The following is a 72,089-nucleotide window of genomic DNA, read 5'->3' as shown; positions in this document are numbered from 1 at the left end:
GCACACATTCCTCAGCAGTAAATATCTTGGTGACCATTTTTCTTTTCTGCTGTTTTCTGTTCCTTTTTCTTCTGGCAATACTTAATAAATGTGGTTTCTTTAAATATGACTTCTGCAATGTGACAACCAGTTGGGACCTGTATGGGAAGAGGATAATTACCAAGATACTCTTATTGCAAGGATGTTTGGTACTTTTGTTCATCAGCAAGGCAAAAAATAATAGGTTGCCAGTGATGTGAACCGAATGTAAAAACAGAAAAGCAATATTAACTATTTTAAAAAGGTAATATAATTGTGAATAAGAACTGGAAAATTCTAACTCTGATATAACAGATTTATGCTTTTGAAAAGAAACTACCTACATGTCTTTTTAAACATTTGTGTCTATCTTCACTGATGTACTGCAGAAACAGTTATAGACGTGGGGGTTTTGTTTCCTGTTGTATTGACTGCAGGGAGTTTGGAGTCCTTAACCAAAAGCTCATTGAGTCAATGAAAGATTCATGGGTATGGACTAAGATGCTTAGTCACCTCACTAAGCTGCAGATGTTGCTGCAGGCAGTCCCCAGTCCAGCCCCCACTGCTTGGCTCCATAGGGTCTCTGACTGCCCCAGGCCTCTTAGTATCTCCTGCAGCCTTGAAGGGTTCAGGAGCTCCAGAGGGCTTCTTCCCTCCCTGAAACTCATATTGTCAATGGAAATTCTAAGTTTCACAGGATGCCTCTGGCCCTGATTATTTTCAAGATAGAAATATTTGCGTAGATAAAGTGCATGGTGTGGCCATACTAAAACTATTTCCAAGTGAGAATTCCATCCCTGCAGCTTCTGTTTTATACATCTCTATATGCATGCATAACCACCTGTGTACACACTACTGCTCGTACACACTACTCTACAGATCCTTAGCAATCAGAGTTGAAACTTATTTGAAGGCCTTCTAAAGTGGACAGAAAAGCAATTCTTTTAAACCATATAATTCTGTAATTAGTGTGTATATTAAAGGTCCCAACATATGCTACGGTGTAATGCGGCTTGTTGTACCAAAATCTTGTTAGGTCATTTCCTTTAACAAGCAACACTTCTTTAAACTAAACTTTAAATGTACATGAAGTTTCAGTACAAGCATTCATTACACAGGACTTGTTTTTCTATATGAAGAGGAAATATATTCTTTTAACAGGTTTGCTCCTCTGTAGCCTACTTGTTTAAGAAGTGTCCCATGGCATTCATTTAGCTACAATGCTTCATCATAAAACACATGAAAACAGAGCCTCTTATTTACAAACAAGGCCCTGGAGAGAGAAAAGAAAACACAAGGGAACTACCATTAAGAACCTTTCTTATCACCACGGTACAATTAACATTAAGGGTTGGCATCTCTTGGCAGACTTTGAAAATTAGGAGATGATTGATCAGGAATATTTTATGCCGTCTGCAATTTCGCCTCCTCGATATTCCCTGTATCTTCCATTTTGTATCTTCCATTTCTGTTGTGCATCATTGTTTATAATGATTAATTAAGATGACTAGTGGAGTAAGTGACAGATACAGAAACCTAATTAATGAAAGGAAGAGGATAAAGTTCTTTCAAAATTTATGTAGCCAAGTTTTCTTAGAAAAACATGGAAATGCACAGGATCTTATCTTCTCCTAATACAGTGACCTCAGTGAATATTTCATCTCTTGAATGAATCTGGTCTACACAGTTAACACTATGGCAGTCTACACCAAGCACTGATTGTTATACTTTAACTGCGAGCACATTTCCGTTGCTTTAAAGCGGATTATTCTGTGGTATATCTTGTAGTGTAACATGTTTAGGTAAAGTCTAAATTGGTATAACTGGTTTGAAAGTGATCCTTGCTGAAGTGGCTATTCCCAAAGGCTAACCTCAGCCTAGAAAGGACAATCTCTCCTGGCTCCCTCTAGCATAAACCAGCATTTCTCTCAGAAGAGAGAGCGCAGGAGCTTAAATTCTAAATCATCTTCTAGAATAACCTGTCTGTCACCACTGACTGGAGGCTGAGGCTAGGGAGACTAGCAGCAGTATGCTGACTTGCATGGGTATGCTCATTTTAGCGCTTGTGAATATTGCTTTCTTTCTCCTGACTCCAAAAAGATAATTAGAAGAATATGAAACCCTATCCTTATGTAAACTGGCAAACCCACACACAATTATAGACTTCATAGGGTAAGAACTTGGTGCCGACAGAAAGCTTCACAGTTCAAAATTTAGACTGCACTACTAGTTGTGTGAATAAGGCTGGTACGATAAAAGATACTTTGAAATGTCTTGTATTTAAACTGAACAGTTTCCCTAAATAACTTCGGTACTTCACTGCACTTCTCTCAAAATTCAATTTATCAACTTTTTTCGTAATCTTTTTCAATCAACAAATCATTACTGTGACAGCACTGCATAGCAAACAGTACTAAGAAAGACTACTCTAAATTTTGATACTGAGATTTGCATAAACTCATTCCTGAGATCCTTAACAGCATATACATTTCCATTTCGAAAACTGAAAAGTGAAAGCATCACAGCACACTGTAAAAAAAAGCAACAACACAGTGATAAGACAAATAAAATATTCTTGTACATTTTCATCCTCCCTCTCCAAAAATAAAACGGTGTCTAGGAAAAAAAAAAATATTAAGGAAACTAACAGGACAAATCTTGAATATTTTTTGTAAGCAAAAAAAAATATGATGTAAAAAATTTCTTGCCTAGGGGCATCCATCAATATTGGAAGAGAAAGCAGGGACAAGTCACCTGCCTGTTAAAGCAAACAAAAATGCCAGCTTGTTCCAACTCATTGTTTCATACCTGAATGTAGAAGGAAAGAAAGATGCGAAAATAAGATTGGATTTAAATATCATGGTAAGAAGTGAGAAATCAGATCTTTTCAAAATTTGCACCTCAGTAGGTGTCACGCTTCTTCTAGCCCCTACCTTATCTAGGTAGAGAGAAGACTTGGAAGTAACTTCAGTGCGGATGACCACTGTTCTTCAGCTTAATGTGTTGTTAGGAGCTCGTTATCTAATCTCAAAAGCTTCAATTGGAAGAATTGTTTTGTGAGACACATCTGTAACACTGGTTAAAAATGGTGGGTGACAAATGAAAGCAGATGTCCCCTATTTCTTCTCTGTCTGTCCAGCATGGTGTTCAACTAGCTGGCTTGTCATGCTTCACATGTCTTATGATACTGCAGAGTTATTCTGAGATGGTGACTCAAGCTCAGAAGCCCATGAAAGGAAGACAACACATTCATCAGAAAAACAGTTCATCTGGTCTGGTATTCTACTTCTGCAGTAGTAACAATCTTCTATGAATTCTGTAAAAAAGTTTTTACAGGATAACCTCTCCATGGGCACCTCTTTCTCAAAATCTGCCATTATGTAGAATTCATTCTGTGAAATCTGAACACTGAACATTCTGAAACCCTTCCACTTCTCCATTTTCTACTGTGTACATAAATTATGAATCCTACTAAATTATTCGATTTGACATTTCCTTGTGAAAATTAGTTTCACAGAGCTTAGTATTTCACTATGTTTAGAAAAAAACTTTTATAAAAATTACTAGACATATAAGTTGAGGAAACAAAACCACACAGAAGTAATATTTTTAAGATTAGTCCTCTTTTTAAGCAAGTACTCTTGCTACTAGTATTGACTGGTATATCTTCCCCATTCTGTTACTTTCTGTACATATTTCTGGTTTTAGAGATTTTTTTTTTTAATTTAATGACAAATTCTGAAACATTTCATACTTTTTTAGCTTTCAGAAGCCATGGTATCCAGGCACAGGTATTCAGCATGAAGCTGTGGCACTGATTTATTTAACAGAATATTTCCTTTACTATTTTTTATCTCTTTTTAAAAATAGTTCTTCACATATTGCTTGCTTTTAAAATTCTACTGCAAATAGAATGTTTTCAATCAACTATTCACAATTATTGCACAGAGCACTCACTGCTAATTCAGAAGCTCACTAAGTGCACTGCTTGTTACATTTATCAGTATGCTTTACCCTTACTGAACTTCAGCACTGAACTTCACCTATCATCATGTTCTCTTTTGAAGTTCTTCTCTAGTGTACTCCACAGTTTTTCTTCATTTTGGCCCATCTAAACTTTAGTCAAATGAAAAATTTCCTGCTTCACTGACCAGTCCTTTCCCTTTTTCATCAGTTCCAAGACATGATTTTAATATTTTAACATTTTTCAGTTGTTCATTTACTACTATTAATACTATTTTTAATTTATAAAAATTCTATTTCTCCACCTACTCATTCTTCTGATTAGTTCATCCTATGGGATTTTAGTGTAAGACATTAAAAACTCCAAATAAATTCCTTTTTAACTCATTCTCTTTTGAGAAACAGTTTTTCTTCATGGAACTTTACTTGTTTGTCCATACTCTAACAGGTCCCCTTAGTATTCTAAAATCTGGCATTTACTTATTATTTTGTCCAATTTTCCTGGTACTAAAAAGATACTGATTTGTATTGCTCTTTCTTCAGTTGCAGGGAAGAAAAAAGCACATCTGCCACCATGTAGTCCTCTAGCAGAGTAGCAAGTTTAAATCAAAGACTGTGTATTTACGTTAGCAGTTCAATCACTCAATCTTAAATTACTTTGAAATTGCTTCATGTATAGTATCCTGTTCTAGTTAAATTTTTTTTTCCTTAATTTATCAGCTTGTTCCAGTGCATTTGCTTTTTAAAATTCAAATCTCACAGGCCTTAAACTTTTTAAAATTGAAAGAATGTTCTTAACATTCTCTCTCCGAAAACATAATTTAGAATTTCCAGTACTTTGATCCTCCTTAAATGGCTCTGTTCTTCATTTAGCAGATCACAAATTCATAGTTTTAGGTTTGTTGTTTTTTAAGCAGGTATTCTTTAGGAAATACAGAATCCACAGAGAATATACAAATACTCTCTAGTTTACATCTATATTCAAACCTTTATCGATACTATTATGTTACTGTTATTCTTAGGAAATTTCTCCTTCTAGGGAAAGCATTATTTACTTTTAAGCATTTTGTGTTAAGAAAGTGAAACAAACAATCAACCTAAATAACAGTCTGAGCTTCCAAAAAAAAATTAGCTTGTGTGATGCAATCCATAAAGTTCAGTATCCTTTTAATTTTCCAATTGCAATGAATTATATCTTTGCCTAACCAAACACAGACACATCCTGGCAGGCCGATCTATTTTAGATGTAAGTGTCCTTGGACAAAAACTGACCCATAGGTTTGTGTAGACAGAGTATGGTATTTTTTTGCCCAAAGGAATTGCAGAAGCTCAGTTTGCACTTGTGTTTTGGGGCAAAAGGGAGAAAAGTCAGCATGAAAACAATGTGAGTTATGTTCAAAACCACTGCTCACAGCAGGGAAAAAACAATCGCTTCTTTTCCAGTTTCTGGTGACCGGCCATATGTGCAGATCATAGCACTGTGGTGCAAATCCAAAATTGAACATTCAACATGGCTTCCTCATGTTATTGCTGGTTTTCAAAAGCCAGGTCACATTACAGAAATTGTCAGATACAACGCTGGAGTCCTCTAAGCTATAGCTTGATGTTGAAATGCTGCCTATAATACATGACATACTAAAACTTCAAATCAGTTGATATTCTCTAGACACAGGTCTAGGGCTGGTCTGTAGCATCAGAAAGGTTCAGGAATTCAGAAGTATCACTAAACAGGGCTTAGTTTGTAAGAGACATCATACAGGAGAATACTGTACAGTGCTTTTACCTCCACATTTTGTCATTGTGGCCTTAGATACGAAGCAGCAATTTTGCATGCTGTGCTTTTCGTCTCCATTGTTTACTACCTAGAGTAAACTAGCCAACTCACTCATCATTTCCAGCACAGGTGACAAGGGAGAACAAAGACTGAAACAGGTTTATTAATATTTGTTTGTAGAGAGATGTTATTGGGATTAACTTCTATCCTCCAATTTAAATAGGATTAAAAGGATTAGCTTGAATAATAGAAGCATACAGCACATTATAAATACTTATGCTTCATTTAATTAATAGGTTTGGATATGAACATAAGATACATCAAATTATTCCAGAATAGCCTATAATTACATTATTTTTAAATAATAGAAAAGAAACTCATGAGTCATTAATAAGGAGATGACTTTGGAAAAAGGCAAACTCATTCAGCAAATATAATGTTTTACAAGACACATTTTCTATTTATATGTATAGTTAATAACATCTATTATGCAGTCTTCAACTTAGAAGCCTGTGTTTGCTTAGAAAAGTACTTTAAAACAGAGATTTAATTACATAGTGTGAGAGTTCTTTTGGCAACATCAAGAGGGAGAAAGTCATTTGTGGTTTAATAAAATGTTTTGAAGGAGAAAAACAACTTTAGTTAAGTACTCCACAAGTTTCAAGAAGTAGGAAGAGAAAGATTACAGTTTATTCTTCCTGACATATATCAGCATAAAAGTGCGTAAAAAATATGCTATATTTACCTTGTTATGTAAGATGATTGCACAATTATCATCCTCTTTATTCTTTGCTTCTCTTTCTTTTCTTTTTTTTTTTGTGTGTAACAGAAACAGTAACGGCATCCTGAAAGTGAGCTGGAGAGAGTAAAAGGATCATGTTAAACAATGTCTATAATGCTCTTACACAGATGTTGTTAAATGAAGTAAGTGTAACAGGAATATATGCAACCTGAGACAAGGATGTAAGGTGCACATACCCATTCATCTTTTCACTTTTTGTTAAAAAAATGACATATCTCCCTATAAAGTGTATTGAGAGCAATAGCTTACATGTCTCTATCTCAACATTAATTGTATAGTTGTTTTTTTTCAGATATGAGACTAATGTAGTCAGTATGTTGTTATCTCGGATAAGGTCATCCAAGTCTGAGATCCCCAGGTAGTAATACTGTGGTTTGACATTCAGAAATAGTGTGACAGCTGTAATATGAAAGCCTACAGTTAATTTCCTATGGTTAGTCTCTACACAGAATTCTATTCTCTGTTCTGTTGCTTATAGAAGATATAGTAGATGCACTATACATATTATATTGCAGAGTGCTTCATATTTCTAGCAATGTGCTCTGCTAGAGTCTCACTTTCAAATGTTAAACACCTATATGAATGCACTTATGAAAGTAAAACTTGTGACAAATATATTTGGTCCAGCAAAGGAGTACTTATTCTATTGACTCAACAAACTATCTTTTTCTTAGTCTGTATTAGCTTTAATTATCATTAGAGATGCTGGAATAAGAAGCCTACTGTGAGTTAAGGGTAAGCAGTAGCAATGTAACTTTTTCTATATCATCCAAACAATCTGTTTCAATTCTGCGCTGGCAACACCGGGAGAGTGAGGGAAGGCTTAGTGCATTTTCCATTGCCCTCATCTCAACATGAAGCTCAACATGAGCCGGCAACGTGCACTTGCAGCCCACAAAGCAAATCGTATCCTGGGCTGCATCAAAAGAATTGTGGCCAGCAGGTCGAGGGAGGTGATTCTGCCCCTCTACTCTGCTCTCATGAGACCCCACCTGGAACACTGTGTTCAGCTCTGGGGTCCCCAACACAAGAAGGACATGGAGCTACTGGATTGAGTCCAGAGGAGGGCCACGAAGATGATCCGAGGGCTGGAGCACCTCTGCTATGAAGACAGGCTGAGAGAGTTGGGGCTGTTCACCCTGGAGAAGAGAAGGCTCCGGGGTGACCTTATTGCGGCCTTCCAGTGCTTAAAGGGGGCCTCCAAGAAAGCTGGAGAGGGACTTTTAACAAGGGTGTGTAGTGATAGGACAAGGGGCAATGGATTTAAACTGAAAGAGGGGAGATTTAGATAGATATAAGGAAAAAATTTTTCAGTCTGAGGGTGGTGAGGCAATGGAACAGGTTGCCCAGAGAAGTTGTGGATGCCCCATCCCTGGAAGTGTTCAAGGCCAGATTGGATGAGGCTTTGAGCAACATTGTGTAGTGGAGAGTGTCCCTGCCCATGGCAGGGGGGTTGGAACTAGATGATCTTTAAGGTCACTTCCGACCCAAACCATTCTATGATTCTATGATTCTATGATTCTATGATTCTACAATTCAGGGCTGACCAAAAGTTAAAGCATATAGTTAAGTGCATTGTCTAAATGCTTCTTAAACAGTCACACATGGAACTTCAACCACCTCTTCTGGGAAGCCTGTTCTAGTGTTTGACCATCTCTCAGAAAAGAAAAGTTGCCACTTAGTATTAGCTCTGGAGGAAGCATCCATAGTACGGTGAGCTGTGCAGCAGTAAATGAAACAACATCATCAGAATATTTCATGAAACAGCCAGAACAGATGGAAACAATTTTCGGTCACTACTGATCTATGCTTGCTTTGAACCACTGAGCTAAATATAGAAGGGTCCTATTTTCTGTAACTGTTTAGCCTCCTTTACCCTCCTGTTTCCTTTTTTCCCATTTTTACCTGTATTTTTATTGTTTTTATTATGAAGACTATCTCAGTTTAAAATTTAAATTTGATGACTATAGCTGTCAATAAAAATAGTTGTAAGAGACTGGGTTACCTTTTTTGTCTTCTTCCACCATTAAATTGTTCTCCACTTCCCACACAGATTACCTTTTCTCTGTTTACCAGATGTTTTTTGCTCTTTCTCTCTGATACCATCCTTGACTGATTTTCTTTCTCTCCTGCCCACTCCATTTCCTGAGTTGTTTTACAGTCTTTTCGCTATTCATTTCTCAACTCCCACTCCTTGCAAGGAGTTCTGCTTACAGGTTTTGTGAGTGGATCTCGTTTCAGAAATACCTTGGAATGTATATGAGCGCTTTGCTAAATAAGCATGTCCTGGCTGCCCTGCCAGATTACTCATTTCATCATTCAGCAGCTGACCTTTTATTGAGTGTTTTAACATATAAAACAAGTCTTAGCATAAATAGAGAGGTAAACCAATTAAACCATGTGCCCTGATTTCATCCTTCTCCTTACTTCTGGTTCATTTTGGACTCATGGGTTTAGGTTGGACCTTGAGAGGAATTTATTGCAAAATTATTATCTAACCACCTCAGTTTTAATTTTTTTTTTATGGAGAGATTTTAAATTGTTTTAAACTACGAATCTCCATTTTAAATTCATAGGAGTGGATCACTGAATATAGTCAAGCAAACCTGTACTCAATAGCTATTGAATGGCAGATGTGTATGCAATTGCGTGCTTTTAATTGCACTAAGAGTTCATTAGCTGTTCAGTCTTCATTTCAACATGGCACTTGATAAAACGTTGTGGAAAATGTGAGACTGTGTGTGTGCACAGGTGCACACACGTGCGTGCACACACACGCACGTGTGCACACACCCAGAGCACTCACTTTGCGTTTCCAGTAGCTCATTGATTCTAAAATCTCCCTGGAATGCATTTTTGCATTAAGAACTAAATACCTTTCAAAATTTCTTGGATTTAGGAGAAGAAATATAGTTTTAAATTATAAGTAGATGGTTGTGGCATTCCCATTTACTTCAAATATAGGCTGAAAAGTGGAGAGTGGATTGGGAGAAATTCTCTGCTGGAAAAAAGACCTACTATGCTGTTGCCAAGTTTTAAGCCAGAGGGAATTTCTAGCCCTAAGTTATAAATTCCAGAAAATAGGGGCCTATAATAGAAACACTGACAGAACCTTAACTATAGCATTGCTAAAGGCAACGCTGCAATAAAATGGAATGACCTGTGAGATAAAATGTTTAATCTTTTGAGTGAGATGTGGCCTAATAACTCAGAAGCAGAGATGGGGGATGATTCAGGCTCTTCCTTGCAGCCTCTTATATGCCCTTTATGAAATTCACTGTCACTCTCAGCTACTTACCCCTTTCAGGCTGAATCTTGTTTCACTCCATAGCCAAATGGACTGGAAGGGTCATAAAGAACCAATTTATGGCCTCTAACTTTTCAGCAAAAACTATTTTTCAAAATGTAAATTAATGACAACAGAAGTGGAAGGATCAGGAAGAACACCTTTGCACATGACAAGAATAATAGAAAGAGAGAAATAGGTGGTACAGATGTGGTTTTGAGTCTCTCTTCTATTTCTCACTAGTATCTTTCCAAGAGAGTAAATCAGCATTTGAACTTCCTTTATTTCACTGAAATCAGTTTTGTGAAACTCTTTCTTCTCAAAAGGTCTACACGTTGTTCTTGAGGTTTTTTTTCTGTATCACAGAGGTGTAAATAAAACCCCTGCATATTAAAGATGGACTCACACAAATTTTTGGATTGCAAGATTGGTATTAATTTTATATGACATAGTTGCCTGTGTTAGCAAGTGAAACTGGGCATAATGGCCTAGGACGTCTCTTTAAATGCTTTGTCCCATCAGATAAAGAAAGATGCAATCACTAGACCCGTAGTGATCTCTCTCTGGTAAAAATCTCAGATTAGTTAGAATTCTACTTATTCAAACAGTGCCCTGAGCCAGGAGAAGGGAATACTACCATCACTGCAGAGGCAGAGCCAGGTTTCTGTATGCAGATTTTTTTTTTTTTTTTTTTCAGTCCTAGGAGCAGGAAAAAAGACTCACTCTGTCTTGGTTGCTTCTTATGCACTGAATGCTTCTATCTGAAGATTCTGGTTTAAAAGTGAGATTATATGAAAGTAAATTCATTGAAAGTCTGAGGGTAATTTTTCAGCCTGGTACATAAGGAATTAGACACGTCCCATTAAAAACAGCTGGAATTATGTATGTAATTCCTTGCATACCACACAGAAAATTTACTCTGAGCCTCTAGCCACTTCTGTTTCCAAACTCTCCTAAGGCTAAAATCACTATGAAGAACATCTGGGTGCTGTTCTTTGGGGATTTCTATTTTATTCTATCAATATTTTCCCTCATTTTAACACATGAAAATTGTAATTAGATATTCCCATATTAGACATATGGGAACATCCATTGCAGATGATGCTCCCAGGAAAATCTGGTTTGTGAGTCTCCTGTGCTTGCCACTATTATACCTGTCATTTCTGATTCAGTAGCATTTTGCACCTGTCAGTCACGGCTAAATGAGGTGCTATACATTGAGGATGCATTTGCTTGCTGTCCCAACGCTTACACTTTGTCAGGATTACACTGGACTCTGCAGGTATGACTTACTTACAAATATGTTCCTAAATATTTAAGGCAACAAAAAATTACCCCATGTTATCTGTAAATATGCAATAGAGTGAGGCTAAAGAGGTTAAAAAAAAATATTTTCAGGATTTCATATTAACCACAAAGAATAAATTTTAAAAATATAAAAAAGAGAATAGAAAAATGGAGGATATATCAGCATTCAATGAGAGTTCCTAAATATATATATACACATAAAAGTATACTTTGTTTTATATATTTTACATATATACATATGTATGCCTACATGCAAAATATATATGCATAAATGTAAAATGTATGCATATATTTTTAGAGATGACTGAGGTAAGCTCAGAATGGGTAATTTGGCCTTAAACATTTTATTATCATATGAAATTATCTATAAGTAAACTAACTAAAGCATGCAGAGACCATCTACATTTTTACAGTTCAGCATTTTCATCTGTTCTAACGTACTTTCTCAGCTGAGGGACATAAATTATGCCAGCCCATTCCTTAAATAGAAAGTTTGTTTCTTCTTGTCAATTTGATCAGTCAAATATTGACTCCACCACTTCAAAAGTATCCTTTGACCACTTTTTGATTCAGTTTATTTGGGTGGAGCAGTATTATGGAGGTTTATATGCTCTTTCCTATTATGAATGACCAGCACAATGATATACAGAGTTATCTTCTGCCCTCATAAATTGGAATTGGTTAAATATAAGATTGCGAGATTATAATTTCACCTAACTATACATGTGTTTATGTCTCACTAAGTTGGCCTGTTGAAAATATAAATACTCTACTTCAAAAATTTTTTCTGCAATTTACTCCTATTAGAGATTGCTTTAATGCAATTATACTGATTTTTTTTCCCCTACTTTGCTAGAAAACTACTGGACAGTATATAAGTAGAAGGAGTCCAGTTTTTGTCCTAAGCTCATGCAGAAAAATTGAACTGGCTCTTATTGTACATAAGCAAAAGTAAAATGTTAAATGCTTCAGAAGGGAGTTTTTTCTAAAGATAACAGACAGCATTGCAGTCCAATGTATGCTAAGATTTGATATTCCCTCAAATTTGCATAAGATAGTTTCCAGTGTTGAAATGATCTTTTAAAAGAACTGGAGGGACCTGGTTTTGTCAGTATTCTGTGTTTCCTTGCTTTGTGTACTTGAAAAAAATATAATTCCAAAAGCCAGTTCTAATCAATGTCAATGTGTTTATTTCTCAGTTACACCGACCAGTGTGCTATTCAGCTCTGAAGATCTGATTGAAAGTGATTTCTGATTTTACCTGATGCAAAGGCAGAAATACATAATTTATTTGCTCTCAGATTATGGCTTTCAGATCAGTTGTTGCTTTCTATGTTTTGCTTTGCCTCTTGTTTTCAAATTAAAAATGACGTTTTTTGAAATTACTATTAAGAAAAGTATTCAAAATATACTAAAAATTATACCATGGTTGACCTTGCAATAAAATCTAACCATTTAAATTTCATTATTTTCTGGAATAAAACTGGGTATCTTCAACCAATTGACTTTAAGTTATACCTGAGCTTCCAAGTTCACCTCCAACACTGATATGCTACCCAAGTTTTCTCAAAGTCTTGTACAGGTAAGTATAACATGCATACGTATTGCTGCCATGTGGAAAGAGATTATTAATATTGACTTCTGTGTCCAGTTACACTTTTTTTACATGTGTGAAAATATGTGACTCTACAATTAATACAGAAAAATATTGAACTATGGAAACAGATCATAGCCATAACAGTCAGACCAGAAAAGCTTGTAAATACATTTTGTAAAATTCCTGTGTTCAGCAAAAAGCTTGTGCAAATGTATCTCAACAAATTCTCTACTTCAGAAAGTAATTTTTACTAAGGTTATATGGAGTCTTCTGAAATGAACTGTGTACGTGTGTGTTTGTGTGCACAGATTTGTGTGTTACACAGACAGGTTTTTGTATGAATGTTGGCATATTGCATGTGGCAGGCTGCTGAAACATGAATAAAGACAGTAAGAATAAGGCAATACACATCCTGCTGGTAATCAAGGGAAGGGATTGCTGCAGACTTCCCTTGTGCCAAATCTCAAGGTACGCCCAGAAGCTCCCAAGATCATTTCTCGGCCCCTAGATTTTCATGTTGAATTATCTTTCTTGTTTGCTAAGTGAACCTACTTCTTATTTTATTTAAACCACAAGAGGTAGGTGTATTTGACTTCCTAGTAAGGAATGCAATATTTAGTAATTTCAGTATTCACAATCGCGAAAAGGTGAAGCATATTTTGTGAACATAATTTGGGGGTAATTTTAAATGGCATATCTTTTTCTCCAATTCCTTTCCACAGCCTGAAGCTGGAAACATAAAATGTAGCTCATATGCTCTTTACAATTTACTCCTGAGAAACACTGACTACAAAAGTCAGTAAACATTCATCATGAGCTTTAGGCTACTTTCCTTGGATTTGGCCTCAGGCTAAGCTGAGGGCTAAAAACATTTCGTGAGGAGGTTACAGTTTTAAGGAAAATAAATATATTGCTAGTACAGCATACTTAACTCAGCTTGGTCTCCTGCTGGAAAAATTCCTTCTCCCAACAAATGTACATAATTTTATCTTATCCGTCTGTCACATTATAACTGATACTGTGGTTGTAAATCACCAATATGCTAATCAACATAGCTGTTGTGACCTACTTACCACATATTTCTGCCATAGCTTCCCATAACTTGTCACATTGAATCCACCCTGAGAAGTACAAACCAAATCTACTTCAACCCATTTAGCACAAAGATTCTGGGGAAGGAAAAAAAAAAAAATGAGGAGCAGAGCAAAGCAAAAAAGCTAGGTCAAATTCTCTTGTTAATCCTGGGCTTCTGTGACATAAAGCCATGTTTGCCACCATGTACTGCCATAAACAATGACATGATTTCTCATGAAAAGGGCTACAAATAGAGAGGAGAAAGCTCCCATACAATACCATTTCCTATATCACAGAGAAAACTTGTGATTCCTCACTAAATGTTTGGTTCCCTTAATGTGGTTACTAATCTCTTTAAGCTAAAAGATGCTTATAATAAAAGCATTATTTTTTTAAAAAAAAAAGATTGCATTTTTAAGCTTTCATTTTCTTTGCAATTTTTGTTTAGTATTCAACCCTACCTGAGGAAGGTCTTTTTAATTGAATGAAATAAAACTCATGGGAAGGAATGATGTGAAAATCTATCCTTTAAACATTTCTAGAGATTTTAATAATGTATACATAATGTATTTTAATTGTTCTGGGGGGAGTTTAGGTTTGCTTGTTTAAGTCTAATATATTTTGGTTTCACAATGTATCATTAATACAGGAAAAATAAAATGGCATGGAATATATTCATTGAGATTTATCTTACTGTTATTTTTCAGTTTAGACAGTAACATCAGTATAGGAATCTTACAGCAAGAGAAAGGAGCTAAAATATATTATAACACCAAGTGTTACATCAGATCATCTAATTGATTTTACAGAGGATCCTCATGTACCATTTTTGAATCACTGTCTAGGGTATCACAGATGTCTAGGACAGAATAATATTCTTCTAGATTAGATGCAACGCAAGTACTTGAAAGTTTCTGTCTACCTGTAGTGAAGATTTCCTACCACATTCTTACAGGAAATGCCTTTAAATCTGCTGCCGTAGACAAATTCTAGCCTAGAGAGCTACAGCCTCCCTTCCTGAATTCTCTGTGAGTTTGCACTGCACACATGTGTAAGAGGAGCAGATTAGAATGTACGTAGAAAAAAACTTGTAGAATTGGACATGCTGTCATTGGGTGAAGATTGCAAAAGAGCACCTGAAAATATTAATTGCAGTAACAGCTTAAAGTTCACTATCTCTTGAAAAAGAGAACTAACTCATGCATGATTCCTCTCCCAGTCATTTCTTATTCTGGCCGAATATTCACTGCAGACATGTGACTTCTACTGAAAAGAAAGAGAGATTAATTTAGGCAGCCAAAAGCAGAACTTGTCTCTCTGTCTCAAATGGAGTGCTTTAAACTACACTGCAATGATCACAGATGCTCTGCTCTTGGCAGAATGAGAAAAGCTTGCTACAGATTCACAAAATAGCTCCATTAGGTAAAGACACCATCAGACTTTATTACCACTATTATCTTAAAGCAAATTTCACCTAACACAATATGGAATTAAACTTATGAAAAGACTTAGGAGGAAGCTATGAATTAATATAAAATTACTAAGCACTGCGGCCCGGTGAGCTTAATCCTAATCAACATCAAAGCAAAGAACAGGAATCAAAGATGTAGAGGAACATAGTAATTTGTTCCTGTGTTGACCGGAGCAGCAAAAATAAGGGTCTATCATGTCAGCGTCTGCTAGTGAGTTTAAATGCCTGTAAGCATAGTTTATATCTGACATTTATTCCAAGTAGCTTTTTTATGGAAACCGTTTAAAACTTCTACTTTGTGCTCCTAACTTCATTTAATTTCACAGGTTATGTCCAAATTCATCATACTTTCTCATCTGCTTTTTTAAGCACAAAACTATATGGCATATTTTTTTCAAAAATTCTAGTTAATTTTACAGGTAAAGAAAATCGCTATTTTTCAGAAAGACTAGTTCTTTCACTCATTATCACAAGATAAATTCCCATAAGGCCTAATAGAATTTTCTAGGGTTTTCTGAACTATAGGACACTTGCCTGTCTTGCCCTATTTTCTGAAAAGCACAGTAGCATGCCTTGTATCTGGTCTGATGGGGAAGGGAAGATCCTTTGAAAATGGAGGCAACACAAAATCATTTGTGAAACACTGCCTTAGGTTTGCATCGCTTTCAGTCTCCCTTACAGAATTCCTAGTAATAAAATGAAGTCATCGTAAGAACATAAACTCTCCTTAGGACTTTGAATCCTAAATAACATTTATAATTATTTTTTCTAATTCCTTAATTTAAAACAGGGAAAAATAATATACATTTTTTTTTCCTGAAAGCAACAAAATTTCGCTTAGAAACTCAAATATCTTGCCTAGGCAAAAACATCAGAAGAAAAAGAACACACATTCTATTAAAAGTCTTCTCACAAATCCTACCTTTTCTTTCTCTCTATCTCTGAAAGCTTCTATAATGGTAGCATGATCAAAAGAAGCAAGCTTGGATACTTTAAATTCTGCTTTCTACTTATAGCCCAAATGATGTGTCAACATCTTGGAAGCGTTAGACATCTGTCACAGGAAACGTTCATCAAGATGAAGAAATATAGTTTGGCCTAAAGAAATCAGAATACCTTCCACTGTTCTATATCAACTACAGTTTCCAGTTACACCCTGGCTGTGTGCGAAGCAAGTCACAACTATTTAAGCAGGTTTTATTGCTGAATTTCTGCTCACGAAAGATAAGGTGGAGCAAATTCAAAGTGGTGGTATTAACAGGCGAACTTCCGTAAGTTTAAATGTTGCAGAGTTGATTTACAGTAGGAAAGGATTCAAGGACCCGAGGAACAGATTACAGTACTTGCTTTGCAGAGTTCAGTAGCTGACTGAAGATTTTCTGACAAAAAGAAAAAGCCTTTGGATAAATTCAAACAGTGGGGCAGTGAAGAACACACCTTTGGCGTCTATCACACAATTTATATTTTGAGCACTGTACAATTACTGCACCTAGTCATACCAAAGTTCATATGCAGAGTTCTTGAGTCTGTGTACGTGATAAGAGTACCATTACTTTCAGAGTACCATTACTTTCAGGGGAAAAGATCTCTAATGCTATCTAGATTGCTAAGAGTCTTACTAGAGATATTGTACAAAATAACGTTTCTGAGCCTCAGGATATGATTTGACACATTCCTAGTGTGTTACCTAACTCCATTACTAAGAATGCACTCTGGCAATATTCCTTTAAGGATGAACAAATATTACAGGGAACATGCTACATGCCAGACAAACAGCCTTAACTTAAAGTCCTGCCAGATGAATATGTTGCCTTTTATGGATTTGAAATGAATTTCAACATATTGCATATTTCAACACAGCAACATATTGCAACCTCATGGTGTGCCTATGATTCTATTAACACAGCCAAACAGACCTTGGGAAAAAGGTAACCATGTATTGGAACAACATAGTAATTACCACTATGTCTTATCAACACTAAAGTTACCAAGAATGACTGAGATAGACAAGTTAGGGACCGCAGAATCTTAAAATACTACACTGAAAAGCTTCATTGTAGTGTCCAAAATTCAGACCTTCAGTAGGAAGAATGAAGAGATTAATGAAAAAGATATCCAGATAGTTTCTCCAGGTAAGAAATTATAAACAAAAATGTGTATTTGCGTACCGAAAATTCTACAGGGATACAAACCTTGAGTGTCTTATGTTTAACTAAATCTTCCAGCGGCTTATTGCTGTTTACTTTGTTTTTTCAAAACAAAAAAGGCACGTAGAAGGGCAACAAAACCTTTATCCAAACCTTTTTAAGTTATATAGTTTCAGTCACATCCCTAAGATAAACCCCTTATGTGACAGATGTGAAAGTCTTCATAAGAGTTAGTGCAGCATTTGAGGTTCATGAAAATGGGATAATTTGTGTGCATTCCATACAAAACTTACCCTTTACATATGAACATAAAACTGTGAACTTCATACTTTGTAATCAAAAAATCAACTTTAATATGCTCTGATATAAATAAAGGAAAATCAGCAAAGTGCCATTTTATAGAGCATCAGCTGGGTCATACTTGGTACGGAGAACATATTTGAAATGTCTGATTAACACGGCCCTAGGACAACCCTATTATGTGGAGTGCTTTCAGTACTGAAATCTTCTGCCTTAAATCTGTGACAGCCTGTTAGGCAAATCCAGCCCAGAGCTGCAAATCCTCGAGACCTGCAAAACGCGACAGGTAACCTCTGTAAAATCTAGATGTGACAGGATACCTTGAGGTTACGATACATTATTAAACCAAACAGATCGGGCCCATTCTCTGGCTCTTAAACCAAACGGCATAGCATGGTGTGTGCTTACACAACCAAACTCTTCCCCTCTCTCCCACCCCAATAATTTGTCATCTTTCACAATGCCCAGCACACTCTGTTCCCTGGCCTAATGCTATCCCTGAACCTTGCCCAGATACTGACTGGGAAACTACAGTTGTCATGAACTAAAACTATGGCAGGGATCTTGCTCACAATTAAACAGTGTGAATGATTGATGAACAATGCCCAAGCACGTGCCCCAGCCTTGTTTAGTTTATTAGTGTATATAAGGTTATAGCCTCAGAGACTTCAGGGTTTCCAAAGCCTTCAGTCTAGAAGTGCTGACTCAAGTCAAAGTTGTACAGACTTGTGTACTTCTTGATCTGTATCACTGAATTTGATAACAGTAAAGTCAAAAGTGTCTGGCAATCTGAGTGGTAGGTCTGTCCCAAGAGTTCAGACTCTCGACCCAGAACATCCTGAGATAAAAAGTGATCAATAACCACTGACTATAAACTTGCCTATGCTCTTCATCCCAAGCAGTTCTAAGAGCCCTAGCTTGGATGCTCTTGCTTCTCACCACTCTCTGGCTCCCAGCAGTGGAAGCAGGAACTCAGTTCACCCGTTGTCAAACAGATTAGCTTCTACTATTTTTTTTTTTTTAAAAAAAAAACCAAACCACCCACAACCAAACAATAAAGCAGCACTTCCTTGCATATGCTGTGCTAGCTCACTTCTTACGATGAAATACGTTTGTTTCTCCTGATTGAAAATGAATGTGGGAATATCTAATCATGAAAGATAAAACTTTTGAAAAAGGTTGATGCAAGCCTGGGAAGCTAGAAGAACACAGTTTTAATGCAGCATGGTAATATTAGCCAGATGGCCACAACAAGAAATTTGGATCTGTGTCTGAATGTGAAGAATAGATGTATTTAAACCCAGAGCTCTTACAAAGAAAGGATGCACCTCTGTTCAGAGATGGATCCAATCTACCCGAAGACTTTGTTCACAACAGTGATTTTGGCTTGTGCTCAACACCACACATGCATTTACATTTAACACACCAGTGAGTCACAATAGGACTTCTTAAATCACAGCACCATAATCCTCATCATTTTCAACTGACAAACCACCCCAAAACCACAAAAATGACTGTTTCTAACGAGGGGTAGCATGCTAATTATGTAACTGCAGTAGTTATTTAACTACTCTTTTGTTAGAACATTCCTCTATTTAACTGCTTGCACTCTCTCCGGGTCAAATTCTGCACTCCTTAATTGAGAAAAACCTTTAGTAGCATCAATATATCTTTTGTGGGCAGCGGATTGAGTGATGTATTCTATCTATGTAAGGAATGGTGATGGATGTCTTCAGCCTTTCATTGGCTTTAAATGCAAAACATCTCTGAAACTTTCTCTCCAGGTTGATGTTACCTTAATCTTGGATATACCTCCAAAGATACCAGTCTTTTTCTATCACTTGACTGCAACCAACTCCTTTTCTCATGGAACATAAATTCACAGATTACATTGATTTGTCCTTGAGATACATACAGACGCATATGTGAAAAGAATCAGAATTTGTGAAACCAAATAGTGATTAAGGAATGGTTGTGAGGAGGTGGAAGTGTTTTTAGGTGCAGTAGATATAGTAGTCGGAAATGTGATTCAGAATAAATTGAAGTGCCATTCAGAAGCTAAAGATAATTTGCACACTCTCTTTATTACATCAGAATCCTCATATACATATATATCAGGTTTATATATACATATATGTTTATGATATTTGTAATGTGGGAAACACAAAACTCTGTTCACTAGTAGAAGTTTCATCCTGTTCCTATTGACCTGTTTGTTACTGAAAGTGTATTTTTTTCATAAAGTTATCCAGAAATGGTCAGGTAGAAGTCTACTTTGAGGCTGGATAGTTCATTAGTTTCCTTTAAGTTCTTAGCAACCATCCATAACCAGAATAAAGTACATACTGCAGTGAGTGAACAGTATTGAATTTCACTGTGCCACTTCACAGAATTCTAATAAATTCAAGGCACCTCAGTAAAAGGTCTCTGAGATCCTGCTACTGTGCTTTGCTGTAATAATTAGATAAACGTTTGTAAACAATGAATAAAAACCCAATTGTTATATGTATATTGTCATGGAATGTTTATTTTATTTTTATTCCTTGCCATCAAGCAGAAGACATTTAGAAAGTTTACATTCCAAGTACCACATTAGTCATCACCAATTTGCTGGCGTTTTTTTCTCCAAATTTGTCTGCATACAGCCTTCACTGAAGTAGTTAAAATGAAGCTGGGAGAACTTAACAGGAGAACTGTCACTGTATGTTTCCCATGATCACATCCACTTCTGTCAAAATGTGCTCCTTGCCACTGTTTCAGACTTGGTATACTAGGCTAGCAAAACATTGAGCTGATGAAATACATTAAACTTACCTTTCATTTAGCCATTCAAAAGGTGTAACTCTCAAATGCTTCATGCCTTTCTAATGTTGAATATCTCAACAGCTTTGTAGAAGGGTGGGAAACTTTCCCTGGAACAAAGGAGTTGTGCCACTAACTTCTAATTTGACCAAAAGTTTTCTAGAGTTTGATCCTTATCTCTACTATTTGAAGGTAATACTCTTTCATTAATAATTATAGATTTTTTTAAAGGCAAGATTCTAGACATAGAAAATTACTAAACCCAAACGGAATTAATATTCATTAGAGCCTGAGATATCAGATATGAGATGCCTAAAGTTCCTTCTAAAGCAACAATTTTAGGGAGAGAGCAATGGGAACTGAGCCGAATAAATCCTCCATCTGGAAGTGGATTCTACAGTTAAAAGGACAGTAACGATTAAAGCAATAAATATTGTAGGGTACTACTTCAAAAGTACTGGATAGGTACCCTTGGTTAGTAGTAAAAAATAAAGAATTAGAGATGAGATGAGTGCAGCAGTTTGTGGTCAATTTAAGTACAATACTATGTTAAAGAATAAAATTAACTTCTGAGTAATCACATTACAATGCAATGCATTATAATAAAACTAAAGCAAAGCAACAGATGTCTGTGATGAAAAAGATGAGGGAATATAAAAACATCATAAGGTTTTTCTAAAGGATTTTAGAAAGACTTTAAAATCTATTTTCTTGTATCAGCAAAGAAAGTCCTCATCTTTGGAACCATCAGTCTTTTCTAGGTGTTTCATAGCAGCATCAAATATCTTCAACTTTAATAGTGAGTTATTTTGTATGCAGAATTCTGTAAAGATAATGATTTCTTCAAATGTATTTATTACTTTATGAACTTCCCTTTACAAGTTTCTTTTATTTCAAAATGTTACCGAAGGTAGCTCCATTCAAATGGAAATGCTGCTCATGCTGGTTATGTGCAGCTGATCTCATAAGTCAGTAAGTATTGTTTATACTCCTGAGCAGATGATTCCCTAATTACTAATCCAGGTCATACTTCTGTATTTAGAAATTCCTTTTTGTAAACAGGAATGTTTAAAATTGTGCTTTTCATTAGACATCGTACAATTTGGATTTGTCAGTTGAATACTGAGGGAGAAAACAAATGAAAATGGAAATCAGCTTGACCAATGCTAATTTATTTTTAAATTTCAATATTTGTGGGAGCACCTTTTTCTCATCTCTGGTAGCTATGTTGGAGATAATATTGATTTTTTGCTTTGTAACACTCCAGGGAATATGTCAAACTTTGACTTACATATCATAAGCATGTTCAGATATTTGATTTTGCAATTGAGACCGGCTTTAAATGAAGTGAAATTTGAAGAAAACTGATCAGACAAATAGATTTAAGGACCACCTTTTTAAGTAATTACCAATAAAACCCAGAAGAAGAAGCAAGAACAGAATTTTCTACTTTAATTACTAATTGAGTATAATCTAGATATGCATTTTTATATGCATATAAGGAAAGTTTTTTGTTTCTCGTGTTGCAAGGGAAAGAACTTTTAGGAGAAAGTGGTTAAATTATAAAGTTGCTTTTATCATCAGAAGCATAATTTTCTCATAGAGGAAAAAAACAAGCATGTAAAATTTTCTAAGAAAACATCCAAGTAATACAATTTCTCTGCATTGCGCAATGCCTTGCACAGGCATAGTGGCATAATAGGCACAAGCTAGAAAATGAAATTATGAATACTATCAATCCTCTTGATTGAAATCTTAAACTAATGATTGGCTGGGGTCAGGAAATATTTTTCCTTCTTTCTTCTCTTTACAGAGGTTTCAGAATTTATTCAAAGTTATTTGAGTTGTCTTGGATCCTTGAACATTTAAGTTAATGTTAAATTTAGCAAGTTGAAGTAATTTTTTTCTCATTGAATAAGAAATATGAACATTTCAAGTGTTATTTTATATACATATTTACATACTATTTGTATTTTATCTTACTTTTAATGTGTGATATATAATAATATAACAATAAACAATATTGTTAATATTTTAAAAATATATTTCTACCCATAGAAAAGAAACAGAATGTTACAATGGAAATAATGCCTAAACACCAGAACCTCAAAGAGAGATGTAGTAACATTTCAGCTGTTTCAGATTAAACTAGCTTCATTCACCAAAAGCTAACTATGTGACTTCCACAACTCTACCAATGTACTGACTGTTTACATTTTTGTACTCAAAGCTAAGCAGGTTCTTACTTGCAAAACTTTAAAACTTTAAATAAAGAGTTGATGATGTAGCTGGTCTTTTCCATCTCTGAGTACTCTGATACTAACCATATGTCCACTCTTCTGTAGTTAAAGGCAGACATTCGACTGATGACAAAATGAAAAATGCAAGCGAAACATGATATAATTCACAGATGAAAGAGATGCTGTTAATATTTTGATTATTGTGGGGCAGTATCAATTATATACTGATAAATTTCAATATTCCATGGGTTTTTTTAACCTTCACATATTTCATATATATAAAGGATGTGAATATCCATGCCCTGATTTTTGACACAGATCATTTCAAACTGTTGGCTAGTAAATGTGTTTTAGAATACTGCAGTTTTCCAAACAAAGCTAAATACTCATGAAATATTAAGTTGTAAATCTATCTCTCTACACACAACACCTATGTTCTATAAATTAATGGCTTTCTCACCATTTAAAATATTCCATGAAAAGAGAGCCCTAAAATAGGCTGCCAAGTACAAAAAAAAAAGTAAAATCAATCAGAAATATAATAATCAGCCATCACAACCAAATGAAATACAAGTTGAATGAGCTGAAAACAGATGAAAATTGTTTTTTATAAGTGCCTTTAAAATGCACCATGAAAGGCTAGTTTGTTAATGGGTTGGATCTATTCCACATAATAAACTGTTTTTCTAGTCATTAATCAGTGACACAATTAACAGCAGATCTTACAAAAATCAGTGACTGCAGGCAGAACTTTTACTTCTACTGATGAAATTATGGATTTAAAAAATGATTTATTATTCATTTCCATGCACCAATTCTTTAAAAAGACAACTGGCATTAGGTATAAAAATCTCCCTGAAGTTTTCAAGGAGATTTTGCCTTTTGGCAGGCAGGTTGCAAGTTCGTGGCACCTGTCAGTCAAAGGGCCAACACCTCTATTTTAGTCACCCTTTAAGTTTTTCACTGTCCAGTTATAACAAGGAACTGGAGCTGTCATTGTCTGTGAAGTGATATCTGACAAATAACTGAAGCACTGCTGTGTTCTTTGGTTGCAACAATTTTTATTTTTAGGGGTAAGGGAAGGAAGAGAAGGTGTTGCGGTTATTTTACTTGAATCTGAGACAGGTTCAATTGAAACAGTGAAGCAGTAGTTGTATATTGATAATCCATTATGCAAGTCTAAAAATATAAGATCACATTAACCAGATAGTTTTAATTAGTGTACTTTGCTCTTAAGAGCAGAAATTTATGAACAATGACGTTCTTTGGAGAATGAAGGTGTCATTCGAAGTATGTGTGCATACGTGTGCACACAACTGAAGCAATTCTGCATTCCTTCTTTTAAGTTCTTCCCAAACTGGCCTAGGGTTGTAGTACAGCCTTACGCAATTTGAAAAATGTATGTTTTGTTAGTCAAGATTAATAGACTGTTTAAATAAACCACAGTACTCTGACACCTGATGTTGAATTTCCATCCTTGGGAAAGGAGGGATGGTAAGAAACAGGAGGAAGAACTTTTTTTTCTGTTTGGTGGTTTGTTGTTTTTGGTTTTGTTTTTAAAGAACTCTTTTTCTGCACTTACTGACATCATCTTCTGTGCATCAGGGGAGAACATTTACTTCCACATACCAGCCCAGCTGCAGAAATTCCCTGACTATGAACTGAAGCCTGCTGTACTTTTGTCTTTCAAGAAAGAAGTTTTTGCAGGAAGGAACAACAGGTTTTCTAAGGATGATATTTTTTTGACTCCTAGATTCAGGCAAAGAAATTAAAACCATTACCAGCTTTTGAAGTAAATGAAGAAGGGAAATCCAAGAAGTCTCCCTGAAAGCAAATAATAACTGTTTTTCCTCACTGTACGTTGTTTGCTCATCTTTAAAAGCAAATCATCCACAGGAACATTATCCAACTTAATGATCAAGACAAATTGGAGGAGTGGGTCAAGAAACTCCTCTGGAATGTCAAGACACCTGGCTAGGTATGAAGGTGCATTGCATGCATGTGTTTGTAGCTTAAGGGGGAAAAATTTGGTTGCTGCTAGGAAGAGCTGAATTTAATAGGAATTCCTATTTTGCTTTGGGATAGCATCTTCCATTGATTTAATCCCTTTCTGTACCTACTTGTATCATATGAGGTAGTTGTGGTTTTCATTTTACATTCAAGTGTACAGCATGATGAATAGCTATTGTCAGCTTTACTTCACCCTGACCAGTGGCTGCAGCAGTGGAGGTAGGCTAGGGTCAAGGAGACGGCCTCAGATAATTTTCTACAATTTCCCTACCTCCATCCCTGCCCCCCTTTCCTTAAGCCTTCCTTTCTTTCTCTTTTTTTCTTCTTTCTCTTTTAATGCCCCACCTATCTTGTTGCTCTCTGAGGCTGGATGAACTCTAACTAGAAATGACAGATCACTTGATACGTCAAATCTTATCGTTTGTTGCACTTTTATGACGTTTCCAGCATCTTCTTACAAAATCATTCCAACTCCGAAGTGTATGTTTCTGATTTGTATTACAGAAAAATCCTGCCTATTTTATTGATTCGGATATTTCCTTTTGGTTCATGGATTATTTACAGTGTATTAGAACTCCGCACTTCAAACATTGACTCCATATGACTTACTACACAGTGTTGTTACTATATTAAAATACTTGCAAAATTTGGCCTTTTGATAGTATTTGATTGAGGCTGATTTTGCCTGAAAGCTTTTGGCCAAGGAAGTTACATCTCTTCCCAGAATAAAAGTAGGTACTGGCAGTTTTCAATGAGAAACCAGGAACAAAAGCACAAAAATATTACATAAGGACAGTAGAAGGGGAGACAATACTAGTTGAGGAAAATGACTTGTTAGGGGAGATAGATACTGGGAATTTGAAACCAGAAATTCAGAAGGGTAAGGCTTGGACTTGTTTGGTGAGAGGGTTGGGAGTAAATGACCAAGCATTTAAGAGTGGTCTGGATAGGTAAGACAATTGTGCAAAGGGCTGGGGTGTGTGAAAGCCTCAGCCCAGTGAAGAGCCCTCTTCTCCAGGACCAGAAAGGCAGGCATCATTTCTGAGTCTCAGCACCCTCAGAGACAAGCTTAATTCTGGTATCCTTTAAGTGTTGAGCACTTTGAGTTTGCAAACTGAGTGTTCTGTTAGTAGAGAATTTACTAGGGTCAGGTTGTGTGTTACTGTGACCTGGTATGGCATGGGTCGATTCAGCCTTGCAAGTCATGAACGGTTACACTAAAGAATTATGGGATGGATCAAAGCTAGTTACACGCCATTTTTTTTTAATATTGTGAGAAATAAAATAAGAAAAATTGCTTTCATTTTTGAGGAAGAAGCAAATACAATCCCCCAGCAACCACAAAAGTCACAAATAACATTTTGGCTATGGAAGGGACTTCTGTCATTTGTGTACCATCGAATCACAGAATAGTTTGTGTTGGAAGGGACCTTAAAGATCATCCAGTTCCAACCCCCCTTCCACTAGACACCTTCCACTAGACCAGACTGCTCAAAGCCTCATCCAATCTGAGCTTGAACATTGCCAGGGACGAGGCTTCCATAGCTTCTCTGGGCAACCTGTTCCAGTGTCTCATCACCTCATTGTGAAGAATTTCTTCCTGATATCTAATCTTAGTCTCCGCTCTTTTCAGTTTAAAACTGTTGCCCCTTTTCCTATCACTACAGACCCTGGTAAAAAGTCTCTGTCTTCCTTATAAGCTCTTTTTAAATATTGAAATGCCACAGTAAAGTCTTCCCGGAGCCTTCTCTTCTCCAGGCTGAACAATCCTACTCTCTCAGCTTTTCTTCATAGGAGAGGTGTTGTAGTCCTCTGGCCATTTTTGTGGATCTCCTCTGGACCCACTCCAACAGGTCCATGTATTTCTTGTACTGAAGACCCCAGAGCTGAATGCAGTACTACAGGTTGGTCTCACAAGAGCAGAGCAGAGGGGCAGAATCACCTCCCTTAACATGCTGGTCACACTTCTTTTGACGCAGCCCAGCATACAGTTGGCTTTCTGCACTGCAAATGCACATTGCTGACTCATATCTAATTTTCCATCCATCACTATCCCCAGGTCCTTCTCTGCAGGCTGCTCTCAATCTATACACCATCCAGCCTGTACTGATACTGGTGACTGCCCCAACCCACGTGTAGGACCTTGTACTTGGCCTTGTAGAACTTCATTATGGTTCCCACTGGCCCACTTCTCAAGCCTGTCAAGGTACCTCTATAAGGCATCCCTTCTCTCGAGCATATCGATTGGATGAGCCATGTTGCCTTGCGGCACAAAAAAGGGGCTCTTCAAGGACCCACAAAACTCTTTAGAGACAGACCTAAAGCAGACCTCGTTTAAAGCACACACATGCCACTGTCAGGATTAGGATTTAAGGAGGTACATAAAAAAACCATAATAATAACTTGCATATACACTGAATGAATTGTATTTCTATAGACACATGTAGCTGTGCCTATCTACTAACTAGTAAGTATCTCTGTCAGGCTCAAAAAACCTATGCAAAAATGCTGACACTTAGAAGAGAAGCAAGACGATTACCGGGAAATAAAAGAAAGATAATTGGCTAAACATATCCCGGAGGCCTGCACAATAAGCACCACTGTTTTATTGGATAAGTAAAATACCAGACCTTGTTCATTCGAGCTACCTGATGAACTAGCTGCAGTTCTAGCTAGTTTAGGGAGATAATACGGAGCTGATAATCTCTGCCTGTAAATCTAATGGGTTTGGTGCAGATTCTCTCCTGCAGCCAGTTGCCACAGGGAGGGAAGCCATTGAGCAGCTAGTCACATTTTCTGATTCTGAGGAATCGATTTGTTGCAGCTTTGGTCCAGGCAAGAGAAAAAACAGGGAAGGAGCTGCTTTAATTTATGCCACTCTCGGAGTCTCTCACGGTCTCTCTACCACTGGAGATCCTCTCTGCCACAACCTTTCATGCTCTGACTAGGGATTTCCCATGCAAAAATATATATGCGTGCAATGCACAGATGGTTTGCATATGCGCAGTAGGCTTAACATATCTGATTTACTGTGTATGCACAGACCATCTGTGCAGCACATGTGCAGCAGGTCTGATGTGTACTGGACACATTGGACTTACTGTGCATGTGCTACACAGTTAATCTGCACACACACAGTAGCCACAGCTCTGACTGAGTTGCCAGACGTCCAGATGGCCAGAGTCCTTAAATCCCTTCCAGAGAAAAACTGAAGATGGAATAAGGACATTTGGGTTTTCTTTTTCTGGTGTATATCATAGCTTATCCTTTATTCTCAAATGTAGGAGCATATCAAAGTGGATACATCACCTCATCACGTTTTAGTCTAACAAAGAAATTCCCATACACAGAGAGAGTAATTCCCTTTTGGTCATGTATGTTCAAAATCTGGCTACAGAAAACAAAATAAAGCTGTGATAAAGATTCCTCTCTATAAACTTTACAGAACAAGCAAATTCATAGCAAGCAAACTACACAGGCTTCTCTTAGGGAGGACTGGCAGCCACTTCACATTTTTGGACTATAAACAGCCTTTGAATCTGGAAATTTTTTAATTATTCAGGTTAATGCTCAGGCAGCTCAGTAACCCAGATCAATCACATGCCACAATCTCAGGAGCAGAGTTAGTGGTCTCAGGACAATCCTTGCCATTTGGCTAACTGAGATTCAATGTCTTAGAGTGCACATGCTGCTTTGTTTCCCATCATTCAGACCATGAGCTAATAACGCTGTCTCTAATATTTTTGGCAAATTTTCCTCCAATAACTGTTCTGTAAAACTAAGATGTGAACTTAAACATGAAAATAATTTACCAGACTCACTAGCATTTTCAAGAATGGTAAATGTCAATTGCAAAGCACACCGTCAGTTACAATGTGCAGAGAATTCATTTTAATACTCCTTAATTTATAGTTTTGCACTGACATAGGAACATATGGCAAAGCAAGAGAAAAAAGTGGATGCAGAAGATTCAGGTAGATGCCACCAAGAACACAAAAACTGGTTAAGACTCATCAACTAATATTGGGATCTCTAATGTAATCCAGCAAAAGTCAAGATTTTCCAGTTGCATTGTTGATGCATTAACTTTTGCCAGCCTCCCTAGGAGCCGTCTGCTCTACCCACTAGAAGAAAGCAAGCTAACACAATTTTATTGCTATATACAATTTTGCAAGTAAATTGAAGACTGGAAGTACAATGAAAATTGCTGCTTACATTGTATTTGAGTACTTGACCAGTGGGAGAAAACGTTATTCGTGTGTACCTTTGAAGTCTGAGAACCCTTCACTATACAACATAGCATGTTTTAAAAGGCTCTTGTCTCTTCTAAACTGGTTTGCCACTCCATTTTTTTTTTACCTCACCCACAATCTCCACTCAAATCACAATTTTTATATTTGAGAATATATTTCCTAATTAGCACTATATCAAAGCAACTTCTTGTAATAAACAAGTTCCATTAATAAGAAAAACCTATATTGTAGCTAGAGGCTGAAACGTCAGACTAATTTTATCCTACAGTAAAGAAAGGAAAATCTGTAGGTGGAAAAAACATGCCAGATTTTGCATTCATTACTGTGTCTAATCCCTTATGAACACTTAAAAATATAATTTTTCTTCAAATTCTTGCTCAAAAATAGAAGGCAATGAATGAAAGCTGGAGGTTTATTCACATAATCTGTGAACAGCAACAGGCAATGACTTGCAAAACAGGATAATTTACTAGTACTGAAACTGGCAGTGGGCGTAACGTACTTGGCACACTTTTAATATCCTTAGCATATTTTATTTCAAACTTGTTAAAAGGATATGGTGTAATTGATCTGCTTTTAGTGACAGTATTGAAGAATATTGCCAGAAGTTGTAGCATGTATCAACACAAAAGGATGGCAGAATTAAAAGATGCCTATTAAAATTGATTAGACCCTTCAGTAGTAATTACTATATATGAAATATATCCAAATATACTTGATATCTATACATTTTCACTGCATGCTAAATCATCTTTGTATATTGCATCTTAGTAAACAACACTGTTGGCTGAATTAAAACAAAATTAATGTAATAGATTGCATCTTTATTTTCCAGAGATGATTTGGATGATGCAGAGGATCCTTGCTTTACCCAGAGCTCCTAGCAGAATACTTGCTGGTTCAGTCAAATCTCAAATTGTATGCCACACTAGACACTTTTTTGACAAATAAAAAGGAAAAAAGTGTTTAAAATGCCATCAGTAAGTTTGATCTAGTCTCAATTTTTGGTTTTAAAACAGATGGAGGCTTAAATACCTAAAAATTTGAAGACTTTCATATTCGGGCATTCATAGATGGTATTGAAAATTAAAAGTCAACTCCCTTCTCTTGAATCACTCTTCTAGGGATACCATAATGAATAGAATAGTGTACATTTTAAAGTGACACTCGCTTTTTTCCATAGATACTTTATGTATAGTATTGAATATTCACTAGCGCAGAGAACTCAGCAAGACTGGAACTCAGATGAGCAACATAACCACCTGGCAATATAATAATCGAGTTTCCTGCTCACAGTCTTCAAACTTGTTTAAATATTTTATAAATTCCCAGTGACAGAACAGTCATCTCAGAATAATAGTTAGCTTACATGTATAAAAGATGAAAATCTTGATTTCAATTCCCATTCTGAATCAGTGAAAGGAAGGAATTCAAGCCTGAATCTCTCATAAGTCACCTTAACAATTAAAGAAAATGCTTAGATAAATTTGTCTCAGTCCCTCTTTTTTTCAGATATTCCACTTTGCACCTTTACCAGCAGTGCTCCACTGCCCAGTAACAATATTTCAATTAAGTGAAAGTGGCAAGGAGAAGTACAAACATGAGTCTGTTCTTTTGGTTCAGAGAAGACAGACTAGTCTTATCAGACCCTGCTGTGCCCCTCCCCAGACCATGCTGAAACACCATGGTCAGGTTTTAATTCAACTGCCAGGGTGAATCCAAGTGTTTGAGCAGATGAAGTGTTGCTCACCAGCCTGGGCTGCGGCACCAGGGACGCTGTTGCATCTTCCGCAGCCAGGAGGAAATGGCCTGCCTCTTGTGGGCAGGATAGGTACCTTGAGTTGAGTGGTTAATTAGTAGTTCATTATCTCAACTCAGTCCAGCTGGATAAGAATGATTAGTGCCATAATTCCCCCTTTTTGTTTTACCATTTTTTCTGTTTTCACAAAGGCTTTAAGGTGAGCAGAGACCCGGCCCATTCATCCAACTCCAGCACGCTTCCCTCCCGTGAATACCACGTTGGGGCTTGCGGCTTTACCTTCTTCTCCAAAGGACTCTCGCTCGAGCTCCCGGCTCCGGCGCTGGCTCCGGCTCTTTGGCTCGGGCTCCTTTGCAGCCCGGGCTCTCGGCTCGGCGAGGGAGTCAGGGCTTCCCAGGGTCTCATTGATGTATCACGTCGGGGTCACCAGTTGTTGCTCACCAGCCTGGGCTGCGGCACCAGGGACGCTGTTGCATCTTCCGCAGCCAGGAGGAAATGGCCTGCCTCTTGTGGGCAGGATAGGTACCTTGAGTTGAGTAGTTAATTAGTAGTTCATTATCTCAACTCAGTCCAGCTGGATAAGAATGATTAGTGCCATAATGAAGCAGGCTGTACTCTCATCTCTTCCTTGCATCTGGAAAGATGGTCAATCAGACTCCAGTCACCTGCCTTTGTGAGCCAGTATCTCCATCTCACTCCCAAAAACTTCTGTGATAGACCATATTCCAGGTGCAAGAAAAACACTGGTTAGATCATGCTGGTCTCAACTGAATGAAAACCAGCAGATCTGTACAGTGAAATGTATTTCTTTTAAAGTTTTCCATATTTATGTGCTCATGGATCATCATGAGCATGACACGGAAATGAATATATCTGAGTAGAAAGAAATGGAGAAGCAGAACTGGTTCTAAGGAACACGATCACAGTTATGTTTTATTTCGGTAACAGAAATCACACAATCATTCATTTGAAAACACTCGATATGTAGCTGAACAAATGTTTATTAACAGCAATTTGTTGAGAAAAAAAGCTTTAATATGAGGCAGGTAGGTCACCTCAGGAATATGTTTCTCTTCTGACAAGCTGTTGAGATTACTCACAATTTTTCCCTGTCTTTTTATTTTTTTTCAGCAGAAGCAAATTTAAACAGGAAATCAAATGATGGCAGAAAGTATTTATCTAAAGAAAGCTATTTTTTTTGTTATTTTTAAAAAAAATCTGTGCTGCCAGTGGTCCCTAGCTGCACATAGAAGCTCATGGTCTAGCAGAGGCATTTTCTGCACCACCATGCCAAATATTTTCCTCGTCGTATATAGGAATCTTAGCAGAAGCAACATCATTTTGCATGAGTAAAAGGAAATGTCTTTATCTAGTTTTGCTGCCACTCAGCTTCCAGCGTGGATGATGAGCAGAGCTCGCATTTGAAATTTGGGTAATAGTTTCATTTGGCTGTTTACTCGATATTAATGAACTTCCAGTGCCTGTTTGCTTCCTATAAACTAGCAGTGCAGTAGACGAACGGACAAGCAAAAGCAAAATTTTAATGAAAAGTCAATTTAGGGTAGCACCTCAGTTGCTGACAGATTCAATCTTTTGTATGCTATCGCAAACTATAGCACTCCTTTCACTGCTTAACCACTGTGTTAACTCAAGGGAGGGTATAAGAACTAATACAGAACAGAGTAATAGATTTGGTATTCAAGGCTTTGGAAAAAATATTCCTGTTTGGCAGTCAGGAAGAAGAGAGATAATGGAAAAATGAGAGGGAGGCTAACAGATTTCAAGATTCTGTTTTGAAGAAGAATGTTAAGCATTTTCGCTGACATTGATCCAACTAATGTATGTGGTTTCAAATGTGTAAATGCACTTAGAGATTCTGAGGCTGTCTCTATAAGCCCTTCAAAATTAAAGAACTGCTGCTGAAGTCTGGGGATTCATACGTAGAAAGCATGCAGGACCAAACACTGTGACAGATGCATTTTGACATAAGAATGAAAAATAAAACAGAGATATAAAACCCAAATCACTAATTACAATTTTTCCCTAGAATATGTGATTATAACATGTTCATAGGAGAAATTGGTTTTATTTACGGCTCTAGTGATTCAATAAATCCCATGTAATAAGTAAATCCAAAACAAACCCTTAAAACAAAAAAGGAACCTGAGATCCCACAGACATCAAAATCTGTGAAATCACATCACTTAAGGTTTATACAATCAGGAACTGACTTGTACGGATCCGATCTGTCAGGGGAGATCATGGGATATGCGAATAGCTACGAAAACCAGCATGGGACAGAAAGTGTTTTTTAGCAGGGCTAAAGGTAGGTAGCCTAGAGAAAGGCGTAGTTTTGGCCCTTTGCTCTCTGTCCTTCATTGGGCTGAATGAAGCTGCTCAGGAGGGAAAGCAAGGCATGCCAAGTATAGCTTGGCTCCAGATTCCCCCGGAGCAAGAGGATAATCCAAGGACAGATCAGGAGTCTCACTGTGCAGCATCTTCCTTAGGGCTTGTAGCAAAGCCAGTCTATGCCAAAGAAACCATTACATTAATTTTACATCAGTTAACATTTCAACTTAAATTCTTCAGCTACCTCAGTGGAAAAAATACTTTTTTATTGTCACATAAGATGACACATGATCAAGTGTTTGATAGGTAATTATTTTTTTAATAATTACAATTTTTTTGGATGAGAATTTCAAATAAAATACCAGAAGTAGAAAAAGAAAAACACCTTACAGAGAGTAAAGAATATTATCTAAATTGAAAAATGAGTTTGAAAAAACAGTATTATCTCCTATTTTTAAAATTTGTATAGGACTCCTGTCTTGGCTGGAATTCAAGAATCTGTCTATTGGTTGCATTCCTGAGCCTATCAGCCTTACAAATCAGAGTTAATAAAAGTCAGTCAGTGATTGTTTAACTTGCCTGCTACTGCCTGAAGCAGAATTAGAAAAGCTAAATGTGCATTCAAAACTCCACCAGGAGTTTCTGTCATCTAAGAACTCAAAGTGTATGACCTCGTGGAAACTCTAAGAAATAAATATCCTACAAAAGCTTGAAGAAACTTGCAGTTACTATGCATTCATGTTGACAAAATAAATAATCACACATGAGGAATACCAATGTTTCTGCCCTAAGAAAGATTCGGTTAGAAATGAGAACTAATTGGTCAAAAGACCTGAACATGAAGCAATTGACAAGAAGAAACCAATAAATAAAACAGTAAGTTGATTGCCAACTGAGAATGTTTATCAACCATATAGGGTTAAACTGCCATGTGCATTAATCAGGTTTACTTTAGTTGCAATTAGCTGTTCCATACTAAGCTTCCTCACATCTTCTGAATATCCTGACTGATTTACAATTAATTGCTACATAGTTCTGACTTTGAACTTTCATTGGTGTTCATTCTCCTACATACTCAGCTATGGAGTATTTTGCTTCATGAAGATGACTTTCAAATGCACAGAAGTAATTTGTTAATACAAATTGTTTTTCTTTCATGAAATCACAATTAAGTTTTGCAGAGGCTAGAGAAAGCATTTTAAAATTTTAAACATAAGGAGAAACACTGTAATTGCTACAGATACCGAACTGCAACCAACTTTCATTAATTTTAAAGTGGATTTGTAGTGTTATTCTTATAATAAATCAGTAGTATATCTTCCTAATCTGTTGCTTTAATTCTCAAGTTTGACCTGAGAATTAGTGAAAATGTTTTACTCATACAAGAGGAATTCGAGTTAGCAAAGATACTGATTTATTTTTAATTCATTCAGGAATTTTAGTTAAACTATTTTAGTAGTAGTATTTTAAAATTATTTTTCTTCCAAAAATAATAGCATTTCTACTCACAAATCTATGTTATAGAATTCTAAAGCCATAAAAATTTGGAAGAAGTTCTGTATCTTGGTTCTGCAATCAGAAACCTAATACTACATACAGTTTAACCTGAAGTCTTAACAAAACTAGATGCTTACCATGTACAATAACCTTAGCAGCACAAGTGTGTGAGATCAGGCAAGAACACAACATTCTCCCTAATTTGTTCACTGTCTGCCTTCAAATATCAAGCAGCTTTTGCAAAATGAGAGGTTTATTTACCTAACATTGGGAATGTGGCACCACTACAAAACAGTGTGGGAAACGTGGCAGCGGACTTGGCCAGCCGAGCCCAGCGACGCTATTGGTAGAGGAATAATTAGGCATATTTTACAGCATAACCTGAGTTCAAACCCTTAAACCACATCACGCACTGCTTTTATTTTTCAAAGCTCATGATGGGTCATGGACTTGAGTCTAAAGAATACAGACATGAGAAGAGCTCAAATTTGAGAAAAGGCATGGATTTGTGCTTAAATTATAGTGCAGAAGTACTGAGGAAATCTGTCTTGATTTCAGTTAGTCTAAATTATGCCATTTAATCTGTGAAAAATGAGACTTTGCTCTCTGAAAATAAGACTTAAATACCCAAAATGCTGTGAAATTCTACGAAACGAAAAGTCAAATTTTGGTTTTAGTTTCTCATAATCAGTTTCACATTGATAGGCATACTGAGTTCCATGGCTGATGTGGACTTATTTATTCATATATATTTTTTTAATTTCAGAATGCATAGTTCAATGCAAAAGAAGATTATAGTATGAATCAATACCAATGTACTGTATTATTCAGATTTATTTTGGTCAGACTATTTGGCTTGTGAGAATAGGATTTTTCTAAAAAATTCCTTACAGTAAACATCTCAGTGAGTAAAGCTCATAAAAGACTATCAATAAATTGTAATACACCTAGATGAAAACATTTTCATTGGCTCTAGCACAAACCTAACTCCTCTGAAGGCTTCAGAGTCAATTCTGCTAGCTTTTCTCTTTCCTCTTGGTAATTCCTCAGGAATTTTGAGGGAGGATCACCCAAATAGGTGCTGATAGTTCATTTTCCCCTGAAGCTTTCAAAGGAAACTGTTGAAATGAAGAATAGAAAAAAACCAAAGTTCTCAGGCCACATGCAGTCATCTTGTTTTACATGGTTACCAGACTTCTACCATTAGAAAATGTGGTACATTTCTTTTAAGGCATCCTTTGCACGTCAGTTGTGTGAAACAATGATCTGTTGAATTTAATTCACAGATCAAAGAGGGAGGAAATTAACCAACACAGTAAATTGATTATTTCATGGGTGACATAACCAAGGCAATGATTTATCTTAATAAAGAGCAACATCCCTCTAGTCCTTAACTGAATTCCAGCCAATGCAATAATACTCAGTTGTTAATGACTTTGATGTTGATGTGGAAAAGTGAATGACTGTATAATCACTGAAATGGGACCTCATCACAGTTGGAAATGTTTAAGCCAAATCATTTTGGACTGTGAAAAGAGCCCTGAGTGGTATAGATTGGCTGGGGCCCAGATTTTCAGCCTTAACTAAACAGGGTCTGAAAACTTTATCATACTGCTATGCCTCAGGCTGGTCTGTAACTCTGACAGCCCCAGAGAATTGGAGTTTAATGTATATGTCTGTGGACTCACTGTGGAAAAAAATTTCAGGGCTTACAGCACCAATAATAAATACCTGTCTATCAACATCCAGCTAAAAGAATAATTAGTTAAATCCATCTTTAGGAGAGGGAACAGAAGAAAAGAAACAGAAGTCAAAAAGGAAAAATTGTACTGAAAGCTTATTTTTATATCCCGCATTACTAAATACGTCTGAAGAGGCTGAAATATAGCATTAGTTATTCATAGCAGCCTCCACCTCCCCTTTTACCCTTCCCTACCAACTCTTACAATAACAAACCAGGCTAAAATTAGAGCTGCTTTATAGTACGTTAATTTGATTATCATTGTTTCAGCACTGATTGAAGAGTTCACATCAAAAGGAAGGATGCCCTGTACATCGAGTACTGCTTCCTTGTTGCTGATGTTCAGCTCTCAGATCAGAGAAGGAAGCCAGATCATTTTTTTTCCACTCAGGTTTCCTTCAAAATGACTCGATTCCCAGTGAGGGATTCCTAGCATTAACATTACTCCATCCACATCTTGTAACTTTTCTCTCTTTTTAAAGACAGGAAGAATCTTTAGCATCCTCCCCGCTGTTCTTCACCCTGTGCACGCTATGAAAAATCAAGGACATGAGGTAGGAAGAAGGTAATGGCATAAAGTTTGCAGCTCTAGCTTTTCTAACCTCAGCAGAGAGGCAGCTGCAGGTAGGGTTGGAGGAATTCCAAGCGCTCTCCCTGTTTGAATACCACACAGCCCCCAGGCTCCAGAAACATGATACTCCAATGCTGATCATTAAAAAAAAGAAAAAAAAAAAGATGGAGGGGAAGCTAAGGATTGTTAAACTGCTCATCCAGGCCTGCAGCTGGGGGTGACTCAGAGTGCAGAGCTGGAAAAATGCCCATGTGGCAAGATTAGAAACTCATTTGTGTAGTTTATGTGGCCTTGCCAGGAGCCTCCATTTTTTTCCAAACCTCCTTCAGTTTATTAACTTTAAAAGCGCTCCTTTCCTGTTGGGGATCTGGCATGGCTGCAGCCAGGCAGCCCCTTCTCCTTTTGCATTAACAACACTTAAAGGCTTTCTTTCCTGTTCAAAATCGACTCGTGTGAGATCATCTGTGGAATTTTCGAATGTGCTCGCTCTCTCTCTTTTCCTTTTCATTTCGCTCTTTGTCTCAGGGTTCAATTTAAATCCAAGTGCTTTTAAACTAACTGTATTCAGCAAGCCAGCACTTTCAGGAATATATGTTATGAAAGCAGGAAAAGAAAAGGCCTTCTTGTCATCAAAACCACAATAATTATGTGTCAAATGTAATTACTGCTCTGTGGGTAATACATCTAATACTCAGTGACAGAGTAAGTAGCCTGCAGAAGTAGAAAGTAGCTGGTGGCCGGATCAAATTTGATATAAAATTAACCATCACGCTTAAATATTCTGTCTGCTAAAGATCTACTAGAAAAGTAAAGGCAGGAAAAAAGGGTTTTTTCCTCATTTAAAATCGTTAACGTGCATAAGCTTCTCGGTTCTCTCCACCTCCATACAACGAATCACAACTCTTTTAAAATAAGAAACACTGTGCTAGAAACGTGTGCATTACAAGGACCAAACTCTAGTGAAGGAGCTCATCTAACAGGAAAGAATTAAGAGTGGGAGATCTCTCCTTTTAACCCATTATGTTTCCTCATTAAGCACACTTGACACACTCAATAAGAAAGAAGCTTTCCACAATTCCCTAGCTTTTTAAAAATACATAAATTAAGGAGCAGCTGGTGAAGCTGACATGTGCCTGTGAATTTGAGGACTACTGAAATGTGAAGTCATATTCTGGAGGAGGAAAAAAGTGCTATGTCAGGAACCAGCATTCTAAATATGACAGCATGTGTCAGAAACTTGTCCAGTTTAAAAAACACGTCCTCTCCTCCCTAACATTCTACTAAGTAGACTCAACAAAGTCTAACATTAAAAAAAAAAAAAAACAAAACACAAAACAAACACTTTAAAACCTAATGTTTTGCTAATGTGGGAACCGATCCTGAAAATAATCTGCAATATCTGTGTTTAAGAGTTATATCATCGAGCAACTTGATCTAGTGGAAGGTGTCCCTGCCCATGGCAGGGGGTTTGGAACTAGATGATCTTTGAGGTCCCTTCCAACCCAGTCTATGATTCTATGATTCTATGATTGATTCTATGATTCTGAGTAAAATCAATTTGTCTAAGTGCTACCTAAAAGCATAAGCGTTTGTAGAACTGATGTCTTTTACTGTAGCTAACATTATGTATGTGGATGTCTTTACTGATTTCTGTAGGACTACATAATTGTAAAGTTAAAAATAATGAGTACACTTAGTGACTGTAGATTCTAGTCCTCAGTTTCACATGCTCCTGCATGATCATCAGAAAAAAAAGCATTTCTGTACATTTTCATTTCAGTTTTTTAGCATGCTTTGATTTTCTTTCCATTCTTTTTGTCTTTATGTTTCAGTAATATTCTAAGAAATAAGTTTACTAGCAGAAATATTTCATGAAATATTCATAAAATTAGAGATCTTTGAAAATGAAAATTTTGAAATATTTTCAAAATATTTTTTCAGTGAAATTATTTTTTTCAATCTAAAATTTCTTTGCAGTTTTGAAACTTGAAATACTTATCAAGCAACTGTAACAGTTTATTTCTATAAAGAAAATTTTTCTTATAATCCATTGCATTGGAAATCTGATTTTAAAGACCATACTAACCTGACTAAGCAACAATGTTCAGTCATAAAATTGAAACTATTTTTTTAAAAATCCAACGCTTAAAAGAGATGATCCCACACAAGATATTGACCAATAAATTTTTTTTTTCAGAGGAAAAATTTTTTGGGGAAAAAAACCCCTGAAAATTCTGACAATTCACCAGATTTCAAAGGTTTAGGTTTAGATTATTTTTTTTCTCTCTAGATCCATTTTCCTTTTTCTACATATCAAAAACTCCTCCACATTTAAAAAATTTTTCTAATTTTTGTTTTCTTTTAAATGTTCTAGGAAAAGGTATTTGTTAAGCCCAAAGTTTTGCTTCAATATGAGGTGGGAGAAAAGTAAGGCAACTCAAGAACTTGGTTTTGCCTACTGAATACATCTAACGGTCATATATTATTTTGCTTTGTAATAAAACTTTGGGAGTCATTTCATTGACCATCACACTGAACACATATGCATATGCAGACACGTACTTGAAAGCATTTGCTATCAGTTTCAGAGCAAGAGTGTTTGTAAAAATTATTGTTATTACTTAGAACAACCAGATTATAGGAAAGTATTTCCACTAATTGGTCTCTCTGTTGTCCTGTGTTCATTTCCAGAAGAGATCTCGCAAGTCTGTCTCCAGTAAATGGCTAATTGACACCAGCTCTTATTTATGGAAAGTAAGCACTAGAGGAGCTCCACTTTCAAGTTATCAATGAGAAACTGATTATAACATAACAAAAGTGCAGTGGTGACTAACAGGGCTTATCTCCTTAAAAGCAATATTCATACTAATGGACAAAGTGTTTTGGGTCTGCCTGGTGCACAAACCTTGGGTCTTTGCGAGGGAGCTTCCATTAAATCAAAACTGTTTTCCCAGTTCCACTGGGTGTACTATGTAGTACAAGCAACACTGTCTATATGTATAATTATCAACATTTAAGGATCACAAGCCCAAAAACGTCGCCTGACTTTCTGCTGATAAAGAAGACTGACGAAATGAATGGCTTAGAACTGCCAGGTTTGGTTATGGCTTCTGAAAAATTAAGTCAACATGAAAGAAATCATGTTTTCAAAAGGTACTGTTCTCTGTAGACTGATACTCCGATTTATTAAACTCTACTCCTTGGGTCCCAGGTTCAAGCGCTACTTCTGCTCATCAGTCACCACTTGTTTCTTGAACTAAACAACACATCTGTAATTCTCAACTAGACTAGAATTAACTCCCAAAAGAAAAAAAAAAATGTTTTGAATACTTCTGACTGGCTTCTAAATTAGAAACACCTGTAAGAGTTATATCTTTTCCTGACATAAATTAGTGACAGGGAGTTCATATAAGAGGTGCAGACAGAAAACAAAATAGCGTAATAAGCATTTCAGGTAACAGAAAAAGGATTGCTGCGACTGGGTGGGTATAAGAGACAAGAATACATGACCCCAGCCTGTTGCCTTCCTATAATATCAAAATAGATGCTTGATACTCCTGTTGTGTTAACCAGAAAATGACTGCCTAAGGCAAGATCAAATGTCTCATTAGCACTTATAATCGCTTCCATAAGATGAAAACAGATGAAAGAAGAAAGGATAAAATTCAAACAGGAGAATGAAAAAAATGGATCCCTTTTGTTCTGTGGTGTACTTTCTCCCTCAGAATGGGCCTCCCTCATAATTACCCTGAGTTCAACAGACAAAGTCATTATAAACAGAGTTCCAGAAAACCTGATCCCACTTTTCATAGTGTTCATAAATACAGAGGAAGGTTCTTTGCATAACTATCAGTAATTATGCTAAAGTATAAGATGTCTTCCTCAATAAAATTTTAATAATAAATTTATTACTTCCCTCCAAACTGATGACAGCATTTTTTAGCCAATCTCTCACCTCCAGAATTTGTCTTTATCTGCTCTTTTCGGTGAGAAAAAAACCTACCTCAACCAATAGAATACTAATGTTCTTCCAGAGTTCTAGAAACCCACTCTGATTCCAGCTCACCGGAGAAGTTATCCTTGAATTTATTCTAACCTATGGGCCGTGTGATTGTTGCTGAGGATGCAGGAAGAATAATATTGGTTCATCTTTCCATTGCACAAATTTAATACATGGATAGATCTACCCAGGCACTCAATACATGGAGTAAGGGATACCTACATGAAGTTGATTGGTTACATGTAATGACTTCTGACATGTTTTCAGGATCAGAATGTAAATAACAATTTCTTTTAAGAAATCATATTAAAGAGATGGCAACTACTTTAATCACTCTGCACAGTAAAACCCTATAAGGACTGACAGATTTCGTTTTTCAGAAAGGACAAGATGACTGATAGAGACACCTGAGAATATATTAGCTAGTGATAGGGGGTGATGTTAAGATACCTCTTTTACATACCTTTTTTTTTCTCAAATATGATGTCAAGTATTCAATGAAGAAGCCAATTCTGTTCAATATAATGGCAGTACTTACAAAAAAACAAACTGGTCTGAACACCTGAACTCAAGCAAAGCATTTGAAATTGTCCCATATGACATCCTTGTCTCTAAATTGGAGAGATATGGATTTGACAGACAGAGTACTCAGTGGATAAGGAGTTGACTGGATGGTTGCACTGCAAGAGTTGTGGTCAACAGTTTGCTGTCCACGTGGATATCCGTGACAAGTGGTGTTCCTCAGGGGTCAGTATTGAGTCCAGCGCTGTTTAATATCCTTGTCAATGACATCAAACTGTGTGGTGCAGTTGACATCCTAGAGGGAAGGGAAGTCATCTAGAGAGACCTTGACAGGCTGGAGAGGTGGGCCTGCATGAACCTCATGAAGTTCAATAAGGCCAAGTGCAAGGTCCTGCACATAGGTCAGGGCAATCCCAAGCACAAATACAGGCTGAGCAAAGAATGGATTGAGAGCAGCCCTGAAGAGAAGAAGGACCTGGGGACAGTGTTGATTGGTAAGAAGCTCAACATGAGCCAGCAATGTGTGCTGGCAGCCCAGAAAGCCAACCATATCCTGGGCTGCATCAAAAGAAGTGTAGCCAGCAAGGTAAGGGAGGTGATTCTGCCCCTTTACTCTGCTCTGCTGAGACTCCAATTGGAGTACTGTGTTCAGCTCTGGGGTCCTCAGCACATGAAAGACATGGACCTGTTGGAGTGAGTCCAGAAGACCACAAAGATCATTAGAGGGCTGGAGCACCTCTCCTATGAATAAAAGCTGAAAGAGTTAGAATTATTCAACCTGGAGAAGAGGAGGCTCTGAGGAGACATTCTATCAACCTTTCAGTACTTAAAGGGAGATCTACAAGAATGTTGGAGAGGGACTTTTTATAAGGGCATATAGTAATAGGACAAGGGGCAACAGTTTTAAACTGAAAGAGGGTAGATTTAGATTAGATCTAAGGAAGAAATTCTTCACTATGAGGGTGGTGAGGCACTGGAGCAGGTTGCTTAGAGAAGTTGTGGATACCTCATCCCTGGAAGTGTTCTAGGGATGTTGGATGGGGCTTTGAGAAATCTGGTGTAGTGGAAGGTGTCCTTCCTCATGGCAGGGGGTTTGGAAATAGATGATCTTTAAGGTCCCTTCCAACCCAAACCATTCTATCATTCTATCATTCTATGATTCTGTGATTCTATGATTCTATGATTCTATGATTCTATGAATGCATTGCTAGAAGTGAAAGTAGTTGTATAAATCAAGAATCTTGTCCCTCAAATTAATTTGATCTTTAAAATTATAAAAATGTGTTTGACCTGCATAAGTAATGCAGATCCATAGCCTTTATATGAGAAATAACTTACATTTTTCCCCAAAGAGCCTGTGGTCTCGTTCTTATGGAGATACCACCTGAAAAAGAAGAGTGCTACCTTAATGGAACTAGCAAGAGAAAATAGACACTGATAAGAATGTTAAAATATTACTATCGTACTCTGTTTTGGTACAACAGCAGTATATTACATACACATAAAATTAACTTAAACAGGAAAGCACCTTTTTCAGAAAATCAGGAAAGCAAATTCTGTTTTATAAATAGCATGATCATGAAGTCATTCAAAACAATGGACCTTCCTCTCAACTATAAAAAGCTTCTAGATGTGTCTTCTAACGTGGCTTTGTAAAACCAGATAAAAATAAAAATGGAAAAGAATAAATCCCTTTCATTGAATGTATGCTGTTTATGCTGCTTCTTTTACCTTTAAAAGTATACTATATACATATAAAGATAAATTATATTAAATGGAAATGTACATTGATCAACAATAAATTATTAACATTCATTATATACATTGGTAAAAGCCACTGGCACTGCTTTTTGTGGGGTTTCATAGATTTTGTACTCTGTCTGGAATTCATCCTTTTTACACTTTAGAAAATACTGAAAAACATGTGGCTGCTGATCATCAAGTTTAAATAACCTTGGCCTGCATGAGAACTGCAAATGGTCTCTCCAAACTAAAAACAAAATAAGGAAGGGATGGAGGGGTTCCCCTCTGGCTTTGCCAAGTGAATGCATTTCTGTGTCCTGTCCAGGCTCAGAGAGAAGGAAGTTGGGTTCAGTTGTCAGAGTGCCAACACGCGACCCAGGAGAATAGAGCTCCGTTGCCTGTTCTTGCACCGACGTCCTGTGTGAACTCAGGCAGCTCGCAGTTCCCTCCCAGCCCCTGAAAACCGAGAATAGCACTGTCCTAAAGTCAGCTGTGGCACTGATAAATAGCTACAAGGCTGCAAGGTACCCAGACTGTATGAGGAGCAGGGAGACAGGCACAGCAAAAAAATCATATCTGTTCTTCAGTTGCCTCACAGAAGTATTACAGATATCAGAAAAAAACTGCCTTATTCTAACAATTTCAACATTTTTCTTTTCAGAAAACTGAGAACAATGAAGTCTGAGAGTTTGGCATCATCACACCACTACCTAACATTACCCATCCCTTTAATCACTGTTATTAGACAATAAACTTTACAGCTCTTATTACTTGAATAGCCACAGCATGACTGTGTTAGGAGATCTTAAAATGAAATCTTTTGTGGATCTAAGGATTTGAGATATTTTTAAAATTTATAAGGGAATAGGACTGGGAAGGTAGCAGTACTGCTTGAACATGCCATACACTTGATGGTATGCATTGTACCGTTCCAGGTAGAACTGCTTAACTGAATAGAGTAAGTAATCCATCTTCCATTTTTGTGATTCTCTCTTTCCTTCCATGTGTTCTCGTTTTCGTTTAATGAAAAGTTAATACCTGATTTATTTAATTAGAACATATTCCTTTAATTAAACTTGGAAGTATCGTTCTCAAGAAGACGACAAAACTAACTGTATTGCCTTGATTAGCATACTACTTTTGAGGGGGAAAATTGCAAAAAAAAGGACAAAAAACCCCTAACTAATCAACATTTGAAATAAAATCACTTAGTCTTGATGAAAAAATATTTTCCTGTAAATATTTGATTCTTCATTTATCCCACTGTATGTCCAGGGGAAAAAAAAAGTATGGAAAGTGGCCTTTTCAGTGACCTTGTGTCCCTCCCTTAGAGGAAGACGGCTGACAGGTAGATATATGAACAGTTTGTTATTGCAGATTCCAGATCTTGTGATTATCTCTGACTCAACTTCTGGGGTTTTATCTGGAATTCCTGTGACGGGTCAAACTGTGTACTACATCTTGTCTTTACCTTGTAGCAACCTCAGGTTAAAAATACACCTTACAATAATACACAACAGTTTCCAAAACTTCTGCTTGAGTTGAAAAAATGACAGCAAGTCCCAGATTTAGGATGACCCAAAAAGTTTGTCTCAAAATGTAGACTTCAGTTTACCTGGGTAGATGATATCATTATGAATTTATCTATACTTTTTTCAGTTTTCAGCTTTAATTGATGCAGTATGTGCAGTAAATAATTGCTATTCATTTTCTTAATGAATGAACAGTAGCAATTATATACCCTTGTAGAATATTAGGTGATACTCCTGGTGACATATTTTTAAAATATCTTGCTAAAATTGCCTCAGACCTACATAAAGAGGAAAGATAAGTATTTATACATAAATCTCTTCTGTATGTTTAGAATATATGTCTATATTTATTCATTGTAAAATAAGCAAAGTGTAACTTATGAATCAGTTTTTTTAACATTTATAAAGTACTCTAAGATCCTCTGGAAAAAAGTTCAGAGAGAGTCTGTGATGCACATTGTCAAAGTTTGTCTAAATTGTCCTGCTTCTTCATCCAGTATGAGGTTATATTCCCTTGCCTTTCCTAAATCAACTCAAAATTCTCCTGATGTCATCTTCTTTGCTAATCATTTTTGCTACATTAGCCCTCTTCGAAAGCTTAACTATTCTCCTCATCAAATGCAAAAAAAACTCGAACTTTTAAACTTTGAGAGCCATGAATAAGTACGCCTCAGTTCTGAAAGCATCCTACTAACCTAGGATGAGGTCAGACGCCTCAGTTCTGAAAGCATCCTACTAACCTAGGATGAGGTCAGCTCTGGCCTGTCTTACAACAAAGAGTAACCCACGCATTCGTCTTTCACATCATTCACTCCCTCCTGTACGTAGCATAGATGTTCTGGCAGAGAAGATTTGCTAACTTTTTGCTTTCTTCCCATTTATCTCTACCTTCTGACCTGCTGCTATAGCACAAGCACACCTATCGTTCTCAGTGTATTGTTACAGGATTTCTCCAATTTCCTGTGGGAATCTCTTTCCAGCAGACACAGAAACCAGGAGGGAATTGTAACACTGCACTAAAAGCATGAACAATGCCAATGTTATTGTAGGACTAAGAGAAGAATGGGATACAAGAGCTCTGTTATTTCTTCTCATCTCTCAACACAAGATTGTCCTCCCCTGCACTTAACTTCAGGAAAACAGGACATCTTCTACTTCAAACTTGGACTTCAAATTTCGAGTCAGAGCAAGAACCTCATTTTGGGTGGTTTGCTATGGCTTACTCCTGTCCCCGTGCTATAATTTGTGGAGTTTCCTGAAAGGTGTACAGGTACCAAGAAATACAGCAAAATAAATGGATTTGAAAAACAATAAATGGCACTTCATTAGAGTTTGAATTTATAATGCATAAATATATATTGTTGTATTTTTTCCAGTTACAGTGGTGCACAACTTTTCTATCCAGGGTTGGATACAAGACACATGAAAGAAACATATAGAAGGCGTTTACTGCCTAAACAAAGTAATTTGGATGTAGCTGTTGAACAGATCTCTCTGCCAGTTTAGATGCTCTATGACATCAACCTTGCCTCCAGCCACCACTCCAGAAGCAGTCAATATTTCCCTAAGTCTTGTGGCATATCTGCCATCTCCACGTGGATGTCTAAGGTACTTCCGAACATCTCAGTTGACTGAGGACCTCCCTTCAGAACTGCATGCTGTGATCCTGTTGGAACTCAACAAATATATTACAACCCCATCTTACTGTGCAGGCAACAAACAGTCAACCTCAGACTCAGCATTTGTATGCTTCTCTGTTGGCATTTGATGAAGTCACTGATAGAGGAAAAAAGAGTAATGCCCTCACTGCAAAGCCTTAGGATGACACTCTTCATCTTCTCAGGTTAGGAGCATAATGTAAAGATGGTAATTCATGGAAATGAATACAAGGAAGGTGAGGTCCTTGCACCCTGAATCAGCACTTGCCTTCACTGCTTGCTGTTTCATCAGTCAACACAGGGAACAGATTTTTTTATTTTCTCCCCATTTTTTCCATATGCCTGTACCTAATACTATCTATAGGACAACAAATTTGAAGGGCAGAAAAGGATTTAATGTATTTAATTTTTAGAAAATAAAGTTATATCAGTTACTTAAAATTGAAGAAAATTGTTTGATTTAGAAGAAAGCTTATGATCAAAGTGGCATGATTCTAATTCCTAGCACCTTCCCTGCAAAAACAATGATTCTAATCCAAATTGTTTACAGAAATTGCATTGCTAGATGACCTGAGAAGTTCACCATAGTGAATATGGCCCTAGAATACATAATTCTGGACCAGAAAATGTTTCCTTCTGACACCATATTTCACTGAAGAAGTTAAAGAGCTATAATGTCATGGATGTTGACATAAGTATAAAAACGAAAAAGAAAAATTAACCTATGAAACAAGTTATCTGACATTTAATGGTGAACCTGTAGTATGAAAGGTTAAAGATGTCAAGATCATTGCTGATAATGGAAGACTAGAAAGCAAAAGGAATAGCCTATGAGCTACAGCTTTTAAGTCTATAGAAAAATAAATCTGTGACTTGAAAGGTTTAACCCCTTCACATCTTGCAAGGGGAGCTACTTATTGTTGGACATTTTGAGTCTCCACTCAATAGGCCAACATTCCAGCATATTATGACTGTGTCAGCCATTCAGAAATATGGGTTCACGGTGCAACTAAAATGTACTGTTCAACATAAGGATGCTTGATTCTGCTCACAGGTTACTAACTTCTTTAAGCCTGTCGTTTGTTACATCCACAGGGAGAAACACTCCCACTTGTCAATGCAATCTTACAATTTCCTGTACCAATGATATAGCCCTGTATTCCATTCACATTGCATGTGCAATGGAACAACTGTTGACCAAATTACATTTCATGCACAGTCACCTTGAATATATTGGCCAAAATAAAATGAGAAAGTATCACGAATTGTTTTTTTATGACATATTGTTTCAGATTTCTTTCAATTACTTCACTAATAACATGTTGTGCCAATAATATTATTCTAATGATAAAAGGTGGACTTTATGAATTCCAAAGGAAAAATTGAAGAATTATCAAGAAAACAAACAATTACAAAAAGACTGACTATAGGAAAGGAAATAAAACACCATATAAATAATGATTATATAATATTTTCTCTTTAATAGCCTGAGTTACTGCTCTTCCTTCACTCATAAAATGTTCTCTTCAGTTTTGTTCCTTCATACAGAATATCCTAACAGTCTTTTATGGAAGAAATAACTCAGCTGACATCGTAACTGCCAGCTTCTTCTGAAAATGTCTATAAAGCACATATTTGCATAACTCTGCATGTTTTCAGGTGCAAAACATTACGGCTTCTGAATCAAAAAAACTCTTAACAAATGCTTAAGACCATCCTTACCCAAGACAATGCCTTCACTGGGGTTGAAATATAAGCAAAGGGTGATAATTTTATAAATTGAAGCACGAAGCATGCACTTTTCTAAAAATATTCTGTAACAAATACAAATGCAAATAAAAAAATGGGCATTTTCTTATTGTCATAACTTGTGCTCTCATCGTGTCAAAAAGCCTCATTGAACTGAGGAGCTTGTTGCTACAGATAAAATGCAGATGAAGTAAGATGCAGGCATATCTCATGTCTGCTTAAGCAAAGGGGACTATACAGAAATAGCTGCATGGAAGCATTAAGTAACTTAACAGTATGACAGCAAGAAAATGGTTAGTTACATGATGAGAATACTGCTGAGGTTTTAAGTCCTGTGCCTTAGACCTGGCTAGATAGATGCCTTTGCTGTCCATTCCAGAATTTCCTCTGCTTTTGTCTGTTCTTCTCATACAGCACATACCAACATTGAAAACAATGGTTCCATTCTGGACAATAAAAACATTTAAAGACTTGTTGTACAGGTAAAAGAAGAGTTTCACCAAAAGATGTATTTTTTATTATAAATGGTTGGATCTGTTCGTTCAGGGTCACCATTAAGGTCCATAAGAATTGTGAACACACTTTTGTCAAGATTTTCAGATCGAAGATTAACAGTTGGCTACTTCAACTCTTTATAATAGAGATATAATTGTTGTCTCTCAGTAGTATCAGCAAAACTGGGTAAAAGGCTGTGACTATCGGAAAGTTCTAAACACTCACTCTGGAAAACAAGCTTATCCAAGGTAAGACAAGATCTGACACCTTACAAATAATTTAAAAAATCTTATTCAAACTATATTTGTGTCTTTAACACAAAGTCCAAAGCTGAAGTTAAAAATTCCAATCACTTCATGGAACACCAAGAGGTGCTTAACCAAACTTGCAGGAGACCTATGTTTTGCACACTAAATTTAACTAAGTACAGAAAATCTGGAGCGGCTCCTTTCCAATGATACAATGCACGTTAGGATGAATTTATTACTGTCAATCTTCTTTTGCTAACCTACTCTCTAGAACATTATATCCCCCTATATTTTCAAACAGTTGAGGGAGGCTTTAGCTGCAAAATGATCTTTGTAGATAACAAAATAAAAAGTTTCTCAGCATCTCCTCTCTTCTCCATTGTCTATTTACTATTATTTTTTCCCCATAATTTCTTCTTTTCAAGTTGCATTCCTGCTGTTATACAAGTATTAGAGGTAAAAAGATGCTAGAAGTATTTGATGTCTGTGCTCAGACTCCTAATTCCTCAATCCCATGACAGAGATTGCAAGTAGGAGCAAAATTTTAAACACACTTATCTATACAACTTTCAGAACATTGTGGGAAGTTACATTTCTTTTTGAAATTATTTTTCCAGATATGATCACTACGAATTGAATTCTTTTTTTTGGGGAAACATATCAGAATCAGTTCAGATTTCTGTTTTGAGACAGAAATGGTTCCTGAGAGAAATATAAAAATGGCAGAAGCTTGGACAACATAAGCTTTGTGAAATCAAGGAAGTTAAGATACACTTTAAAGAAATCAGAAGTAGACATCCTCTACTTTTTAACTTTTTTCTTTCTTTCTGAGAATGTCTTTATCTCAAAATGCTTCCAGTGAAAATTCCTCAAGATAATGACAGAACACATATACATAAACCTTGATTTTAACAGATCTGAAATATATGTAAGGTATTTTAAGTGTTTCTGCTTTTTTGTTATGCAAGAGAGGTAACTATTAAAAAAAAAAAACTATTAAAATAAATTGTTAATACAAATCTAGGCTGATAAAACAAAATACCAGCGTCCAAAACTTAAAAAAAAAAATCTTTTGAAAACAAATGCTAAGTTCCATGCAATTACACAATCTTTTCTCAATATTAAGATAAATCAATAAAAATATGTGGGAGCGTTTCTTCCCATTCTTTTAAAACTTGGACCTAATTTTACAATACATAAAACACAAAAATACATAAAATACATAAAAATACAGTCAGATGTAGCCCCATTCACTACAATCCTTTGAGCCCTGCTGTTCAGCCACTTCTTCACCTAGTGCACTGTGAACTCATTCGTCCCCCAGTTGGACAACTTGTCCAGAAGGATGCTGTGAGGGACAATATCAAAAGCTCTACTAAAATCCAGAAAAACTACATCCACCACCTTCCCTTCATCCATTGGAGGGTGACCTTATGACAGAAGGATATCAAATTAGTTAACTAGGACTTTCCCTTTGTGAATCTATGTTGACTGTGCCTGATGATTGCATCATTCTTTAAATGCCTTTCAATACTACTCAATATAGTCTCCTTCATAATTTTTGCAGGAACTGAGGTTAGACTCACAGGTCTGTAGTTCCCTGGGTCTTCCCTCACACCCTTTTTGTAAACTGGAACAACATTGGCTAGCTTCCAGTCAGCAGGGACTTCCCTGGACTCCCAAGACCTTTGGTAGATGATTCAGAGGGCTTCTGCCATAATATCTGCTAGCTCTTTCAATAGTCTGGGATGAATCCTGTTAGGCCCTACGGACTTGTGAACATTCAGTTGATACAGCTGGTCCCTCGCACTACACAGCCATGGAACTGTAGAAAACTCTTATTTTTCTTCTATTTTCTTGGTCCTTTTTGGTTGCCTTTATTATACATGAAAGGTCAGTGCTGTTCCTGCTGATTCCCACTCAGCGAACACATCCCTTAAAGCTGGTGCAGAGCTCTCAGCAGAGCTGTTCACAAACACTTGGCATTTTTCGTTCTTATAATTTGGTCATCTCTTGGCTTACTCAACCATCAAGGAAGTGCACAAAACACCTGTGTGCCTATATTCCAGTCTGCTCTTACAGTTTATGGAAGAACTGATGGAATTTACCAACTAAAGATAAAATTTGTCTAATTCACAAAGCAGGTGAAATATGAACCATCTTCAGAAAATGAAACAATTAGCTCCTTCTCGAGATGAAATTGTAGAAAAATAGAAATTATTTTATTGTCGGTAAACTATACCTAGATTTTTTAAACCTATATTTTCATTACTGTCTTTATATTCTCATGTAAGTCCTTAACAACTCTCTAAGTTTTTGTTGTTTGTGGACTTTTGATATCATGAACATTCAGAAAGATATTTCTGATGTACTATACCTACTCTTGCTACGCAAGGAACTGTAGCATCTCTATATTCCTTGTTTGTTAAAAAAACATTGTCAGTGTATTTATGATTAACATAAAGAAGCAACACTAGTTAAATAAATGGACTGGCTGAAGTACAACCAGGTTTCTATCCTATAAAAAACGAAGAGAAAAAATGGAGGCGATGCCCAAAGCATCAAGACTAGCTTTGAACTCCTTAAGTCTGGAGGAGTCAAAAAATTTTGAGATTATTCTACAGGTTAAATGAGGTTTCATATGGGCTCCAGCTATAGATGACAGTATACCAAAAGACAAAACTGGAACTGCACCTGAAGGGAGTAGGAGAGCCTTTCCTTCTCCACATCATGCAAGAATTGGAGCACCACCCAAAGAGGAAGCTCTGCCCGCAGTAGGGTTTTTCACATGGCTGCTTCTCCCTCTGACCATTGATTATCACTGTAAAACTAGAGAAGCAAGCCAATGGGAAGGTCCAGCAGAAGAAAGTAGAAGTAGCCAATGCAGATAATTTTCTTTGGCTAAAAATATGTTTGGTTGTTTGGACCAAACTTGTCCTTCCCCTACTATAGTTTCAGCTCAGCCGTTCTTGACACCCATATCAGTTACCCTTTTCTTCATTTCTACATCTTTCTAGTCCTCCGAACAGAGGTGCAGGGGCAATCTGGAGGGGGAGGAAGGAAGTGTGCAGCCATGAGGCTGCTTCCTAGTGTCATCATCAAAAGTATTCACAGGGCTGCAAAGTGCTAACAAGGTCACCATCGCCATATTAGACCTAATCCACTAGTAAAGATACTAAAGCCTCTCTTTTTGCTTTCAGCAAGAAATTATGGAACTAATGTAACATTTTCTACCATCACATTGTTCACACTACTGTTTTATGTTATGCCTCATCATTCACCCTGTTGAGTCAGATTATAAACTCTCTAGAGCTAGGACCATCTGGTATTCTCTGTATGTAAAGAGCCTAGCACAATAAGGTCTTGTTCTGGGTTGACACACATGATCATAACAAAAACAACCAATAATAAATAGATAGTTTTATCTCACCAGTTGATACCTTTTTTTTTATTCTCAGTGGACATTTTGCTGTAATATAAATTTTCAAAACAAAAGAGAAAATGAAAGGAAAAGGACATCCTTTAGGTATGAGGAACAAATTCAGATTACCCTCAACCTAGTCACACTTTATCCTATCCTCTCTCCTATTTCATTTTCCGTTTATACAGTAAATAACAGCTTTCATATATAGGCTGGACTAAATCAGACAAGAGTTTATTTCCCCCATTTTCACATACAAAGCCAGAGACCTACCTAAACCACATAGAACCCACACTGAAAAATAGAGTGATGAGAGTAGTTAATTACAGCATAAGGTTAGACAATAATATAATTTTGCTAATTACTCACAGCTTGGGGCCCATTTTTTCAGTGCAGTGGACAACAGCATGCATTTAATCCCCATAACAACAATAATGGGATACATCATTAACCCTATTTTATTCTTTCTTAATTTTTATAATACCAATAACAAAGATCATTAACCTCTGTTCTGTTTAACATCTAATCAGCCATTTTAGTTAAATAAATATAATAGAAAACATTAGATATCACTTTGTTTAGCTAGATTTCCTCTCAGGAGGGGAATATTTCCTAATGTTATGTTAATACCAGTTTACTCAACAAGTGTCAAAACATCAATGGTTACATAGAAAAAGATCCATTGCAACATGCAATCTTTAAATGAATCTGCTTAATCTTCATTATCTGATAAATAGTTTCTTAAAAAAGGAAAATTTTCTGTTAAAATGTATATTAAATATATTAGATAAATTTTCCTTTTCATGATTCTGTTACCTTCTGGGCTTCAAACATTGCTTAGATTTGGGTATTTATAGACATAAAGTTTAATATTTCATCCTTTTGTTAGAAAGATAGGAGTAAAGTCTACCTCGGTTAGTGAAGATAAGCTGAGTTAAGAAGAGGAAAAAGAAAAAGCACATATTACTGTTGAGAAGAATCCATTTTGCATAAATGTCCCAAGGAGCAACACAATAATGCAAATGAAGCTATATAATCAATATTTTGAATCACCGTTTTTAATGACTTATAAAAGATAAAATAGGAAAATGGTGATTTATTAGTAAGAGCTTGGCTACTGAAATATGTTTGTTTACTTAGTTATAATGGTAATATTGAATAAGACCATGCTTTTTTAGGTGAGTAACCATAACAAGAGAGTAGGAAGATGTAAACTAAAACAGGGACAAAATTAAGTAAATTTTGGAAATTACTAACAAAATTATACTAAAAAAAGATTAGAGGAATTCTGAAGATTACTGATGAAACTGATGGACCTCAAGTCTTTTCTTGTATTTATTTATTTTTGTATTAGTGTTGCAAGACAGATCATCTGTTAGAGTGATGTCATGTACAGATCGATAATCAGTTGATTAGAAGAGCATCTGTGAAGCCTACACATTTAATAAGAGGGTTACAGGATATTACTTATTTAGAAACGATCCAACAGGAATACGTAACCATTCGTCATGTGAAGGCCGTAGAGAGTTCCCAAATGCTTAGATCTTTGGGAACATGTTGATGCTAAAATCCTATTTGATTTTTGATGAAAATCTGTTGGGTCTGTATGTGTTACCTCTCTGCTTTAAATTAAATATATTGATTTTTTCACACTCCTGTAGAACTCCTGTAGTATTTATTTCATATTAGGAGTTACCAGTCCTCTTCCCCACAAATCAAGCATCGAAAAAGTCAAAAACAGTTACAAAAAGTCACAATTAGACCAGAATAAAAAAAAAAAAAAAAAAGCATTAGGGTTTACAGACCCAATACTTACAGCTTACATTCTGCTGTATTTAAGAATGGTAAAGGCAGCATAAAAGTTTGAGTTAAGAAATGAATAATGAAATATTTGCCTATTCATCTATGTTTCTTGAATTTAAGAGGACTTGAAACTAATTTCAGACTAACTTTGAAATACTTTCACTGCAACTCTTGTATATTCTAAAGAATATAAGATTTTAGAGAAGGAAGGACAACATTTTCAATTATATCAACATAAGAAGGCACTGCTTTAATTAAATCTCATCAAGATAGCCTATTAATAAGTCTGTCACAAATGTTTAAACTGCTGTAAATGAGAAAGGAGACAGAAGAAAGATACCCTCTCTAACTCAAAGATACTATTTAGTTCAAGCTGCCATTAAAAAGTTCCATTCTGCTGCCACCGAAGAAGAGTTCTGTTCAAGGTAATACAGCTGTGCCCTTACATTATGCTAAAAAATATCATATTCCTCTACTGGAAATCTTTGGACCAAAATGCTTTTCCAAGCAAGCATGAAAACTGCATTCTTACCTTCACTGAACAATCGAAAATACATATGACATTCTTCAAAATCAGTGTGAAAACTACATTTAGGTGATTAATAAGAAAATATTTATTTAGCAAGAATGAGGAATTAGAACTTTCAATGTGTTTCTAAAACCTGATAGACATTGGTAATGTCTATTTTTCCTGGGGATGTGATTCCCCCAATTGTAGATCCCAACTTTTGCATGGAAAATGGACATTCCAGCTTTTCTGCAGCTCCGCAAATTGATTGTTACTTATTTTAAACAAGCACTTTTATAGAGAAGAATAATTATTTTTCTGCTACTTTGTCTATAGCATAGCTTATACCCATGTAAGGAGACAACTAACTGACTTGAAGTCATCAAACACCTAGAAGATGGTTTTACGTTACTGCTATACTGAGCGAAATACAAGCCGCTTCCCGAATGGGAAAGGTTCTAAAGCTTCTTGGTTTTCTTAATTTTAAGGCAATTGCAAGTAAATCCCAGGAGATTTACTTACAAGAATTCCTGCTGAATAAGATAAACAAAGATAAGGTAAACCTCAAATGTTTTGTTGTAAGAATCTAAATATTATCCAAGCATTATGGGTTGCAATTTTTTTTTGTTTGTTGATGATTCAGCATTCTTCTGTAACACCGTACTCCCTAACCCTTGCATTATAAGAGAAGATTATGAACACCTGTCTGATTGAAGAGTGGTTTGGAATGCTCTGTTTATATCGCATTTCAAAGAAAGAGGAAAGGATTAAGAGCGGGCTGTGATTTAATACAACCTTAATGTCTATCCATCAATGTTATTCATTATTAACATGATAAACTGAAGGCAACAAAACCTTTACAATTGGTATCATTTAATTAATCTCTTTCTCTTGTAAAAATATCTGTTGCAAAAATTTTTCTGAAAAGTAGCATTTATGAATAAAAGTAAATTCCAAGTGTTCCTTAGGTTACAATGCTGTCAAAACCAGAGAATGAATACAAAATACAAAATACCGAAGAGAAAGCTATGTGCATCGATTAACATAGAATCATAGAATCATAGAATGGTTAGGGCTGGAAGGGACCTTCAAAGGTCATCTAGTCCAACCCCCCTGCAAGGAACAGGGATATCTCCAACTAGATCAGGTTGCTCAGGGCCTCGTCCAACCTGGCCTTGAATGTCTCCAGGGATGGAGCATCCACCACCTCTCTGGGCAACCTGTTCCAGTGTTCTACAACTCTCATGGTAAAAAATTATTTCCTAATATCCAATCTGAATCTACCTCCCTCTATTTTAAAACCATTACCCCTTGTCCTATCACAACTGGCCCTCCTGAATAGCCTCTCCCCATCTTTCCTGTAGGCCCCCTTGAGGTACTGGAAGACCGCTATAAGGTCACCCCGGAGCCTCCTCTTCTCCAGGCTGAACAGCCCCAACTCTTTCAGCCTGTCCTCATAGGAAAGGTGCTCCAGCCCTCTTATCATCTTCGTGGCCCTCCTCTGGACCCTCTCCAGCTGGTCCATGTCCTTCTTATGTTGGGGGCTCCAGAACTGGACGCAGTACTCCAGGTGAGGTCTCACGAGGGCAGAGTAGAGGGGGAGAATCACCTCCCTCGACCTGCTGGCCACGCTCCTCTTGATGCAGCCCAGGACGCGGTTGGCCTTCTGGGCCGCAAGAGCACATTGCCGGCTCATATTGAGCTTCTCGTCCACCAGTACTCCCAAGTCCTTCTCCTCAGGGCTGCTCTCGATCCATTCTCCGCCCAGTCTGTATTTGTGCCTGGGATTGCCACGACCCAGATGTAGGACCTTGCATTTGGCCTGGTTAAACTTCATGAGGTTGGTACGGGCCCACCTCTCCAGCCTGTCGAGGTCCCTCTGGATGGCATCCCTCCCTTCCAGCGTGTCGACAGCACCACACAGCTTGGTGTCATCGGCGAACTTGCTGAGGGTGCACTCCATGCCACTGTCCACGTCACCGACAAAGATGTTGAAGAGGGCCGGGCCCAACACGGACCCCTGAGGGACGCCACTCGTGACCGGTCTCCACTTGGACATTGAGCCGTTGACCACTACTCTCTGAGTGCGGCCATTGAGCCAATTCCTTATCCACCGAGTGGTCCATCCATCAGACCCATGCCTCTCTAGTTTAGAGAGAAGAATGTCGTGCGGGACAGTGTCAAAAGCTTTGCACAAGTCCAGGTAGATGATATCTATTGGTCGACCCTTGTCCACCGATGCTGTCACCCCATCATAAAAGGCCACCAAGTTGGTCAGGCACGATCTGCCTTTGGTGAAGCCATGTTGGCTGTCACCCACCACCTCCTTGCTCTCCATGTGCCTTAGCATGGTTCCCAGGAGAATCTGCTCCATGACCTTGCCAGGCACAGAGGTGAGGCTGACCGGCCTGTAGTTGCCCGGGTCCTCCTTGTTCCCCTTTTTAAAAATGGGGGTTATGTTCCCTCTCTTCCAGTCATCGGGGACCTCGCCAGACGGCCACGACTTCTCAAATACAATAGCCAGTGTCTTGGCAACTTCATCCGCCAGTTCCTTCAGGACCCGCGGATGGATCTCATCAGGTCCCATGGACTTGTGCACCTTCAAGTTCCTCAGGTGTTCCCGAACCTGCTCTTCAAGTACAGTGGGCGGTGGTTCATCCTCACAGTCCCTGCTAGTTCTTTCCACAGCTTGGGCAGTAAGACAAGAGGCTTTATCAGTGAAAACTGATAAACTGAAAATATTCAGAAATATTTTGCAGTGTCAATACTTTTGTTTATTTTAATGGATGCATGTTTCATATTTAGCAGAAAACAAAAATACTGTATTCATACCGATAAAGAAAAGAGTTTGTAGAAAAAGAAACAAGTGTTAGCAAAAATTGGCTTCTTTGATAAATGATTGCATATTTGCTGAGGAGAGGAAAACACTGAAAGCTAGTGGACACAACTGGGGAAGTCACAGTGATAGAAGATGCATTAAACACCACTATCAGCAACCGCTTAAATAACTTGTAGCAAAGGCAGGAGTAGAGTTTATTATAAGTAGTAGAGAGGGTTTATTATAAGCATTATTACTATTATTATTGTTGTTCAATAGAAGAACACAAACAAAAGAAACAATTCATACATTCTAAATCTGTGAAAATACTGTAAACCCAGCTGCTTGTTTACACAGGAGAAATAAAATGCTTCTTGGATTTTTTTTGTTCAGTTTGTGTAAGGTCATAAGTATATAACCAGGTATTTTCAATGTGATACACTATTTTATTTGCCTACTCTCTTATCAAATTCTTAGCATGCTTACTTGAGCATTTATCCTGAACAAACCATAACTGCTGAGGCTTAGTGTTTTTTTTGTAGGTGATAAATCCCTTTCCATGCATTTCACTAAGGACAACCTCTCATGCATACTTTAGAAAGGATCACTTTTCAGAGCTAGTCTAAAATTACTCACTTTCTTCTCAAAATCTGTGTAGATTTACGAATCATCTTGCCTATAATCCAGTCTCTTTCTACTGTATATTTTTTAAATTTTTATATACAAAACTATGTTGTGATACTCATTCTTTCCAAGGTAGATTATCTTTTTCAGGCATAATACTAATCCTCCAGATCAGCTTGTCTTCTATCTCTGCCCTTTAAGAAAGAAAACAGTCTGCAGTCCATAGTAGCTTCTCAAGTGTAGACCTGCTGTTTTTAATGGCACTAATGTGTATAGAGTAAAATAGGAAGTTCATTGTCTTTTTGCTTATGGAAGTTTACTATATTTGTTACATCCTTAGTTTTGTCTATATGTGAGTTATCACGCAATAACTTTCTTTGTATTTCCTATTTACTTCATCACAGTTGTATTTCTATCTTGAGCAGAACACAGATAGTTATGATGTATTTTACAGTACTGAATTTTTATTGAGATTTATAAACTGGGAAAATTACAGTTGACTTGAGCTAGAAGTGAAAACTCTTCTTATGAAATTCATCTGGATGTATTTACTAAGTTCTCCCCAATAATTACTGGGGGGGTAAGCAGTACAGGAAACCTACCTAAGGATTCTAACATTGCACTCCCCAAAAGAGAGTTATTTTTTAAATTATTGTCCTAAATTATTTTCTCATATTTAATTTATTATTATTATCAATTTTATGAATATTATTGTAATTTATAAAATAAGAGGAATTTCCTATAAATTGTGCAGATTTGCTTCAAGTTCCCCATCAGTAAACCGCATTAGTTCTGTACCTTCCAACAACATGGACAAAGATCGAGATCCAAATCATTACTGTATCCAGAAGAAAAGTGTACAGAAACGGAAATGTTTCTAAATTAACAAGATATTATAGGGGTTAAAAATGAAGATGTGGCAAATGAAAATATTTCTCTATTCTTGGTAGGAAAGCAAACACAAATGCCTCACAGTCATAGAGCAGATAGTAAAAATTGTTTGTTAGAAAAGTTGTAAGATGCAAGTATGTAACACCAAGAACTTGGAATTATGAAAGAATGTTCTTAGCACTATCACTGTAGATCACCTTTTCCTCTAATCCTTGAAGTTAGATGACTCTTTTCTATTACAAAAAAAAAAAAAAAAAAGATATTTCATTACTTAGCATTTCTCCCCTTACTCCTTTTTCATTATTCTGCTCCTGAAATAACAGATAAGTGATAGTCAACAGTAGTTCACAGGGAGTTCTTTTAAATCCTGGACAAAGTGTATAAATACATACAAATAACACAAATAACTCTTTCATTTGCATTGAATTGCTATAGATAATGACCTAAATAGCACATGTGCAAGTAATTTCGGTATTTTATACTTGTAGCTCTTTATAGATGCGCCCTTTGGGCGCAATTCAACAAAGATTTGCACATATGCTCAAGTTTATATATTCTGAGTAGTCTCAAGGCTTTTGGTCGTACTGTTTGTACAAATGCCACATTTGTTCTCTTTCATGTAATACCTTCAAGAAAATAAGAGAAGGAAGGAAAGGAAAGAAGAGGCCCACTTAATCTTGGTCTGTAGAGTCTATACAAGTTCAAAACCTCTCACACTCATAGTTACTCAAGTTTTTACAAATTTGTTGATTGGATGAGAGGAACTGCTTTTTGTCTAATCACAGGAAAGATCAAACAGACTTGATTTAGATGAATTTTCCAAGTCTTGTTCGAACTCATTTAATTAACTGCAGTATTTACCTAGTAACTTTACAAGAACAGACTTCAAGGGAGACTTCTTGTGGTCCTTGAGTCAGTCTACGCACAAGAGTGCAAGATCAGCCCTTTTAATTTCATCTTGGCCCTTGACTCAGAGAACCAAGTAGAACCAGGAAGTGCAGAGGAACAAGAAAATAGGAAGCATTTTTTGAAGAGCTTGACAAGTTCACTTCTCTTTTGGTTTGAATTCAGGGCAATGGTTCAGATCACCTCTTATTTTAGCCAAATCTGGAGGCCAAACCTCTGCTGCTTTTGTTCAACCTCTGCCCTTTCTTCCTGTCCCACAGTCCTCAATTCACACACTACCTGTGAATCTATTTTGACAGCTGTATTTTCCCAACCGGAAAATACTCCACACATATGTGGTAATTTCAGAGTCAGTACATGCAGCTCACTCTTGTAGCTCAGTATGAATTCCCTTCGATACAGTTATGCTTGTACAAGCTAAACCTAGGAAAGGCTCTAACCCCTCAGCTCTTCATTTTACTCCCCTTTTAATTATACACAGCACATATGCTCATCAATGTAGAAACAAACTGAAGACAAAAAGTGTATCTAATTATTTTCATATGTTGCTTAAACTTTTAATATATTGCCTTGAGTGCATCTTGGAGTCAGGGAAAGGAAGTTAAAAAAAAACAGGCTTTTCCTTTTGGAAATCTCTTCCAAAGGTTTTAGACAGCTTTTGGTGTAAAATAAAAAGATGTTATTGCAAAAGTGGTGGGAAGTGAGCAGGGATTTTAATTTACTTTCTTGTTGTTTCCCCACTAAGTTCAATCTAAGGTGAAACATCGTGTTGATGTCAAATTTTGCTTCAAGCAAAACAATAGAGGAGCTCTAAAATTAATGTAGGTGTCCAGTCGGAGGCCTTATACAGCCATTAACAGCAGTGCCAGTTTGAGATAATGCATTATAAGCATGAAAAATTCAACAGTAATTGCTGTGTTCTGATCTCTCTCTCTTTTTCTTACTTTGTTTTCTACAGAGTCTGCTGCACATTCCCAAACTGGTCTTTCTGCTAGTTTACCCCACAGAAATGCACTGGATCTGGATCATTATGACTAATGAAATTGCTGAGAAGCAATTTTTTTTGTCAAAATATAGTGCCGCTCTAGAACTTTCACCACACATTAGGATCGTGTAACAAGGGCTTATGGTTGCCTGAGGCATAACTTTGATTCAGCATCTCTCCATCTTTAGCCACCCAGCTCAATGCACTATTGTAAGATGAGCTGAATACTGAAAGTCAGTGCTACTGAGAGATGAATACCATTTTAGAGCTTTATGTTGTAAAATTGTTACATCTTTTGTTATCATCTATTGGCTTGCAAAAAAATAAAAAAGGTCTCTGAGCCCATTTAGAACATAAAACCAAATTATAACAGTGCTAAGGCACAGAGTGCTGAGTTAAAATGAGCTGTTGTTCATGCTGTTCTACAAATTCCACTGTAAATTTGCAACCCACATGTTATGGTTTAAGATTCAAACCTGTGGACACAATTATGGTTGACCAGTAGGCTTTTTATCTGACAAATGACTTGGCTGACTTAGAAATCAGATCTTATAGCCTCCAGAGGACAACACGCTCTTATCCAAGAGCTTTCACATACAGTTTTCACAAAAGAAACACCTGAGGTGCATCAATGCTTCATGTAATGAATTCTTTCATAAGAGCAAGCAAAATATAACTCTTTTATTCTGAACACAGGTGTACATAAAAGCACATTTAATTTCAAGTCACTAGGTTTGCCTCACATCAGCAGTTATGGGATTAAAGACAGGAATAGTTTGGCTTCCCTGAATGTATTATTATCATTATCAATTCCTGCAGTCTCACAATAAGTTTTCAATAAATTTAAGATTAACTATTATTTTCTCACCTATAAATAAAATATAATCATCTTAAAAATCAATGAAGGGAAAACCATCGGATCCATTAACCTGACTAAGAATTCCTTCAGGCCAATAATATGAACTGCAGTGCACCGGATCTTTCATTTTATTGAGCTATATCTCTTTGTATGGCAACTAGTAGAGAAAAAATCAAATCTAAAATCAAAGATTAAGGTTTTTTTGTTCTGGAAACCAGAGAGGTAGGGACTGAATATACTTTTATGCCTGGGGTTAATATTTTTCACCTTAATTTGCAATCACACACAATAAAAAAAAAAAAAGATATTGCCCCTGGAAGGAAGCAGCTTTATTATCATCCCAACTATTTTCTATACTTTTTATCACTTCTAAATCCTTTGTTTTTGAATTCACTCCATAACCTAACAACATTATAAACAAGTTTACTTGTCTTTGCTGACTGTCAACCAATACCATCTGCTCCTTGGAGCCTTAAAAATAGTAACATATATATGGGTCAAAACTGTAGTCTCTAGATAATCATGTAGCAGATCCAGGTGATTAATTTTTCCACAACCTTTATCTAACCCAGGAGCAGACTTTTTCTGTGTCTTTCCCTTGTGAATGTTCCTCATAAAACATGAAATTAACAAAAATGCAATGTAACAAAAAAACAGTATTTCATAGATGACCCATGTCAACTAACAGAAGGGGTTGTTAGTCAGTTGCCTTGTTTGAACTTGATCCAAAGGCATTTCTACTCTCTTTCATATACAGAAGTGGTTCAAGCCATAAAACTGTGAAACTGGGATAAATCAATGGAGTTCTCTTTTCTGTAAAAGAAAACAAAAGTAGTAGCATTAGCTTTCAGTACGTCTTGGCAATGTTACTTCCCTTAAATACCCCTATTGCTGTCTGTGAGCTGGGATTCTACTTATGCTCCCCCCTCATGACCCACAAAATCAAGCCGCTTCATCTTAAACCATATAGGACAGTTTGACAAGCTAATTGACAGATGATAATATCATATACCATAGTGATCTATATCAAACTGAGATTACATAGAAAACACCGATGTTAAAAAGGCTAGTAAACTTATACAAGCAAGCACTGATTTCATCTTTGACTCAATATGCATAAATTGCATATATATTATACATACACTATGACGGTGTATAACCCTTACACACTTCTGAAAGAAGGCCAACTGCAGAGAACGGATAACATTTGCTTAATAATTAAAAAAGTCCTTATTTTCTGCCATTCTTATCATTCCATGTGTCACAGAGACCTTGTTTTCAGCACACTATTCAAATTCTACTATAAAGATAAAAATACTTGCTTTACTATTAGCTTATTACTATATTCTCTAATAATTTTCAATGTTTTTTTTTCACAATAGAGAAGGAGAGGTAATAATCCCATTTTACATATAAAACTGAGCAACATGAAGAGAAACATAAAAATATGCATTGATTTTCAGTGCTAGGACCAGATTTTTTCAAAATATTCAGAATGTGGTAGAACCTGGTAGGTTCAAAACACAGCCTTTATGTACTGAATATTTGACAGTCAGTTTCAAAAGTTTCAAAATAAGCATCTAAAAATTGAGCATAACTGTTAGTAAAAAAAAACCTCAGAAACCAACACTGCTAAAGGTCCATTTTAAATGATCAGTTAAATAGCTCATTGTTTGTATGTATTGAAGTTGGGATTAAGCTCTTGATCTCTATAGCAGCATCAAAATGCCTTGACAACAGAAACTACCTGTTTATTTATGAGCTATCCTGACTCATTAATTATAGCTTTTCTACTTACAAACAGGTGAATCAAGGGTCCTACTAACAATTGTATCCTTTACTACACAGCCTTACTTCTTTCACACAACAGATCCATTCTAGGCATTGAAGAGGCAAGATTTAGTGGAGTAACCTATAATTAAAGATATGTAACAGGATTTAATTGAAGCTTACCTATGCAATCTAATTGTCATGTCTTAACTTCTGGGTGCATTAAATTGCACTCTTCATTCTATCATTTAACCCTTTCATATGCAATTTCCCACCTTTTTTTTTTAAAAAGACTTATTAGCATAGTTGAAACCTTTAGAATTGCCGTAAGTGTGGGCTAACAGAGTAGCAGTTGGTATTGATAGCTTCTCTCTCACACAAAACAGCAGTAGAAAGAAGTGGCTTTGAGAGATATTTAATAAAAGCAGAAACATGTTATGACTAAGGAACACTGAGTTCCATTCCCCTAGGAAACAGAAAGCTGCAGTGTAGTGGCTCTCCACTGCTGATGCACATGTCACTGGTGATCTATTCAGGCTCTGAATAAACTCTATAAAATTATTTTAAAAATATTTTTATACAATGCACACACACACAGGCACACATAAGCAAGTGTACAATCGGAGAAATTTATAAACTTGATGAAAACAAAGTTAACATGCTTTCCAGCACACTACGAAAGAACAAGCAAGTATTACGTTAGTAGAACGGTAGTACTACTTTCTTGAGTATAGCCCTGAGATTTCCAGGAAAACATTATAGAGGTCTTTACAGTAAGCTGAGATGTGCTGAATGAATTCTTTCCTAATAAATTTGTGAGTATGTTTTGGGTTTTTTTCCTAGACACTCTGGAAAACTATGAGAGGGAACTGGAAGCCCAGTAATTTGCCAATGGGTCTAATTCAAGTGCACACTGCTGTGCTTGTTTCATCTTGAATTTTGATTTTTTTTATTAATTTCTCTAATATACTGCTTCCTAAAAGGGCACCTAATGTACTACAAGAAATCAAACCATTGCTTACAAAACGCTAGTTCATTCTGTATCAAACAAAACAAAGTTCTCATTATTTAAGGACTTAAATATGTCAGATAGGAAAAGTACAACTCTCATTTGTGTAGCTTATTTTTCTTTCTCTGGATCTGAAAGTGCCATATTAGACAAACATTTGCCCCACAACACCAATACACTGATGAAATGTCAACCTAGTTCATTCAAATCAGTTACAGAAATTATTCTGGATTCATACGGACACGACTGAGAGCAGACGTGTCTCCTTGTTCCAAAGGATGGGGTACATTTTCTTCTTTACTCATTAAATTGGTTACTCATCTGCTGTTTGACTAACATGATCTTGGTTTCTGTCCATTCATCTACCACTCTAATAGGGCTCTCAAGATAAGTGTTACTGTTTGTATTTCATTCTTCACGTTTTCCTCTTGCTATAACAGCTCTACCTTATTTGATTTGTGATTCTAAATCTGATGAAGCTGCACTGTTGTACTGAGTTAACCTTTTTCTAAGGAAAGCATGAACACTTTAAAGTATTCAGGGTATTCATTCACCCAGAGGAACTCATCTGGTAACATACGGTTCGTAGTGATGTCCTGCTGTTTTGCCCATTATGCCAGCAGAAGTGACTGAGGCTGAAAGAGGTTGAGGGACTTCCCCAAAAATCACATAACAAGCAGAACATCCAGATTAGAAGTTCAAAATAAAAATCCTCTTGCCTTTGTATTTGTCTCTAAACACTGGACCATATGGTTTTCTTTCTCAGCAGTGCTTAAGTGAGTTGTTTCTGGATTTTCTCTTTTTGTTCTCTTTCTCAGATTATTTTTCTTTTTTTTTTTTTTTCCCCAGAGAATGGCTAGTGAAATAAAACTGTGCTGAAATGTGCTCATTGGACTTTAAATTATGTGTGCCGAACAGAATCAAAAGCATTTCATTTAATTGTGGCATAAAGCAAAATAACTGCCCAGTCATTAAGCAACATGAAGAAAAAAAATCACTTTTTTTTGCAATCTTAACAATTCACAGTTTTTTGGAAATATGTATATGATTATCTTCTTTCACACAAATTCAGATGGTTTATATTTAAAATATTGCAAGGCATTCTTCCTCACAAGAGCAACATCTTGATCCTTCAGTTGGATTTCTACAGGAAAAGGTGACTGGATGACTAATAAGATGGAAGTTGGATTCAGTTGGATTTCTACAGGTGAAAAGGACTGGTGACTAATAAGATGGAAGGCAGAGAACTAGTAGTAGAATTTAATCTGATTTTATTTTTAATTCTTTCAAATGTTTATAATTTTTGTTCTCAAATTAAAATTCTACTTTCTAAAACAAGATTAATTCCTAGCAAGGCAAAGGTAAGCTGGGAACTTAAACTGTCATATTTATTTACAGTTCTATGCTAATAGATTCTAAGGTTCTTTCTAATTAAAATTAGAACCAGTAGAAACAAACTGCTTTATTTTCTGTCATCCTGCCCAATAAACTCTATTTGTTTTTACTGACACAAATATTCAGATTTAACAAACTATTTTTAGTTTGGTTATAATGGTAGTGACATACAAAGAAGCTCTAAAAAAAAGTATTACTTTATGAAAGTATAACTAATGTAACCCTCTGCCACTTGACAATAGTAAAGAAGTGAAATAAAGGGTATCCATTAGTAATTATATTGAAATAACAGTTTTCTACAAAATTTGTTTTCTTCCCCCTGCAACTTCAGAGGCAAGGTGCAGGGAAAGCTGTGATTAGGAGGTGTAATACAAATATTTCTTCTTCCTTGGTATGCTTATGCACAGGCATTCGTGGACACACACATTATACTGTCTCATGCCTGTAATATTGTATAACACCTTATAGCTAATGACAGTGTTCATCTAACATTCTGTTTAAATGATGATATCAAAATCAGGAATACATACCCTTAAAATAAATGAAATTTAATATGTCATTTGGTTAGTGTTGTAATGGATATGAGGGATGAAATTTTGATGGGATGGAGAGAAAACTTAAAACTTCTTGTATCTTCAGAAAGTGGGGTAAAATAAGAATTCGACTAAATTAATCTGGAATTTTCCTTACAAACACATATGCAGAAAGAGACTATGCAAGTGTGAACACGTGTGTTTGGATGTACAAAGTGAGAACTGAACTCTGAGGAATGGGAAAGATGGAAACTGCTCAGATGTCTGAATCAAATGTGACATCTGAATTGACAACAATGTAAAGGCAGATTAGCTACATTAAAAAAAAAAACATCAAAAGTCAAACAGAAATAGGATTTAAACATCTAAATTGTAATCTCTATAAATAAAAAAATATTTTTCCCAGTCATTCTGTAAATATTCTTTTTCTATTAAAAATTCAAAAACTTTACAGTATGTATGTTTTGTATTGGATTGTAAATCTTTTTGTATTCAGAAAGGTGCTATGAGGATATTGAATATTCTCAATTCCTGAGAAGTTTGATCATCACCAAGACATAAGAAATCCTTTTCTAACACCAAGCTTACAGTAAAGGAAGAGCAATTGACTCTTGAACTTGATAGAAACTCAATTTCAGACAAGATTAAGGGAGCGACACAATATTATCAGTCATTGGACTCGTTGAAGCAACAGTTTGAAAATTGTTGCTGTACAGTTGTAAATACACCAAATATACATGTCAACATGAATAAAATAATTCTCTAACTATTGATAAAAATATCCTTCATATAAGTCAAAATAGAAAACTCAGACATACAGAAAAACATCCAGACAAGTATAATGCTCAAAGATCACTGCAGGGTCGTTCCTTGTTGTGTACTTCAAGCTGCTTTGCCTACTCTAATTCTGCAGAGCTCACAGACTGCTCCATGCGGGTCTTTATAGTCAACTGAATTCAAACATATTTTAGAATCAAAGTTCGACTTAATTTGTATTTGAATAAAACCATTGATCCTTTGTTTCTATACTTCCTTTGTTTTTGTTTGTTTTCTATCCTTTTTTTTTAACCTGAAACAAGACAGAAATAGTGAGTAGTACAACAGAGAAAGATCTATTAAATTTTTTTTCATGATTGGCTGATGTGAATTATATTTTTGTTAACTGCATTTACCACTACTGATCATTAGTATAATATTAATTCAATCCATAACTCATGGGTAAAGTCATGCCTAACTTGAATTACGTCAGAATTTCACTGACATTTTTGTCTATTTTCACATCTTTAGGCTATGCATAGACAATTCAGTCTACTATCTACTTGATATCTGAAATTCTGGCTGTGACTGAAATATCATTCATACCATGATGCATTTATTACATAAGATACAAGTTTGAACAACATATTTTTTCAGTTTTTTTCTCCATAGGCCTTTGCACTTCTTTTTGGTCAGTACAAGAAAAACATTGACCTGTTGGAGCAGGTCCAGATCAGAGGGATGGAACACCTCTCCTATGATGAAAGGCTGAGAGAGTTAGAGTTGTTCAGCCTCGAGAAGAGAAGGCTCCAGGGAGGCCTTATAGCAGCCTTTCAGTACCTAAAGGGAGTCTGTAAGAAAGATGGGGACAGACTTTTTAGGAGGTTCTCTTGAGATAGGACAAAGAGTAATGATTTTAAACTAAAAGAGGGTAGATTTAGACTAGATATAAGGAAGATATTTTTTACAATGAAGGTGCTGAAACACTGGAACAGGTTGCCCATATTGGTGGTAGATGCCCCATCCCTGGAAACATTCAAGGTCAGGTTGGATGGGGCTCTGAGCAACCTGATCTAGTTGAAGATGTCCCTGCTCATTGCAGGGGGATTGGACTAGACGACCTTTGAAGATCCCTTCCAATCCAAACTAGTCTCTACGATTCTATGATTAATCTCCCTACTAGTCATCTTAGTATTATTTAATAACATCTTCAGATACTGAAAGATCACAATTTGGAACAGCACTGCAGACATATTTGCTTCTTCCTGCAGCTCCATATATATTGCAAATAACCATTAAGCTAATAAAGATGCTAAATATCTTATAGTCTGTTTCACCAGTATGCCTCAACAACCAGAGCCTCATTCAACTCACTTGTTACATTTATTCCTGGTCCTTCAGTATGTTTCCCCTCCACATATAAGACATAGTCTAAACTGTTCATTATCATTATTTCTACATCACCATATGTGCTTTTTGCAAAAAGATGAAACAGACATTGATATATAATGAAGTTAAGGTGGTGGAAAAAACAGATAGGAGTGTAAACAGCTGAGAAGAATGCTTTCAAACTTTGAAAAAATATAAATGCTTCAGATTACATGTGCTCCTTGCAACTTGTTTGTTTATATATATACTGCATTTAAAGGATTTTGTTAGCTAGGGACTTTTTATTAATTTTTTTCTTAGTTTCTAAATTTACCAACAATATAACATGCATCAGGCTAAATGAACTGATTCATCCATTTGAAACTTCATTTGATGCCTACTTCAAGCATAAAGACCACACTCAGAACATTTAAAATATTACAGATGCTACTTCAATAATATAGACACAAGCTTAAGTGAATTTAGTCATCTACATACCAAAAATCACAAAAACACCTTCATTGATACAAGTAAAAAGACTTGGGAACAGGAAATATCAGTAGAGTTTCCACAGAAACTTCTGCAAATCCATTCTTGAGTCTTTGTTATTTGCAATAACTGTTGGGAAAATAGAAGTGGCACAATTTACGCCATTGCTCAGACACTTTCATTTTACAATACATGTTTTGGTTTTCTCAGATTGGTCAACATTTTGTAATGAGAAATACATGTGTTCTGACAAAGATCAGTGGGAAAGTTGCTTACTTTTGCAAAAAAGGGTTTTAAATTGTCTCAGGAGGCAATTTTATATCCATCTATATCAAAATATATGCCATGATTAGAAAAACATAAAAAAATTACGGTGAAGCTAGCATAAATAAATGGGTATTGAATAACTGCAACAGTAATATCAAGGGTCTTTTAACCTGAATGTCTTCAGAACTAAACACATGCTTCATTTCCAAAGCAGCATTTTCGAAAAATACAGTAACATAATTAGGAGCATAACTTCATTAAATTCCTGTAAGTTCTTCATCAGCCTGTTTTGCTATTAAAAATAGTTGCACTGGTGCAAAAATACAAAAATTTGCGTGACTCAGCTTGCTAGTGTAAGATGTCTTACCATTCCTCAGCCACCTATTCTTTCTTAATGTGTTCCTATATATTGCACAAATTCACTGAGCCTCTCATTTCTTTTGCTGGATATTTTCCATGTTCAAATATGAATTCAGATTTAAAACAATGAGAAGTTTAAAAAAGCTTACTTTTTAAATTAACTCAAAGAAGTAAAAATTATTTTTACTAAATTTATTTATTTATTTATTAAACGTAATACATGGATCACTGTATCTGAGATCAAACTTTGACAGGGCTTGAAATAGAAAGCTAAACTTAAAATTGTTTAAAATACAAAATGAAAATGGTCTCAGTCAAAACCAGTCTTGGTTCTTTTAGCTGACTAACCAGAAAAATTAGGAAAAATTATCAGGAATACTGAACAGTATCTTGGCTTCATTGCAAATTTGCTACACTACAGTATCTTGGCAGCTCATTTAGGGTATAATAAAACACATCAAAACCTCATACATACCATTTCTTCAGGAAGATGACCCTAAAAAGTTACATAAAAGCCACATCCAAACTGAAGAGAAAGCAACACTCAAAGCCACACACACCTGTGTGGCTATAAACCACTGTAATATCCTTTAGAACTGTTGATGATAAGGCTGTGTTACACATCTTCTAGAAATATTAATCATTGTAGCAGTAATACAAGGAAGTATGGGTCTAATTGGTTGAGGTTTTGCTAATATAGACCAGCCAAAAAATTTCAAAGCTGAATAGTCTACAGTTTTTGTCTGGGTATCATAATGTACTAACCAGAAATTTCAGATCTTAGCTTTCTAACCATGCCAGACCTGAAATTACTTTGATTTACTTACTATAAAATATTTTTTAATATTACCTGGAAATGAAAAGGAAATATAATTAGGTACTCTGGTTTTTATCTTTTTGGGAAATCTAAGTTATTTAGTTCTGATATTAGATGTGAAACATAGGCCATTTGAAACGGCTTCATCTTGTTTATGCTGTTGGGATATAAGATCTGCTCAAATCAAAAATGGTAACAGATTGTACTCTTTTTCTATTTTCTTCATAATTATATGTTGGCACATCCAGAAAATATGACATAATAATTAATTAGCTTCCAGGATAAAATAAGAGCACAAGATTTCTACGCTGAATGCACATGCGAAAAGGCAGCTATAATATCAGCAACGGAATTCTAACAAAATGTGCGGCATTAAATAATGAAACAAACTTCAAAATTGTGTGATAAATGTATTTTAAATTATTACTTGCCAACATAAAAAGATACAAGTTTCATTAATAAAGCTGTTATATTATTGTGCTGCTATATATATTGACACAGTATAATTTTATCATTAAAAATACTAAGCCAAAATTTAATTTTATAGCATCATTTCTTATTGGCACGAGTCCCCAAAATCTACTGCAGTACAAATTCTAGCATGTGACATCCATTCAGTGAATACTCTATCATTAGTGTTCCTTTTCATCCTTTCAGTGTGCAGAACTTCATAGATGTTTATAAAACTATACTGACAAGGCATGATGGAAACCAGAAAATGTCAAATATTTGTTTCTGATGTGACACCCAGCTCTTCAAGCCAGAAACAATTTTCTTCAGAGCTGCTGAAACAACGTGTTACAGTCAGATAATGTCTTTGGTAAATGCTTAATAGTGTCTGCAGCATTTCTTTGTGATACATTTCTGGATCACTTGTTGAAGAACTGCTATATTTATCATTTCAGGACTTGTCTAGCAGTACCATGTAAGATAAAATGGTCGGTTCCACAGGCCTGAAAGGAGAGAATAAGAATTTCAATTTTAATTTGTAATACAAAATGATGGAATAAACATACTTAAATAGATTCTCTTTTTTTATTACTGCTTGTTTTTTTTCTAAATCAAGAAGTAATAATCTCTTTTCCAAAACCTCGGAAACTTCAGCTGGGCAAATTGTGAATATGAATGTCTTGAGCATTCCTCTGAGCTACTGTCCCTGAACGCTAGCAAACTTCTGGTGTCAGCAATATTTTGAGTAAATAAGTTATTTAAAGTAATTACAAACTGCCTTCTGTCTGTTTTAAATATGAAGACTATAACCTTCAATGCCTTATTTACTGTTCCTACATTTCAGATTTTCACTGAGATCATTTAAAGCAGGATTAGATCCAAAGTTTTAAATCATACTTGCATCTTTCCACCAAACAGTTCTGCATCAGATTCTGGATTCAGAGCAATGGTTACACGTATATAATAGGCCATGAAAATAATTGAAAGTACAAGTGTAGGAGCTGATCCTAACTTATCAGCGAAAAGAAAAAAGGACCTCATTCTCTGTGTTCTCATAGAAGTTTATGACAGTGGGGTGAGTCTGTTGATGCAAGCAGTACAGTTCCTGATTTGCATTCATGCAAAGGAAAAGCTGATCTGGCTGTCTGGAA

Source organism: Tauraco erythrolophus, chromosome 6 (assembly GCF_009769465.1).
Source record: "Tauraco erythrolophus isolate bTauEry1 chromosome 6, bTauEry1.pri, whole genome shotgun sequence".
In the NCBI taxonomy this organism is placed as follows: Eukaryota; Metazoa; Chordata; class Aves; order Musophagiformes; family Musophagidae; genus Tauraco; species Tauraco erythrolophus.
The sequence above is the reverse complement of the archived record's forward strand: the minus strand, read 5'-3'. Positions refer to the sequence as shown.